At 47.2% G+C, this 72,089-nt stretch overlaps 1 protein-coding gene across 1 annotated transcript; it reads left to right on the top strand.

Moving 5' to 3' along the window:
- The first annotated feature begins 34,728 nt into the window (after positions 1–34,728).
- TNFSF15 (TNF superfamily member 15) lies at positions 34,729–68,762 on the top strand. Its single transcript, XM_006137185.5, has 4 exons — positions 34,729–35,149; positions 51,490–51,541; positions 56,008–56,049; positions 60,559–68,762. Exons 1-4 carry the CDS (start codon positions 34,952–34,954, stop codon positions 60,984–60,986), a joined length of 720 nt encoding a protein of 239 aa, XP_006137247.3. The 5' UTR covers positions 34,729–34,951; the 3' UTR covers positions 60,987–68,762.
- Positions 68,763–72,089: the final 3,327 nt, after the last annotated feature.

Raw genomic sequence — 72,089 nt, 5'->3', positions numbered from 1 at the left:
TAACTAATAACTCACTGATCAATAATATCATGATGAAATAGAGGCAACAACATGGTGTGTAAAGTTATGAAATTGCCCTGTGTGATCTTAAAAGCACATTTCCAAACTCACCTGGAACTAATCAAGCAAGTGGGCCTTAAAAGGATGTCTGTTTACCTGAGTTTGCATATAATCTGCAAGCAGAGTCATCAGACAGCAAAAGAACCAAGAAAAAGAAAATCTGCATTTCTGCAGCATAACACCACTTCCTTGCCAGACTCCATCTTTCCTTCCTCTCAGCTGGAGAGAGTTTTACCTAAGGGTCAATCTCTGGAAAATGCATTTCAAAGGATAACTATACTATAAACATGAGGAGCAAAGACACTCCAAGTTATCCCTCCTTATCCATCTCTCTTTTCCAACTAAGGCAACAAAGGAAAAAGCCTATTGACTTTGGGTACAGATCCTGACCTGAAATTTGGTCAGCCACACTATTTGGAATCTGTCTAGTCTGTCCAGTCTAGTCTGTTAAATTTAGTACTCGGAAGCATTTTGCCTTTATTTCTCTTGTAACCATTTTCGATTTCGATGCCTAAATACTTGCACTCACTTAAAATCTATTTAACTATAAAGAAATTTGCTCTGCTATTTAATCAAAATTAATTCCGTGTTTTGAACTGTTTGGGTAACTATTTAAGATGGCAAATTACTGTCTATTCTTCCCTTACAGGGACAACAGGCCAATTTGTCCAGGAGATAGCAGAAAACAAAACATTTTGGGGAGTGCAAGGAAATTCAGGATGGGGAATGTATTGGTGCCACCTTATATGTAATAACCAAGGCTGGAGGGAGCCAGAACTTGGCATGTGTTCACTGCTAGGCTGCTGAGATCAGAACTGCTGATCCAGAACCATGTCCATACATAGCTGCTCGGTGCTTCCTGAATGCTGGTAGATTGTTTGCAAGCAGCCCAAGCAGCAAGGCATCACAGGGCAACCCCAAGATTTAGTTCCTGCGCTGACTCATACCTGAGCATCTCATTTTCTAGTTCCTGGTTTCCCATTCCAATGAAAGACAACAGGAGTCGCTTGCATTTTACAGCAGATACTAAGAACTCACTTGCTCAGTTGTCACCTGTGAGGAGAGAATCAGGATCTTGGAGAACAATGTTGAGGCGCAGCAAAGAAATCCCACAGTGCCGGTTGCTGCCATGTTTGCACATGCACATTCCCTACTATTGCAATGGGAGGGTAGCACATGGAAGGAATAGGAGACAAATACTGAAGACAGTTACAATGGTTGGATTGATTCAGAGCACACTTGGGGCAGGCCGGGACAGAAGGGAAGAGAACAGAGCAAGAGGGAGGTGTTATTTAAATGAATCTGTATGCTTGAGAGTCCTACTCTATGGCTGGAGAATAGTGATAGAGATGCTTAAATTTGACACTTTATGTATGGGTTTAAACAAAGACTCTAATTATCTCACCCATTACAAAGATAGCTTCCCCAATTATCACCCCTAATGTCATTACCTCAAAGAAACTTCCCCTGTTATCACCCCTATGTCATTACCTCACAGAAACTTACCTTCTCCCCTCACCCTGACTCTGTTCTAAAATTTGATTTGTCAATTTCACATGCGTTCATTTTTTTTTATTGTATCACTTTGGTATATATGGTTGTGCCGATTTTCTTCCACATATTGATCTGAGGAAGTGGGTCTGGCCCACGAAAGCTCATACCTAATAAACCATAATGTTAGTCTTTAAAGTGCTACATAGTTCTGTCTTTTCTATGGCTGGAGAATTCCTAATAGAGTGCTTGCTTTTAAGAAAGGGGAAGAAAGTGATCTCAGAAACTACACGCCCTTTTGTTTCATATACAAGTTCTTGGACAAATTTTGAAAGAGAACGTAGTTAAGGACATAGATGTCAAGAGAAACCAGGATAAAATACATGGTTTTAAAAATGTTAGATTATTCTGGAACAAGCTAATTTCTTTGGGTGCATCTACACTGTGGCGCTAGCTCAAAATAAGGTATGAAATTTGATCTATGCAAATTGCGTACCTTATTTTGAGCTTATTTCAAGATAGTATATTTTAAAATTTGGCACTGTCTACACAACACCAAATTTTGAAATTGACCACTATTCTGAAAAGTCCCGTAATCCTCATGGAAAAACGTTTACCAGGACATCAGAATAGCACACCCATTATTTCAATTACATGTTGAAATAATGGGTGTGCTGTCAAGATGCAGAAAAAACTATTTCAGGATACCAGAAGTATTCCAAATTAGTGCCGCAGTGTAGACGTACCCTTTGAGAAGATAACTGGGCGGAGGGGGCGGGAGGGTTAGACAAAGGAAATGCAGTAGACCTAACCTCATTGAAATCCAGGTAGATATTTGATGAGTTCCACATAAGAAATCAGTTAAATTGGAGAAGATCAAGATTAAGATGAGAGTTGAATAGTGAATAAAGAGCTGGCTGAAGGGGAACAACCACTGGTCATACTGAAAGTTGAACTGTCAAGTGAGAGAGATGTCACTAACAAATTTCCTCAGGGATAGGTCATGGGACAAGTCTTATCTGACATTTTCATTCATGACCTTGGCACACAAAGTGTGTGCGCCCAAATAAAATTGACAGTTGACACAAAGTTGGGTGACACTGACAAAATGGAGGGGGACTAGAATATCACACAAGAAAACCTGGAGGGCCAATTCAGGGCGATACAACTGTTTCCTACAAAGACGGTAGAGGGACGAATACCGAGAAGAGTTATTGAAGTGACAATGTTGAAATAAGAACACATGGATATAAACTGACTTAAAATTAGAGAAAGGTTTCGAGCCATAAGAGGAGTCAAATTCCGGACCGGCATTCAAAGGGGAGTAGAGAGGACAAAAATGTAAGGCCATGTCTACACTAGGGCTACGTCTAGACTGGCTTGATTTTCCAGAAATGCTTTTAACGGAAAAGTTTTCCGTTAAAAGCATTTTCGGAACAGAGCGTCTAGATTGGAACGGATGCTTTTCCGCAAAAGCAATTTTGCGCATAAAAGCCCCGATCACCACTTTAGCCATCGGGGTTTTTTTGCGCAAAACAGTACTGTGCAATGATTTGCGCAAGAGGGCTTTTGCCCGAACGGGAGCAGCATAGTATTTCCACAAGAACACTGATAATCTTACATGAGATCGTCAGTGTTCTTGCGGAAATTCAAGCAGCCAGTGTAGACAGCTGGCAAGTTTTTCCGCAAAAGCAGCTGATTTTGCGGAAAAACTGGCCAGTCTAGAAACAGCCTAGGAGATTATTTCACATTTACTATCTTCGATTTCTGGGACCCAATTTTACAAATTCGAAGTTCCGTGTCCTCATTACGGGGAAGAATTGAATGGAGTCTGAGGCAGGCTCCGTTAATGTGGATGTGCTACCACATCAGACTCAGAGCCCCGGGAAGCACTCTTGAGAACTGTGGGAGGCCTCCTGGAGGCCAATTAGTTTGAATTAGCAGCACCGGAGCATCCACACTAACGTTATTTTGGACTTACCACTTGGGAATTGCATTATTCCTCATGAAAGGCAGGACTACAAAGTCTGAATTCTGTGGCCCCTTATTCTGGAATAACAGGCTTAGTCGGGGTGGGGGCCACTCCAAGATTTTGAAAGTGGTCGAGGGCAGCACTCTTCCAGGATATTAATGGAAGAGGTGTGGGTTCTGGGAGGGAGGTTGGGTGCAGAGGGGAACTTGGTGGGGGGAAGTTGGGATGACGGACTGGGGTGCAGGAGGGAGAATGGGGTCTAGGAGGGACTTTGGGTGAAGGAGGCAGTTGTGACCTAGGGCAGGGGACTGGGATGCAGGATTTTTGGATGTGACCTAGGATAGAAGGGGATTGTGATCTGGGGTAAGGGATTGGGGCGCTAGATCTGGGAGGGGGTGTGGGTGCAGGAGGGAGGCAGAAGGTTTGGGTATGGAGGGCAGAGGGTTGGGGAAGGAAGGGGCTGGGGTGCCAGAGGCAGGCTCTGGCTGCAGGCTGCTCCATGTGGCTACGCTCCGAGCATGAGAGGGAGGGAAAGGGGGCAAGGAGGGAGGGAGAAGGCTTCCTCCACTGCCCATGTGCCCAGCAAAACTTCTTGGCTCCTGTTGGTCAGAAACTGAGAGATTGGCCAATGGCAGTTAAGAGATTTTGCTGGGGGGCAGGAACAGCAGGTGATGTCTCCCTCCTCCCTCCCCAGGCAATCTGGATTGGAGAACAGCTGGCTTTCTAAAACGTGAACTGATCTCTGCCTGAGGGTTCTGGCTGTGGGCCGGATCTGGCCCACAGGCAGCCTCTTGCCCACCTCTGGGCTTGGTAGTGTGGTTGCATCACTTAGAAAATCAACCGTGGGGTTTAATTTTGGACTAAAGTCCTAGTGTAGACCAGGTTACAACTGATCATTTTTCTCCAGGTGCCTGGATAGTGGATCTTGTTGACATTCTCAGGGTCTAAGTGATCACTATATTTGGGATCAGGAAGTATTTTTCTCCCAACTCAGACAGTCAGAGACTTGCAGGGGTGGGGGCATGTCATCTTCCTCTTCAGGGTGGGGCACGAATCACTTCTGGATAAAAAGTAGAGTAAATGGAGCATTCTCTGTAGCTTGAAGTCTTTAAATCATGACTTGAGGATTACAGTAACTCAGTCAGAGGGTCTGGATCTATTACAAGAGTAGGTGGGGGAAGTTCGTTTCTAGCCTTAATCCCTATGGGCTGTGCCCTGTGTGAAGTCTAGAGAAAGAAGAATGTACCGGAGAAACAAGAGGATTTTAAAAACAGAGAGGCAAAGGCTGAATGTGAAACGCCGTAGAAGAGGTTCGTAGCCTGGGCATTGGGTCATGAACAGCTTCAGGAGGTTGTGATAGCCCTTTCTTTATGGGAAGGAAACTCAGAATTTATTTCTCTGGTATGAAATCTCTGGGATGGAATAAAAAAAAGTGCAAACATCGCTGCTTTCACATTGAGCACTGAGCAAGAAGGAAACACCAACTTTCTTCCAAGAAAAGTTTGTACTTCCCTCAGAACAAGACAGTGTTAAGATATCCCTCCTGGGTTTTACTGAAGCTAAATTAGCCTTACTCAGTCCTCTTCTCAGTTGAGAGTACAGGAAAGCAAGGGCACAAAGCCAGTCTCTGAAGTGTCCCGAACCTCTGTTTTGTGAGACAGTGGGAACAGGTGACAGGGGATGAATCACTTGTCTTCATTCCCACTGAAGCACCTGGCATTGGCCACAGTCAGAAGGCAGGATACTGGGCTAGATGGACCGTGGTCTGACCTAATATGTCAGTTCTTATGTTCTTAATCAAGTTTAGTCAACAAACAGTTGGGATGTTTCTACTAGATAATCTGTTATAAACAGGCAGAGGCTGAGGAGGTGGAAGAAACACTGAGCCCATGTGAAGAAGTTCTACCAGTTTGAACCCAGACACTAGGAGGACAACACCCTAATCCCACCGTGGCCTAAAGAGTTGCCGAGATTTAAAAACTCCCACGGAGGCGCTGGCAACATGAGCTCAGGCTCAGCAGATCCAGCGCCAGGGGCATTTTCACTGTACTAGGATGACAAATGCATCAGGCCATCATTTATCATGGCCCAGATGAGGAAGCAATGCACTTCCACGCCAGGGTAAGTGTTAGCTTCAGAAAGAACACAGGTAGAGTATGGAAGGAGAGATTTTCCAGTGCCCCACACAGGTCTCCCTCTTACACGGATTCTGTGTCACCATGTGATTATTTTTACACTCCCGTGTTACTACAGGATGAAGTGAAGAGTCAGATTGCAGGTGGGATTTAAGGGAAAAATAGTGCTGTTCAAAGAGGAAGCTACTTGAAGTTACTCACCCCACCCTCAGCTGCATATCACCAGGCGAGGTTGGCTTTGAACTATTGCCATAAATGGTATCAAACAGTGGCTCCCCATGCTCTTCTAACACACGCTGGTTGGAAGAGCACTACAACATGGGGCACAATTTTTTAAAACAGGCCAGCAATTTCAGGTGCCCAATCTAAGACACCTAAAAGGGCCTGATTTTCAGAGGGTGGATCCTCGGTATATTGCTACATATCAGGCCCCTTTCAAGAAGCCTTTGGTTGAACCTCCTAAAACTGAATCACGTGGCCATTTGTCACTTTGACAATCCTGGCTCTGTTCCTTGACACGAGGAGGGGACAGCTGGAGATGGCTGGCTGGGAGTAACAGCCATTTGACCGCGTCTGAAATGATGGAGAAGGAAGCATGCTCTTTGCAGAGCTATTCCTAAATTTTTATAGCCTAGCTAAAACGGAGTTTGATCCATGCCTTGGTTGGCAACTGGGGAAACTCACTAGAGGGTCTCTCTCTCTGAGGGCCTTGCCAATCATCCCATCGGGGGAAGGATGCCTTCTGCTTCCCACAGAAAAAGCTGTGGTGGTGGCCTGTACTCCCCACAGATCCAGGGGGATCGATAGAAGAGCAAAACTTTCCATTCATATGCCCTGTGCTTCCAGGGAAACTTTATAGACTCTTTACGCCACGGCAGCAGTTTTATTTATCTAGTGGCTGCTCCTGGTGGGTGCCCATCCAAGGTGGAGTGGGCAGCAAAAATTAGTATAGCCTGTTTGGAGTGGTACTGACACCACTGAGCATAGCCAGCATCTCTCTCAGCCATCGCCCCTAGCTTACCCATCCCCCACTCCCTTTTCCTTCATCTCTAGACAGCCCTGCATCCGTTGTAAGTTACACTTGTCTCTTTTCTGTACATGACGTGTAAGTTCGGTAGGTGGGGCCATGACTGGGCCCATCCACACAAGACCAAAAAGCTGCTGTCTTATAACAGGGTCAGGGAGCTACCGTGTTGACCTTTTTATGTGAACAGGGCCTTGCTTTCTTTCAACCCAGCAGGGCTTTTCTCAGCCTCCTCTGGTTTCGAGCACCACTCTTCTGGATAGGAAACATAAGTGGCTTTTTACCTGGTGATCTGTATTACAGCCGAAGCCAGGAGCCTATGGCATTAGGCGCTGTGCAAACACCTCACACGAGTCCCTGCCCTTGAGAGCTTACAAGCAAATAGACCAAAGAGTGAGAGGGAAAACAAAATGATGAGGTAACTTCCTCAGTGTCACACTGCAAAGCTGGGATAGGAACCACTCTCAGTCTCCCACCCTGTTGATTAAATCACACGGCCTTTCCCTGGGCTTGTGACGGTCATCGAAGAATGGGTCTGAATTCTTCCTTAAAAGGCTTTTCTTTTCCACTGTGCCCACCATCCTGCCATTATCAGAAAGAGGGCTGGGTTTTTTGGTAAGGCTCTCATTGAAAGCAAACATGCTCCCAGCAGGGATGGGTACAATGATTCAGTGATCCTGACACCCCAAGGGACTGAGAGGTCTGCTGAGTTCCAATTTACAAAGCACTTTGAGATCCTTATGAGGAGGGGCTGAGGGATTTGGGCTTATTTGTTTGAGAGCAGCCTTCAGCTACCTCAAGGGAGGTTCCAAAGAGGATGGAGAGAGGTTGTTCTCAGCGGTGACAGGTGGCAGAACAAGGAGCAATGGTCTGAAGTGACAATGGGGGAGGTCTAGGTTGGATATTAGAAAAAATGATTTCCCTAGGAGGGTGGGGAAGCACTGGCATGGGTTCCCTAGGGTGGGGTGGAATCTCCATCCCTAGAGGTTTTTAAGTCCTGGCTTGACAAAGCCCTGGCGGGGATGATTGAGTTGGGGTTGGTCCTGCTTTCAGCAGAGGCCTGGACTCAGTGACCAACTGAGGTCTCTTCCAGCCCTAGGATTCTATGATGCTATATATTTCTATGATCCTCCAAGGGAAGGAGCCATGTAATCCTTCAAGGTGAGAGCTGCATGGAATTGACACGTTCTGTAATGGTAGCGGAAAGGTTCTGCTCTCCATAAGCAGCTCTTCCCAGCTCCGACTCCCACCTCAGTCCCTCATATGAATCTGCTCTGATAGCAAATTCAGAGCGTTAGATTCAGGGGTTAAAATCAGACTGATGTCAATAACTGACGAGAGTCTACTCACTCTTTGAATAACCAATAGCCTCACTGGAGCATTTGTTTCCCTTCTGCATTTGTAACCACACCATCCGATTTTGTGCACCGTGGCAGTGATTTCTTCTTTTCTTTATTTTTAATTCTGCCCCTGCTCCTCTGCCCACCCCTCAAGTCATGTTATGAGTTGTCATTTTCTCAGCCAACTATCTGTAGCATTTGTTAGTAAACTATGGGGGGTCTTGGGGCTGCAGGTCCTGCAACACATGACATCCCCAACCTTGTTTGATTTGTGTGCTCTGTGATCCAGACTGAAGCTTTCATAAGTCGTTCCACCAAAACTCCTTACTGTGCTGCAGTTTCGTATCTCCTAGAACTAGAAGGGACCTTGAAGGTCATCAAGACAAGTCCAGTCCCCTGCCTTCACAGCAGGACCAAGTACCATCCCTGATAAACTTTTGCCACAAATGGTCTCCACAAGGATTGAACTCACAACCCTGAGTTTAGCAGGCCAATGCTCAAAGCACTGAGCTATCCCTCCCCCCCAGAATAAAAGACTTCATTTGCATGTCTCTTTCGAGCAATGGAATTAGCTCAAACTGCCCTGTCTGCATCACGTCACAATTTAGCATCATAGCTCCAGCCAAACACTCATCTGTCACCTGACACACAGGCACTCTTGGGTTCGAGTCCCCGGGAGCGGCTGGGTGTCTGAATGCCTACCCAATCCCGGGAGCTCTAGGAAGCATGCGTGGACACCGCTGCTATTACCAAAAAACTTACAGGGGTGAGGGGATGCCGTGGAAGCTTAATAGTTTGTGGCTAGGCTCTATGGTGATGTTAATATGTTTTCTTTGGAATGCTTATTGCCCTAAGGCCAAACTAAACTTGCCTAGAAAGAGCTGTGTGGTAACAGAGCAGTGACCACTCTGTGGTCAGTCTCTGAAAGGAGAGCAAGCAGGTATGTTGAGGCAGACTGTCTGGACTGGCAAAGACTCCCTGAAGGCAGGGGACTGGCAGCAGTGGAACACCCCCGGGAGTAGGAAGAGATGCATAGGGTCTGCACCAGGGCAGCTGACGGACTTCACTTGGCCCTTCACGGGGCTGGCTCCAGGCCCCCGGAAGGGGCGTGGTCTTGGGCAGGAAGGGTAGAGCTGGAAACAGGTCTCCCAGACAGCCTTTCAGTGCAGCCCAGGGTTCCTGCCACAACTTAAAGGACCCAGGACTCCAGTTGCTGCCATTGCCTCAGTAACTGCAGTGGCGGCCGGGAACCCCGGCCCTTTTAAATCACCTGGCTCTGAGGTATTTGCCCCCTTTAATACCTACCCCCAACCGGCAGGCCAGGTCTCCACCCAGTGGGGAAGGCAGAAGCAAAGATGGGCATGTGAGGGGAAACAAGGTGCGGTTGCCCTGACCTGTGACGTCCAGAACCACAGTGCTATGGTGTTGGAAAACAAATCTCTGCTAAAACAGGAACCACTCCCCCGAAGCTTCACCCCTTTCTGAACCCTCCCAAAACTCTTCTTGGATTCTGAGACGTGTGATTTGCATCATGGAGCAAAGCTGGGAAGGCCAAAACGCTACCGGAGGGAAGTTTCTGGTGGTATTTGCAGCCTGCACCAATTCACAGCGTACATGAAAGTCAGCTAGTCAGAGAATGTGATTGTTTTGCAGACTCCAGATTAACATTTTAGGTGTGTCCCCCAGCTGTGGAACTTTCTGAGGTTCACCCGGCACCATTCTCAGTTGTTTTATCAGCTGTATTTGTTCTCTTCTTACTTCCTATCTATCACGTGTTACCGATGATCATTATGGTATAGGCAAGTGTATTCATTATAATAGCAGCCAACAGTCACATAAAGGGTGTGCCGGCGGAAGAACAGAGCTACAAAGTGGAAGCCTGCCATGCAAGTAGGTACACTGCCAGCAACCTAGTACATGGTGACTCTACAGGCCTATTATTCAAACATTCCAGTGGCTGACTGGGATGCAGAGGCTATGGCTCAACTCAACCCAGGAAAAGTGTAGGAGATATTGGTATGATGAAGCTGGAAGCTTCCGGTGTCTGGATCTCTGACCAGTCTGAGAACATCTGGCTTCTTCTGGCCGCAGGTTTTCTCTTCTTCTGGACTTGTCTCTGACACTCAAAGAGCAGCTTTTCCCACTCTTAACTACATAGGGGATTGCTCCCCATTATTTCAGAAGCATGATTCACCATGATCACCATCGCCCATGCCTTTGCCTCCCCGCCCCCAAGCTGGCCTATACTCTACCTGGGTTTGTCTGTGAAGGCCATGAGGAATCTCCTGTTGCGGTAACATCCATCATCCTGGTTACTGGACATGCTGCCTCACTAGCTAGCTATCTAATTCCAAGCCTTGTTCAAGGGGTTGATACAAACCTTCAAAGCCCTCAATATTCTGGAACCAGGCCAGAAAACACACCTGGTTCCTCTAGTGCAGGACTGGGCAAAATACAACCTGCAGGCCCTGTGCGATCCAACTCGTGGACGCAACAAGGAGCCTCGGGCAGGCTCCCTGCCTGCCCTGCCCCCACACACTGCTCCAAAAAGCAGTTGTTGTCTTCTTCTTTGCCCTTAGCTCCTCTGGGAGCATAGGCCATCAACAATTTCTTTCCAAGCCTCAAAAGCAGCTGTGGGGCCCTGTTTATCTTTGAACAGCTGTGAGCCTGGGGGAGAGGCTTCACACACTGGTCCCACCCCCAGCACAATCCCATTGGCCAGTTTCCAGCCAATGGTAGCTGCCTGTTTGAAGAACAGGCAGCATGCAAAGTACTTCTCTTCCCCCTCCCCTGAGGCTTGCAGCTATTCACAGACTCACCTGGCTTCTACTGCCAATGTGGGAACGGGCCAGGCAGAGAGCCTGCCTGAGAAACCTGCTGGGCTGCTGGTTGGGAGTCACCCAAGTAAGTCTCCTGGCAAGAGCCCCCCTCTAGCACCCCAGCATCCCAGTCCCTTACCCCTGATCACAACTGCCTCCTTCACCCAAGCTCCCTTCTCGACCACACATCTCCTCCTGAGCCCAGTCCCTCACTGCAAGCTCCCTTCTGCCCCCAACCTCCATCCCAGACCTCACACTTAATATCATGGAAGAGTGCAGCCCTTAACCACTTTCCAAATTCTTGGAGTGATGTCCCATCAAAAAGTATCACCCCCCCAGTTCTAGTGCAACTTCTTAACATCTGCTGTCTCTATCAGTGAGGAGGATGGTAAATTCTCAGACAGCATCCAGTTATGCAATATTAAGGAATAGAATGATACTTCCTTCACTAATGATTTCCCTATGCCCTGTATCGTGACGTTTGAGTTCTTAATTTAATCCTGGTGTGGGGAACTGCAGATACTCTCTATTCTTCTGTGTTGTTGCAATTACTCACTTAACTACAAAATAGTTTCGGAAGCCCTCCTAAGTCCTTCCTCTTGTGTCTCGACGTCTTCCCTTCTGTTGCAAGATGCTTGATGCAAGGATTTTCTCCTCTGCAAGTGGGTTGGTTAGCAGTTGAGATGCACCTTAATAGAAACCAGGAATCCATATATGATCAGACGGTGGAAAAGATTTCAATCTGGTGCCAGACACTGCAGCTCAGATTCATCTCCACTGAGGCTAGGTCTACACTGCAAAGTTAAATAGGAAAAGGAAATGTAATTTGCGATATGCAAGTTGCATATCTTTTTCTGATTTACTTTCAGAAGAGACTTTTCCGAAATTTGGCACCAAATTTCAGAAAAAAGTGCTCTTTCGACAGCTCCCTTATTCCTTGTAGAATGAGGTCTACGGGGTGTGAAAGAACACATCCGCTTTTTCAAAAAAAACCTGTAATATCCTGGAAAAGCAATGCAGTCTAGACATTGCCTGAGTCTAGTGTGATTTCCTGGGGTCTCCTTGTCCCTCGGTCTCTTTTTTTTCCCAACTCTAAGATGGCAGCGTATTTGTTTCCCTGACCTATTGGTTTCCTAATTTCCTGTTGCTGCTCTGTATTAGTGAACTTTCTGCATTTTCAGGGGAGGGACTTTGTATGCCAGAGGTTCTGAGGCTGCTGCACCACTGCGCTGTCCAAAGCTCAGCGGGGGAGGGCTGGTTTCCCAAGACGCTCCATGGAGTGAACAGGCTGCAATAGCTCTTAAGAACTAGCCAATTAGCCCGTCATAAGATGGGATTTTCAGGTCTGCTCTCCTGAGCTCGCTCGCTCTCTCTCTCCTCCTACTGCCTCCCCCCACCCTCAGCTCTCCTCCACCTCCTGCCTCTCTCTCCGTCTCTTTCTTTCTCTTCTCCCACTCCTGCCTCTCACTCTCCCTTTCTCTTCTCCTCCTCCTCCTGCCTCTCTCTCCCCTCCGTCTCTCCCACCCCCTTCCCCTTCCTCTGCCTCTCCCCCCCCCCCCTGCCGTGGCGCTTGGCTGAGTGCTGCCTGCTCAGCCGGGCTGCCGCGAGGGAGGGAGGCGGGGAGGTGACGTACACGGCCAGGGGGCGGGGCCGTGTATGTCACTGCCCCCCTTCTCCTCCTGCCATGGGGGAGCCCTCGGCCCCTTGCGCTGCTGGCTCCCCTGGCTTCCCAGCTGAGGAGAGCAGCACTCAGTTGAGTGCCACAGCGGGAGTGGAAAGGGAGGCGGTGACATACACAGCCCCACCCCCTGGACGTGTACGTCACTGCCCCGCCCTCTTCCCCTCCCACCGTGGTGGCTGGGCTGAGTGCCGCGCCCCTCAGCCGGGCCCCAGCAGGGAAGCAAGCGGCGGCAAGCGGCCGTTTGGGGTCCGCACTCCCCATCCATGGGAAGCTTGGACCCCAAAAGGCTGCTTGCCACCGCTTGCTCTCCACTGGGGCCTGGCTGAGTGGCGCAGAGCACCACGGTGGAAGGGGAAGAGAGGCGGGGTGCTGACATACACGGCCAGGAGGCATAGTATGTCAGCATTACAGACGCACAGACAGGCTACTTAGCTCTTAAGAATGGATTCATCCTAACTGGGGAGATGAAGGGAAGGATAAGACAACGGGCCTATGGACAGGATGGGTGGAAGGACATAAGTTTGCCCCCGTGTGGCCTGACAGACAACCCAAGGGAATATCGGAGGAAAAAGTTAGTATAGAGGAGAGGGCCACTCGGTGAGAGAAAACCCACCTCCCGAGGGGCATGCTACCAGTGTGAGCAAGAGGGACACTTCCAAAGGGAATGCCCCATGATGGACTGTACCCTGGGCCAGCGGGTGACCAGGGGCCCCAAGGAAGGCACAGAGAAAGTGATAAGAGTGGTGACCAGAATACATCTAGATGGGAGACCGAGGGAAGCTCTCATCAATTCAGGATCTGCCCAAACCCTGGTGTGTGAGGAGCTGGTACGAGGGAAGCGGGAGACAGGGGAAGTGGTGTACATGAATTGTGTCCACGGAGATGTAAAACCCTACCCGACAGCACGGTGTGAGGGGGCCAACTCACCACCACAGCGCCACCAGCTGTCTGTCCTGGGAATTAGCTCTTTCTCGCCAGCTGGGTGCCTTCCCTCTGGCGGCGTCTCCCCTCTTTCTCCCGGTCACGGCATTCTCTTCGGGACACTGCCCTCCAGCAGTGCCCACATCAGTCTCAGAGCCCCCCCTTCCAGGGAGTGGTTGTTTACTCAGCGTGCCATGTCTCAGGCCCTGCAGCTTTCTCTGCCAGAGCTCCCCTGGCCCTGCCTTGCTTCCCCAGCACTGCTTTAGTTCCAAGGATTCTCCTGGTCCCCTGGCAGCCAGGTCCTTGCTGCCCTATGTCCAGAGCTGCAGCCCAACCTCCTCCTCCCTCCACGAGTCCTTCATTATATAGCCCTCAGCTGGGCCTTAATCAGTGAGCCTGCCTCAGCTGGGGCTTTATTCCCAACCCTTGCCAGCCCCAGGACCCAGCGCAGCCTTTAAAGGGCTAGTACAGGGCAAGTGCCCTATCACATATGGGTATGGGTATCCAACGGCTGCCGGGAAAGACTCTGGAAGGTGGGGAAGGCCCCCACTCTTCCTTATCCGGTCGTGTTGGGAAGGGACTGGCCAGGGTTTACAAAGTTGTTGCAGAGCAAAGCTCAATCGGGGGTTATGGAGTTGGAGAAGAAACAAAATCCCAGGGAGGAAGGGTACATGCTCCCAAGGGCCGAAGGGACCACAAGCAGAATAACCTCAGTCCCAGTCGGTGATGGATGAATCAAAAGGGGTGAAGAACCCGCATGGGAAAACCTCGATTTCCTACAGGAACAGAGGCAAGATCCTACGCTACAGAATGCCAGGGAACAAGCAACAGCGGAAGAACAAGAGCCAGAGGAACCAACCCAAGAACAGCCACAAGGAACACACTTCCAGGTACGAAATGACCAATTTTACCGTGTGGTTGGGGATCAAGAAAGGGGAGGAGAGGTATGAACTGGTGGTGCCCAGCCGTTACCATCGGGAAGTTCTGGAGTTGGCACATGCCAATCCATGGTCTCGGCATCTGGGGTGAGAGAAAACCCTAGCACGGGTAATTCAAAGGTTCTACTGGCCAGGGGTGTATAGAGTGGTGCGTGACTTTTGTGGGTCCTGCCCAGATTGCCAAATAGCTGCCCCCACGGGAGTACCCAAAGCCCCACTAATACCCCTCCTAGTGGCAGGGACGCCATTTGAACAAATAGTGTTGGACTTTATAGGACCTCTTGAACCCTTCTGAATGGGACATCAATATATTTTGGTGATCCTCGACTACGCGACACGGTATCCAGAGGCGGTACCCCTGCAGAATACCGAGGCACCAACTCTGGCGGCTGAATTGGTTAAGGTCTTCTCCCAAGTGGGGCTCCCAAAAGAAATGTTAACAGATCAAGGGACCAACGTTACTTCTCAACTGATGAAAGAGCTGTGCCGTTTGTTGAAGATGAAGACACTGCGGACGTCTGTTTATCATCCCCAAACGGATGGCCTTGTAGAAAGTTTCAATCAGATGCTAAAAGAGATGCTACGCTGGTTCATGCAGGAGGACCCCAGGGAATGGACCAAATGTTATGAGTCCTACTGTTCGCCATTAGGGAAGTACCCCAAGCATCCACAGGCTTTTCCCCATTCATATTGCTGTATGGCCACCAACCCTGGGGAATATTAGACGTCCTGAAAGAAGACTGGTAGGGACAGTCGACTCAGTGCCAAAATACAGTACAATATATTCTACGACTGCGGGAGATGCTGCACCGGCTGGGAGGGTACGCCAAATCAAACCTGTTAAAAAGCCAGGCTAACTAGTCTCAAATACTACAATCAGACAGCAAGAATCTGACAGTCTGAGCTGGGAGACCGCGTGTTGCTTCTACTGCCTGCCCGGGAGTTGAAGCTCCTGGCGAAATGGCAAGGGCTGTACGAGGTGATACGAAAGGTCGGAGAGACAGACTCCGACTGTCAGGAAAAAGAAGGGATACTCAGATATTCCATGTTAATTTGCTGAAGAAATTGATAGTCCGAGATGGCCTGATGATAGCCCCCAAGGGACCAGAGGATGATCTTGGCCCCTGGAGTAGGGACTGCTTAGAAGAGGAAAGTGTAACTCTAGGGACCGACGTAACGGCCACCAACAACATTAAGCCAAAGAACTCCTACGACGATACTGCTACATCCTCACCCTGAAGCCGGGACAAACGTCGATGGGGTGCCATAAGATTGTTATGGAACAGGGCAAGTTAGTACAGGAACCCCTCTGGCCTTTGCCCTGAAAGATGTGGGATACCATCTGGCAGGATCTTCAGCTGATGAAACAATGGGGCGTCATGTCGCCCATTGTACTGGTGCCCAAGCCAGATGGTACCATCCAGTTCTGCATCAATTTCTGCTGCGTTAACACCATCTCTCACTTCCATGTGTACCCCATGCCCCGAGTGGACGAGTTATTGGAATGCCTGGGGCACGCCCAGTATATTTCGACACTCGATTTGACAAAGGGATACTGGCAGATCCCCCTAGAACCAGAAGCCAGAGAAAAGACGGCTTTTTCCACCCCTTTTGGGCTTCATCAGTTTATAATGACGCCGTTCGGCCTCCATGGGATGGCTGCAACGTTCCAAAGGGTAATGGATAAGTTACTGGCTCCACATCACACATACGCTGTGGCATATATAGATGACTTCATGATATACAGCCCTACTTGGAACACACACCTATAACATCTGGAAGCCATATTAGCCGCATTGGGAGCAGCTGGATTAACGGCAAATCCAAAGAAGTGTCATATCACCCAAAGGGAAGTGTCCTATCTAGGATACACGGTAAGGGGTGGACAATTGAAGCCCTTGGTGGATAAAGTAAAAGCCTTACAGGACTACCCTGTGCCTACGATAAAGAAACGAGTGAGGAATTTTCTGGGGTTAGCCAGATAGTACCGAAGGTTTGTCTCCAGATTCACAACAATAGCCGCCTCACTGACAGAGCTAACAAAGAATTTGAAACCCACAATAGTGCAGTGAACCCCACAAATAGAGCGGGCTTCCCTGACGTTAAAGGAAAGGTTAACACAGGCAACCGTGTTAATACAACCGGATTTTGAGAAACCCTTTTCTTTATACATAGATGCCTCAGACGTTGGATTAGGGGCCATACTGGCCCAGGAGCAGCAAGGAGAAGAACATCCCATGCTGTATGTCAGCAGAAAACTCCTAGCACGAGAACGAAGCTACGCCACCATTGAAAAAGCGGCAATAAATTTAGGCTAGAAACCTAAACCCTGGTGTGGCTGCATTCAATGAAAGAGATGAACCCCCACATTATGCGCTGGTATGTGGTGTTACAGCCATATAGTTTTGAAATAGTCCACCGCCCCGGGAATAGGCACCAAAATGTGGACTTCTTCTCCAGAATAGCAGAGAGAAGGAGAAGGGGGTCCAGGCTCGGTAAAGGGGGAGGTGTGTGACGGGACTGTGGGGACCCGCACTGGGTCCAGCAAAGCCTCCACCCCTGTGCAAGCCTCTGCCACTTTGTGGGAGGGTGGGGGAGGCAGCATGGGGGAAGAAAAGCCGCGCCACCATCAAAAGCTGAGTGGCCCGCCTACACCGGTTATGGACGGGGGCGGGCCGAGCTGGGGGAAAGGTGACGTGGCAGAATGCCCGGATGCCAGCACGGCGGAACATTGGGCCGGCACATCCAGCGATGGGCCCGTTCAAAAGGGTAGCAGCCAGAGGAACAGGGGTGGCAGCGGAGGACAGTGGAGCCCGGAGAGGGACTGGGAGACAACCCGAACCAGGACCGGAACAGAACGGCGGCTGCCACGAGAGGCAGCAACAACAAGAAGGAGGAAGCTCCAGGCACTCTGGTAGGAACCCCGGTCGGTGAGCAGCGGCACAAGGACAGCGAGGGGGGAAGGAAGCAGTCCAGGGCAGGTTGATACTGGCGCCCATGGGCTGAGGAGTTTCGGGCAAGCACCCCATTAACTGGGTAGGGAGCTACACGTCCCTACACCTTAGGGTCCTGGGTAACCGGAGGGCGACTGTAATCCTTACGTGGGCAGGGGTCAACCAACCCTGCAAATGGGTCTATTGAACTTGGGACAGTCAGGTAACGACTAGCGTACGGGAATTTGGGGGACGTTAGGGTGGCTGTTGGCATGGGGCCTTGCCTGGGCGTGTGGCTAGGGCCTTCGGACTAAGCTGAACTGCCACACTCCCTCTTTGGTTTAAGTAGCTCCAGGAGGCAAAGCCTGATTCCTGGAGACTCCCAGAGAAACCTGGAAGACTGGCAACCTTAAACAGTGCCTCTAGAAAGTCGATCCAGACCCTGCCTGGCACTGTCTGATTGCACACCAGTGCTATGACTCCACTGATGGCAATGCAGCTCTGCCAGTTCATCAGACCTCTTCTCACTCCTTCATTAGGATAGCTGGTAAAGGCTACTTCCCTGCTGGGCTGGGCTGGGCTGTGACAGAAGCCATGTCCGGCCAATCCCCCTGACCAAAAGGGCAACATTTTTCACTGGAGCAGAAGCCCACATCTTCCCCACAGTCACTCGTGTTCCTGGGCCCTAATGAAAATCGTTTGCAACCCTGCTGTTGGAAGTAGGGTCAGGTAGCATGTGTAGAAATCAGATCCCAATGGTTCCTTGCTTTCTCATAACGTAGTAAGTTGTCACCTGGCCTTTTAAAACTGTGTTTAGGATCCAGTCTCTCGGGGCTGATACTTTGCAGCTACGTGCCGGCAAGCTTGCACTGCTTGAAAGTACGTGCAGGAGCAATCTGAGGCCAGCTGCGGCAGCTGGCACCCCAGGCAGAACATGTGATCGGTGCCCCCGCCTGCAGGGCCGTCAATGGAGTGACGTCATCGGCAGGCGCCTCCGTGATGTCATCATCAGGCGCCCCGGGCGCCCCCATGATGTCATCAGGCGCCCTGGGTGGTGGCGCCCTAGGTGGCGGCCGAGTCTGCCTATAGTCACGGGCCACCCCTGAGGATGTGTCCCTCTCAGAACACAAGCCATAAATATCTTTCCTCCCCCCTCAAAAAAGGACAGTACGTGGGGATCCTGCCAGATAGAGTACATGGCGATTTGGGGATTTCCTATGGGGGAGGGGGCAAGGGAGAGACAGTTTCACAGAGGTCAATATTGCTAGAAACATTTTCATTATTAAGACCCAGGCCTTCAGTTCTTGCTCTTTCCCTATTGGGTTGCTTCCCCAATGCCCAGGTCACAGAGGCCTGACCTAAAAGAGTAACTGGAGAGTCCCTTTCGTAGGGGAATTCCCAGATGATGGAACACTTGTCTCCTCCCAGCCCAGGGTGCACGTCGCTTGTGGCAACCTGCCTAGGCCTTGAGGGAGACGCTCAGGTTGAAGGAGGGAAGAGTTTGCAGGAGGTAGCAGGAAGCCAGCCTGTGTGCACCAGCACATCTGTACATAATTCTACCAGTGAAGAGCTGGTTTGGTTTTAAAATCTTAGCGTGCTCTCAAGTGGTGACCCTGTAGTACGCTGCACATGGAACAGCGACCATCGTCAGTCTCAGGCTACGGCTACACCACGAGTTTTCTCTGCAAAAAATATGCTATTGAGGGACTCATTTGTATGAGTTGCAATCTCATTTGCATCTTTTCTGCTGATCCATGTTTGTGCAAAAACAAGCAGTGAGGCCGTTTTCTTTTGGCACAAAACCCCCTTTTTCCACAAGATCCTTATGCCCCCCAAAAGGCGGTATACCGACCTTGTGGGAAAAGGGGTTTAGAGCAAAAAGAAAACGTCCACATTGCTTGTTTTTGCACAAAAACCCTTAGCGCAAAAAATGGAAATATGCAAATGAGATTGTGACTCATGCAAATGAGTCCCTCATTAGCATGTTTTTTGCTGAGAAAGCTCATAGTGTAGATGTAGCCTCCGGAGACCCACCTTCAACATGAAGGGTCATCAGCAGGTGGGCTTGAACCTGGGACCTCAGGGGCTAAACCATGAGCCTCTAGTGCAGTGGTTTCCAAACTAGGGGAATGTCAGGCACTGGGTCTTGTTGTAGGCTGACCGGAGACAGAGCTAAGGCAGCTTCCTGCCTGCCCTGGCACTGCAACTTATGCTGCACCCCAGAAGTGGCCAGCAGCAGGCCCAGCTCCTGAAGTGGGGGGAGTAGCAGCAGGTTCCAGGATGGGAAGATGGAGAAGAGTGCACAGCACAGGGCTCCACACACTGCTCTGCCTTGAGCACTAGCTCTACACGCCCATTGGCTGGGAACCTGCTGCAGGCTGCCTCTGGGGGCAGCATGGTCTGTGGTGCCAAAAGAGGCAGGAAGCTGCCTTAGCCCCCTCTCATCTGCTGCACTGCTACTTGGAATCCACTCGAGGTTACCCCCGCCAGCTGCAGTCCTATCCCCCCTTCAGAGCTGGAGTCCCCTCCTACGCCCCATCGCTGTCATCCTCAGCCCCAACCCAGAGCCTACACTCTAGTCACATTATGGCGGGTCATGGACATCAATAGTTTTTCTTTAACTATGTCATGAGAAAAAATGTTTGAAAACTGCTGGCCTATGGCAGGAGCCAGAAGCCAGCTGGCCCTTAGCTAAGGCTGTAGAGCAAACGTCACTCTCCCTTTTAATGGTCTCAGTGCCTCTGGGTTACACCCAGCAAGGATGAGGGTGTGATTAACAGCTGGGCAAATAAAACAGTATCGAGAAAGAGCCAAAAGGTACCAGAGAGGGATCCAGACCGGGGCAAGGCTGGATTTCCATGCAAACAAATGTGCCATGCAACCCAGGACCGAGTCAGTATCTAGAGCTGACCACAGAGGATCATGAAGTGCCAGTGAAGGTCATGAGTTTTCACCAGCTCGCTAGGGAAAAACAAAAGACTGAGAAGTAAGCACGATATCTTTTCCAGGAATAATCCCCAAGCACAGGCGCAGCAATGTGAGTAATGAGTGGGTTCAGACAGAATGAGCCTAGGGAGCCATGGAGAGTTTCTTTTGTACCTGACGCCAAGAGCCGCAGAGAGAATAGATATTGAATCATTCTAGAGCTGAGAACTCTGGCATCGGCGTGTGCCTCTGGAGTCACAGAAGATTTTCCCATTCAGCACGGGATGATTTATATGTCGTGTGATTCTCTTGAGCAAGAGGGATAGTGGAGTGTACCAGATGTAACCTTAGAGATGTCCCGCCAAACAGCTGGGGCTGCTGAGTTGCTCAAAGAAAGGATCAATACAATGGCTGCCGTGGAATGAATGCATGGGCTGGAGTGAAAGGAATGCAGGAAGCATGACAGAGACAGGCTAACTGGGAATACAGCTCTCACAGTCCCGTAGATGTACCAGGAATGGCAGAAGTGCCCTAAAAGTAAAGGGTCATAAGTGCCCAAACTGTGTCCCTGCCCTCATGCCACACTGCCCCCCCCCAGTCCCCTCCATCCCGCTCAGTTCTTTCTGCTCCCCCTTCCCCTGCACTGTTCGTTCTTACAGACAGTAGAACGTGGGGAAGCATGGGGGAGGGAGGGAGAACCATAGCCCATGATGCCCTCATTCCAGTGCTCCAATACATACCACCAGAAGTCACAAAGAAAGGCAGAAAGAAAAATGCCCAGACTACAGGGAAGCGTGTAAGGGATATGAGAAACAAGCACCTCGTGTCTTCATGCTGCGGTTTACCCCAGGAAGAAGAAAGACGCACCCCATGCAGTGATAGAGGACGTAGATCAGTGATGGGCAACCAAGGCTGTAATATCTCTGGGCTGTAATATCGAACGTGCTGGGCAGCCTGCGGCCACTGGGGTTCCACCTGTGGCCTACACACTCCTCTCTTCCCTTCCCCTGAGCCTCTCCTGCACTGGATCACTGAAGCCCCACACTTACCTACTCCTCCTCTTCCCTCCCTGCCCTTTCAGAGCACCATGAATCAGCTGATCCATGGCCGCCCACAGCTCGAACGCTGCAAATCAACCGATCTGTGGAACTCTGAAAATTTCTGGCAGAGAGGGAGAGGAATAGGAAGTGTGGGGCTCTAGTGCCCCATTGTGCAAGAGGAGTGTGGGGGTGAGCAGCAGACGGAGAGGGGTATGGGCCACATGGTTGCCCAATGGGCCGTATGGTTGCCTACCACTGACGTAGTGACTCCCCATGAAGATGACGGAATCGGCGGTGTGACTTTAGCAAACCCAACGACTGGCAAGAGACGCCGCACCACAGAAGAAGGCCGCCCTCCAAAGGCCACATTTGCAGGCACGCTGTTCGATCAATGGCTACTTGGATTCCTACGGGATTACGGAGCCAATTGCAATGTAATCCCCGTAACGATGATAATCCCGGTAACTGTGATAATCCCAGTAACAATGATAAGCAGCTATGTCAGACTGGAGAAATGTGGAGAAGGAAAGGGCAAATCCTCACAGATCACATGACATTCATCATTACCCTGTTTTAGAGAAGAAATAGGCGACCCAGTAGCGGACAGGATAAACGGAACTACTTTATTGCCCACGCACGTTTACCTTGGACATTCAACACAACATCCAAGTGGCAACAACCAGGTGCCAATCACACCCTTGTATGTAGTTTAGTGTGTTAATTCACACATCTAGCATTACTTTCCCTAAAGCCTTATTTAATAATGTTAACTCTTACACAATGAATATTAAGAAGTAGGGGTATGTCTACACTACCCCGCTAGTTCGAACTAGCGGGGTAATGTAGGCATACCGCACTTGCAAATGAAGCCCGGGATTTGAATTTCCCGGGCTTCATTTGCATAAGCGGGGAGCCGCCATTTTTAAAACCCCGCTGGTTCGAACCCCATGCAGCGCGGCTACACGGGGCTCGAACTAGGTAGTTTGGACTAGGCTTCCTATTCCGAACTACCGGTACACCTCGTGGAATAGGAAGCCTAGTCCGAACTACCTAGTTCAAGCCCCGTGTAGCCGCGCTGCACGGGGTTTGAACCAGCAGGGTTTTAAAAATGGCGGCTCCCCGCTTATGCAAATGAAGCCCGGGAAATTCAAATCCCGGGCTTCATTTGCAAGTGCGGTATGCCTACATTACCCCGCTAGTTCGAACTAGGAGGGTAGTGTAGACATACCCTAGGTGATGAATACAAGTCTACCTGCCCCTGTTTGTTGTTTACTGGGTTTTAGTTGCATCATCATTACCTACTGTCGCAATCAGCAGCTTATAGGGAGGGGGAAAGCACTTCAACACTGAAAATGTTTTTACAGACAAGTGCAAAGACAAAACAAGACAGTGTTCGGGGCAACCATCTTCCAAGGCTGCCAGGACAAATGGGAAATAACATGTGTAAAGGGCAATGGCAAGGCCTGTTCTTGCTAGACCCCTTATCCACTGATGTACAGCCATCTCGGACCCCCGTTCATTTTTACATATCCCAACAACCTGTTGCAACAAGTACCACGTAGATCTGTAGCCTAGTAGTGTCGCAAAAACCTTCAGGTAAATTGAAGATTTGCACTGACCCCAAATCACTGAGCAGATCATTGAAAAGAGGTCCCTAGCCCTTACCAGCAACGGAGGGCATACTTGGTGGTGTCAATAATGGGGTTTGGCCTCATGAGCTACGTGAGCCACTCAGCCATGAGAGAACATGGGTTGAAGGAAAGATGTACCAATCCACATGCAACTTGGGGCACAGGCTGCAGGAGGGAAGAGTCTGGAGCCGGCATAGGAAGACAGTCTGTGTGAACATGCCTGGAATGTTAGCTGTACTTGCAGCATCTCTGCAAAGAGCTATCTAATACAGAGCATGGAGTCCTTATGGGCTAGTATCTAGCAAATGGTACATAAAGCATCAGAGGTGGAAAGGTGTGAGCTGGAGGTGGGTCTATAGCATGGTCTTGGTTTCCACAGCACCCCACCCAGCATCATACTGAGGAGGAGGGAACTGGGGTGCCAAATGTGGGGGTTTGCTCTCTGGAGGTCCTGGACCTAGAACTGTTCCCAGGGGCTGGACACGCGACCACAATAAATCGGAAGTGGTTATCATTTATGCTGGAAAGTAAAGCAACCCAAGTTCGCCCCCATCTCCTTCAGAACACACTCCACAGGTTCCTTGGTTGGAGCTGAAGAGCTGTGTCTTTTCACATTTAATTGGAAAAGGTCGGTATTCCCCGACGGTGTTTGCAACCTGCACTGCCTGATTGCACAGTGGAAACCAAATAGCAAGGAAGAGGAAACTGTTGAGTCTGCTTCCTGTCTCCAAGAAAAGTGAAATGCCAAAGAGCACAAAGGAGGAAATCCCAGTCCATTTTAGTGTCTGAATTGTTTCAGGCAGATTCGGCTTGGGGACTATGAGCAACACAGAAAAGGAAACTCATTCTTTCATTTTCACAGCCCACCGTAGAACTGTCTGCTAAGGCTCATTCAAATAAATGCCCTGTGCAATCAAAGAGAAGCCCCAATTCTTGTGCTTATTGTTTTCGCTCTCTTCCACCCATGTTCTTTTGTTCCTTTTTCATTTTTGGTCATATGAGTCTCGCATAGGAAGGAATCTGATCTAGTGGTTAGAACATGAGACTGAAAGTCTAGAGAACTGTGGCCTTTCAACAGTTCTGAAACCAACTTGAGGTGTGACCTAAGGCAAGTCACCTTGAGGCTAAATCTTGCCAGTGTCACGCCTTGGTGTGTTAGGGTTACAAGTCATTCTCTGTACCATTCACAAAGGAGATGAGTCTGGTAGAGACCCACCTAGAGAGGACTGATTCTTTCGCTCAAATTGTAGCGGCTCCCGTGTTTCGTTGTAGAGGTCCTCCACCCAATCCCTGGTGTGCTGCTGAAGGTGGCAGCTGTCAAACAAACATTTATTCACTCGAGCTGTTTTTGTTTAAACAGATATTCCCATTGATGCCACTTGAACTACTCAGGAGGCGGAGAAGTCCATATCTAAGCATTTGTAGGCTTAGCTCTGCAAGGATCTTTTACATTCTGCTTTTGAAAGATGGCGGTAATAGTCAGACATGAGGTTGCTTTAGGATGCTTATTCCATGTATATTAGTAAAGCTCAGATGGCGAGTACTGTAACCTGTAACAGCAGCACTTGGAGCGCATGGATACTAACCCCTGGCAGGTTGGCTGGCAGGTATCTCGGTGCACTGCTGACCAGTGAAAATGTGTGTCACATTTTACCCTGTAATCCTGAGTAGCCCGCAAGGGCTGGCTACAGTGGCTTTCTGCCTGGGATGCCCACGGTCAGCAACAAACATGCATTTTATGTTTATTTATTGGGCAGTCCTGAGCCCATGCTTTGGATATTGAAGGCTGCCTGGAATACCGCAGACTTCCACAGGCCTCCACCAGGCTTGGTTAACATCTGGTAAGGAGACTCCACACGGTCCAGCCCTAAATTTTCCCAGAAGTATGTGTTCTGAAATGTACAACCCTGTCGTGGATCAATCAGAGGAATGTTAACACCCATTGCTCCTTTAGAGTGTTATCGAATCATCAAACACTAGAACTGGAAGGAACCTTGAGAGATCAAGTCCAGTCCCCTGACCTCACGGCAGGACCAAACACCATCTAGCTCATCCCTGATAGATGTCTGTCTAACCGGCTCTGAAATGTCTCCAGTGACAGAGATTCTACAACCTTCCCGAGGCAATTTATTCTAGTGTTTAACCACCCTGGCAGGTAGGAAGTTTTTCCTAATGACCTACCTTGCAGCACTTTAAGCCCATTGCTTCCTGTCCTATCCTCAGAGGCCAAAGAGAACAATTTTTCTCTCTTCCTTGTAACACCCTTAAGTCAATAGAAAAGAGTTTGATATAAGCTTGAATGCTCATCTCCCCCCTCAACAGAAGTTGTTCCTATCCAAGATATTACCTCTGCCACCTTGTCTTACACATTCACTGCACAGATATGCAAAGTACTATTATTGTTATCACTGGACTGAGAAATATGCTAATTTCTGTCTTTCTTTGTTACATTGAAAAAGCCCCAATCTGAGATCATCAGCCATTATGCTAGATACTTTGTGTCATTTATACTAAATATAAACCCACACAAGAAGTCCTGTGGCACCTTAAAGACTAACAAAATTATTTGGATGTAACCGGGCATGGGCAGGAACCCACTTTGTCAGATCATTTATATTGACCCCCGAGACCAGTAGTTTTCCAGCTGGGGTACACATAACCCTAGGGATATGGGCATATGTGGGAAAAACCCTGACATGGCAGATAATCCATTTTATTTAGTAAGACTTGAAATTGAATCAACTTTTAATCGATCCATTAAAACTGCCTTGGTGTACATTTCGATTCTGCTATGCAAAGTTAACACTACCGAAACATATAAAAGCTACAAGTGTGAGTCCAATTCAACCTGGAATGGGTTACCTAGGGAAGTAGTGGAGTCTCCATCCCTAGATGTGTTTAAGTCTCGGCTTGACAAAGCCCTGGATGGGTTGATTTAATTGAGATTGGTCCTGCCTTGGACAGGGGGCTGGACTTGATGGCCTTCTAAGGTCTCTTCCAGCTCTATGGTTCTATGATTAGCAAAGGATAGAACACAGAGGATCAGCAGGAGCCCTGTGAAACCACCGTTTCAGCTCACTCATCTACTAGTGGCCATAGCCATGCAAATGCAGACGAGGCCATGCATGATTTACAAGTTCAACCTGGGAAGTGTACAATAGAGCAGGAAAAATGGGCATCCAAAAAGCACACATGATGAAAGTGACATTGAACTTGGATTTACATGGGAATGTTGCATATTCTCAGCCACTGTGTGTGCCATGCTGTGAAGATTTATCAAAAAATAGTCACCCTCTTTTTGCTGGCAGCTAGAGACTAAACAAAATCCATTTAAAGACAAACTGGTTCAGTTTGTCGATTGCAAGCTGGAAACTAAAAAAGGAGTAAAAAATATCTACAGTTGAATTCTTGCATGGGAAATGTAAATGCATTTCAAGCTTAATATCTCATGAGCTACACAGTGGCTAAGAAAGGGAAACCACACACATTTAATTTTACCTTCTGTGAAAGACATGATAAAAGTGCATGATTACTGGAAAAGCAGAAAAAAAAGAAGTACCCTACTCTACTTCGATAGCACTGCGTCACAGTGCATTGCTGATATGGCTGAAAATGTTCTCTCTCAGCTTGTGAATTACATTAGAAACAATGACTATTATTCTCCGCAGCTAAGCAAGTTCATAAATGTAGCTAGCCTTGCTAATATTTTGGTTTATGTTAGTTATATATATTGAAGTAACTTTTGGTTTATGTTAATTATATGTATAGAAATCCCAGACATGAAGATTTTCTCTTTTGTCAACCCCTGCCTACCAAAACAACAGCAGGAGAAATTTGTATTGCCTGTCAAGTATCAGAGGGGTAGCTGTGTTAGTCTGGATCTGCAAAAGCAACAAGGAGTCCTGTGGCACCTTATAGACCAGGGGTGTCCAAACTTTTTTCAAAGAGGGCCAGATTTGATGAAGTGAACATGCGTGAGGGCCGACCATTTTGCCTGACATTCTTTGAACCACTAAAATTAAATGCAAATTAACTATTTTATGCAAAGTTTATTGCAAACGGCATACTTTTCATTTCGTCACATGGATGACAAATCTAAACAGGTGTTAAATCACTCTGCCTTTCATATCTGAAGGCCAGATGAAAAAAAAATCCAGGAAGCTGAAATATATGTCAGGAACATTGTAAAGTACATTACATATTATTGGTAATAAAGGTTGTCTGTCAACTTTTAAGTTCAAAAAATATGAACAGGAACATAACACCAAGTATACATGTTGTGTCCAAATATATTTATAACTGATTTAGACCAACTGACATTAACTGAGATTTTACAATGTATTCATCTCAATACATATGGATTCGTTGGGGGCCATAAAAGATAGATATTGCCAAATTACCTGGGGAGGCGTATTAAACCGTATTAAACCGGCAATTGGCCCGCGGGCCGGACTTTGGACATGCCTGTTATAGACTAACAGAAGTATTGGAGCATAAGCTTTCGTGGCAAAGACCCACTTCGTCAGATGCATTTAGTGGAAATTTCCAGAGGCAGGTATAAATATGCAGGACAGAATAAGGCTAGAGATAACAAGGTTAATTCAGACAAGAAGGGTGAGGCCCACTTCTAGCAGCTGATCTGGAGGTGTGAACACCAAGAGAGGAGAAACTGCTTTGTTTAATCCTAGCCATTCACAGTCTTTGTTTAATCCTAAACTGATGGTGTCAAATTTGCAGATGAACTGTAGCTCAGCAGTTTCTTTTTGAAGTCTGGTCTTTGAAGTTTCTTTTGCTGCAGGATGGCTACCTTTGAATCTGCTACTGTGTGTCCAGGGAGATTGAAGTGTTCTCCCACAGGTTTTTGTATATTGCCATTTCTAATATCTGATTTGTGTCCGTTTATTCTTTTACATAGGGTCTGTCCAGTTTGGCCAATGTATATAGCAGAGGGGCATTGCTGGCACACGATGGCGCATATTATATTGGTAGATGTGCAGGTGAATGAACCAGTGATGGTGTGGCTGATGTGGTTAGGTCCTGTGATGGTGTCGCTGGTGTATATATGTGGGCAGAGTTGGCACCGAGGTTTGTTACATGGATTGGTTCCTGAGTTAGAGTTACTGTGGTGCAGTGTATAGTTGCTGGTGAGAATTTGCTTCAGGTTAGTGGATTGTCTGTGGGCGATGACTGGCCTGTCTCCCAAGGCCTGTGAAAGTGAAGGATCATTGTCCAGGATGGATTGTAGATCACTGATGATGCGTTGGAGAGGTTTTAGCTGAAGATTGTAGGTGCTGGCCAGTGGTGTTCTGTATGTTTCATTGCCTGATAACTTCATGGTTAGAAAATGGAATTGACCGTTAGGATTTGTACTCATGGGGGCAAACTTGATGATGGGAAGTTTGGGATGGGATGATGGTGAAGCAGAGTTCTAGATTGCATCAAGACCTGTAGTTATAGAAGCCCCATCAATCCACTGCAACCTCCACACAAAGATGTTCTTGCTTCTCTGAAAATGCCTAAAGACTTAAGTATTATGTAATGCAGACAAAATGCTACTGTGTGATGAAATGGGAAGCAACCACTGGATGCTATTAATGCACGCCGAGGTTCACTGGCAGTTGTGTGGCAAAGTGCTGACATGACTCTTTGAATTGTGCAATGAGCTTTAAAGTTTTTTCACCAACTGCCACTGCTTTCCTGGAAAATTCGGCTTGGCGTCAGCTGATTCACCTACTTGGCAGACCTTTTTTCTTGCTTCAACAAGCTCAAATTGGGCCTTGGGGTTTAAATGTCACTCTTTTCAAAACACAAGACAAAAGTGAATCCATGATTAAGAAACTATTGTGTTGGGCTAGCTGCAGAAAGAGAAATGGGATTAACTGCTTTCCACCACGGCATAAGCAGCTTGTGCAACCAATGAGAACATGCAGTCCCAGAAGAGAGCAGAAGATGATGTTATGGAACACTTGCAACAACTCAGCCAGCAACTTAGAAAAGATTTCCCCAAAACAGAAAATGCAAATATCTGGACATGCCACTTGTTGTGACTGAATTGTTCCCAATTTCACATCTGTCAGTGCATGCGCAGGAGAAATTTTTTGGATCTCTCGTCTGGCAATGGGCTTAAATTAGAGTTTTTGCATGCAAACCTTCAACTGACTTTCAGATTCAAAGGATGGAAGAGTCCCTATGCCCTTCTCCACAACATATTATTACGAGACTGGATCCTCTTTTCCTGCAGTGATGAAGAGCAAGTACCGTCAGAGATTAAACACCAACAAGGACTTGCCGCTGACGCTCTCTTTACAATTCTCCCTGTTGTCAGTAATGTGTGTGATAAAAAGCAGGAAAACGCTGACAGGTGAGCATTTTATTGTTGGGATCATTTTTAAATGACATCAATAAGTACGTAACGTTAGTCACCAAGAATTTTTAAAAGTCAACACTGTATATTCTTATCTAGCAGTAGAAATGCCTAGATAGTGAACTGTTCTTTGCTTCCTTTTCTGTATCTTTTTATTATTGAGAAAAATACATGATTAGCATTTTTATATGCTTTGTCACAAACAGGCCACCATAGGTTATTTCAGTCCCACGAAACATGGAAGCTGCTTTCATTAGAATTAAAGGCAGTAAAATGAACTTGAAAATATTCAATTTATTGCTTGCCACCTTAAATTGATTGGTGCATCAGCCCGCACGGAGAAAGCATGGATCACGGGACATCGGCCGTTTTGGTCTAGCCAGTCCTTCAGCCACCTGCTGGCAAGACTGTCAGTGGCACCAGACACCCACATGACTTCATTACATATGCATATGATCATATCATACTGCCTCCAACCTTTTTTCTAATCCCATTTTCTTCTTCTACTTTTTCGCTGTAATGCCTCATTCAGACAACCCATAGAGTTGTCTTTTCCTCGTTCTTCAGTTCCCAAGGCCCTGATCCTGCACAGAGAAGGAAGCAGACTATTTCTCGGGTCAGAATTAGGATCCTGTACACAGTTTAAAGGACACAGCACAGGATTAGCTGTCAAAGGGTGAATTATAAATCTTTACTTCCCCAAATTGCTAATGAGTAGAGCTGGTTGAAATTTTATTGCCAGGATTTTTTTCATTGGGAAAAAAAAGGTTCTTTTACCTTTTAACTTTTTTTTCCAGTGGGGAAAGGAGATGTGGGGGGCACAAACAGAAGAAAACTGTATTTTAAAGAGAGAGAAAAACTTGGATTTTTTCCCTACGAAAATAAGAGAAAAATCTTGAAAAGATCTCCAATATATTTTTGAGAAAAAATATACATTGTGAAAAAGTAAAAAAGCAATGAAAAATCTTTTGCTATATATACAGACATATTATAGGTATAGATTTGGCTAACATGCCCGAGAAAATTGGTCAATATAACCATTTGGGGTTTTCAGAATCAAATCATACAAACACAATAGAAAATAATATTCAATGACTGCCTGGGGATGATGCCTTTGTTTAGATTAATAAGGCTTTCATCTGTCTGTTGGTGATCAACTCCTGTATCGTTACCATGACAAAGGAAAAATTATCCAAAGGCAGGAAACAATACAAATTGGACAATTCATTACATGCCAGCTCACCAAGTAAATCTATAATAGACATCCCTTGTTACTTATTTTGCAGTGAATTATATTAGACCCAGGATCTGACTAACTTTCCCACTAACTGTCCAATATAAACGCCTACATTTATGACAGACAATGAAGACCATATGTGTGGGGAACTTGAAAAGCATGATGAAACAATTGCACATAAGTACAGTTCTATAATCTGAGTTTACAAAAGTAATTTATTCAGTTTTAAAATGACTTTACGACTGTCTTGACTGAAACTTGTTACAAAACAAAGACACATCAATGAAGTTCATAATAATCTTCACAGCATACACACCAGCCCTAACATTTTCTCACCTATTAGGTGCTCAGTTTCAGGAAGTGGTCAATTGGCTGATATGTCATCACCTCAGAGGAAGTCTGTGTGTTATTAATCACAAGATCTTGTTCATCCATCAGCTTTCAGCTCAGTTATTGAGAGCAGGAGTTGGTATGGTAAAAACAGGTGTAGGACAGACACAACTCTAGTCTATTATCAGTGTGCTAATGGGCAACCCAAACTGCTGGGGGCGGGGGAAGAGACCAATGAAGGTTCCTATCCAAGATAAATGGTGTCAATAGGAGGACTCAAGCATGGCTAGCCCAGGACCGCTGTCTTTTCTCTTTCAGGTGTCTTCCGCTTTGAGAAAGCAAAACGTTGATGGAGATGCATCATTTTATTCTATTTCCGGATGATCCAACTTGGTCCCTCTTCTTGAAGGTGTTGACTTGGACGATCAGATGGCTAAGCATACTTCTACTGAAGATTCATAAGGTCCCACCAAAAGAATTGTCCTCTCTCACCATCCAATCCGGGAACAAAACATCCATTTTTGAGTTCTTGTATGTTATACAGTACTTGCACAATTTGCAGTTTCTCCATTCTCTCATTGCTGGCTGCTGAAATGTCCAGTTTAAAGTTCATATAATTTATACAAAGTTACTCCCTATTCTTCAATGTTTGTACACTTGTTTTGACAGTCCATTATTCAATGCAAAGTGCCCTGTGGTGGTCCAGCAAACTAGAACAGCTGAAGCAGTTCTCTTTGTTTTAATAGCAATGCTGGGACCTTGGGGTGTGTGGCTCGTAGAATTACTGCTTTTGGCCACACGTATGCCTAGAGGATTCGTCACATGATGTAATCTTTAATTAAAGATTAATATTTAATTCCTAAAGACTCCAGGAACATCCTGGAGGGTTGGCAACGCTGGCTTGGCTGAGTCTGTGCATTATTAATGAAACAATGACATTTCTAGTTATTTTACTCTATGATAAAATGTTCTCATAAACACACTATTTGGTTCCAGTTTCTTTTATTTAGTGCTTCATTCAGCACAGGTGTATTTCACTAACTTGACAGCACAAGCAGGCTTGACTGCTAACATTAGCATGACTTCTCCATGTCATCGCTTACGCTAAAAGAACTCAAGCTGAATGCAACCCCTTTCCTTCATAACGGGACTATTCTGAAGGAAAACCCTGTCTTCAGAGTTGATATATTTTTGCCCCAACTTCCCTTTTGTGTGCATTTTAATTGTGTTAGGTTCCATCAAGTTCCCGATTTTACTACTGTATCTGGCACTTGATATAACATCAATGTTTGATGTAAATTTATCAGGACTTTTAATTCATTCATATTTTCGCAGCCAGAAACAAAGGGGAAGTCTCTTTAGCTGCAGCAGCGGTGTCCTCTTGCAAAAGGCTGACACAACTCTGAGCTTCTGTTTGCCAAAATCGAGCCCTTGGACATAGGATTTTTTATTCTTGTAGCCTTGCAGTCGACCTTTTCTACAAGGCCTTAATGCATAGGCAATTCTGAAACAGTAATAACTGACCATTTCGGAGCCTTGGTTACTACACAATATAACACTATAGTCGAGAAATTCAATGTGCGCAGACAGACCAGCATTTCAAAAGAGAGGTTTCGATTTGGCACTGTTTTCTACTTCCTGGCAAGGGCTTCATCTAGAAGGGGGGCACACAGAGTTCAGTGGGAACTACAGGCATACAGCTGTTATCGGGGTCCGGCCTTTGCAGCAGCTGTTAATCTACATAAGAACATAGCTTAAGAATGGCCCTATAAGTCAAACCAAAAGTCCATCTATCCCAGTAGCTTTCCATCAGTGGCCAATGCTAGATGCCCCAGAGGAAGTGAACAGAACAAGGAATCATCTAGTGATCCCTCTCCTGGTACCCATTTCCAGCCTCTGACAAACAGAGGCTACCCATCCTGGCTAATGGCCATTGATGGACCTAACCTCTATGAATTTATCTAGTTCTTTTTTGAACCCGGTTAAAGTCCTGGTCTTTACAACATCCTCTGGCAAGGAGTTCCACAGGTTAGCTATGTGTTTTGTGAAGAAATACTTCCTTTTGTTTGTTTTAAACCTGCTACCTGCTTTATTTGGCTCTGGTGAGACCACATCTACAGTATTGTGTCCAGTTCTGGGTCCCCCACTATAGAAAGGATATGAACGCATTGGAGAGGCGCCAGTGGAGGGCACCCAAAATGATTAGGGGGATGGAGCACATGACCTATGAGGAAAGGCTGAGGGATTTGGGCTTGTTTAGTCTGCAGAAGCAAAGAGTGAGGGGGGATTTGATAGCAGCCTTCAACTTCCTGAAGGGGGGTTCCAAAGAGGCTGGAGAGAGGCTGTTCTCAGTGGTGACAGATGGCCGAACAAGGAGCAATCGTCTCAAGTTGCAGTGGGGGAGGTCTAGGTTAGATATTAGGAAAAACTATTTCCCTAGGAGGATGGGGAATCACTGGGCTGGGTTCCCTAGGGAGGGGGTGGAATCTCCAGTCCTAGAGGTTTTTAAGTCCCAGCTTGACAAAGCCCTGGCTGGGTTGATTTAGTTGGGATTGGTCCTGCTTTGGGCAGGGGGCTGGACTGGATGACCTCCTGAGGTCTCTTCCGGCTCTATGGTTCTATGATACCTATTAACTTCATTTGGTGACCCTTACTTCTTATATTATGGGAAGAAGTAAATAACTTCTCTTTATTCACTTTCTCCACATCCGTCCTGATTTTATAGACCTCTATCCTATCCCCCCTTAGTTTCCTCTTTTCGAAGATGAAAAGTCCCAGACTTTTTAATCTCTCACTATTTAATCCGCAGTCTTTTTTCTCCTTTCCTCCTGTCGATCCTCTCTAAATCCTGCCTGGATACATGCAGTGGGAGGGGGGGAGGGTGGCAGCAGTCTTGTTTGCATCCAAGGCTCAGGCACTAGGGCGGTCCCATTATTTAGGGATGTGCCGACAAGTGATGCCAATGAAGGGAGGAAGGATGGGCACCCAGGATATACTGTCCCAAACGGAGATGCAGCATGTGCAATTCCTTCTCTATTCCAGATCATCTGGAGAGAGATTGTGGCTCGTGAGCATACCCTGGATCTCCTCGTGGGACAATTCCTCCTCTCCCTCACGTGGGACTGTGTTTAAGTCAGACCCTCCAGCCTATTATATTTCCAGCTAATTATTTGGGGGCTATTGGGTTGGATCCTAATCTGCTCCTACTGAGGTTCATCACTAAATAGCTGCTGGTCCAGGGCTGGACCCCAAACCTCTTGTTTTCAATTGACAGCCTGCTATCAATGCTCCGATAAATGAAGACCCCCTAAGGCAATGGGTGTCGCAGAGACTCTCCCCTTCTCCTCTCCCAGCCGAGCCAGTGACAAGAGGTGCCAGGTGCTTTGCTCTGAAAAGAAACTCTCCAACACGGAACCCGACACGATGTTTTTCTGACCTGCACAGAAGTTTGGCTTCACCTGAGAAACAGGCAGGTCTTGTCTGGGGCCCGATCCTGCGAGTGGCAGCTTGAACATCTTCGCATGGGCACAACTCCCAGCCAGGTTAGGAATGGTTCAGCACTTCTCAGGATCGGGCCCGTTCTCAGAGTCATGTTCACTGTCCCTAACCAATCTGAGGACACTTGCCCCCTCCCACCCTCCCGAGGCTGCCAGCTGTTACTATCCTCAATGAAATGTGTGTGCCCAGCCACTGCGTGTTCAGTGTTTTATTTCTGTGCTGCTCTCTCTCATCTCTCACTTTCACTCCATTGGTTTCATGTTCCCTTTTGCTGGGTGGAAAAGCTTTTCATCTGATCCAGCCTAATTTATCCTGGTTCCACCCCCTGGGACTTTCCTAACTTCCTCCTGTAAAGGGAGGGAAAAACAGACCCAAGCATAGTACGTGCACCTCTCTGATCTCAGCAAAAGCGGTGCTGTCTCCCTGAACTGGGTTTCTGCTGTAGGCGGTGCATTCCTTGGGAGGGAGGGTACATGTGTGTGGGGGGGGAGCCTTCCCACACTAAAGTGAGCCCTTATTTAATGGGGGTCCCAATGCAGGACAGCAAGCAGAAGAGGTTTTCCTCTCCCCGGGTTCCATTCAGAGACAGAGGTGCATAAGCCAGTGACAGGCATGAAACACTTTGCTGAAATATCCCTGGAGGAAGCAATTCCTATGACCAATCAAGACTCCGGAATGGGTGTCAGGGAGGATCTGAAGAAAATACGCTGCGCTGTGGTTTTTTGCTTGCTGTCGGTCCTAGTCCTGGCGTTACCCACAGCCTATCTGCTGATTGGAAACCTCACAGCTCATAAACCTGGCCCCGCGCAGGTAAGCAAATGCCATTTCTCAATCCGGGAAGGTTAAGCAAAAGAGATTTGTAACTATTTGGGTTTGGAGACTGAGTTGGTAGCTTGGTGGATTTGCAATGTAAAGGAGTGTTAAACTTTTCCTCTCTTTATTACTCTGAGGAAGGAGGAGGAAATGCGTTTAATAGGCAGATGTCTCTCCATTTCTCTTCCTTGATTTTACTAGGGTCAGAGGAGCAGGAACAATGTTAGATCTAATGGGCAAACTGCAAACAACTCTGGTCCGGCTCGTCAGCGAATGTAAATCGCTGCAAGCCATTAAATTCAGCAGAGGGTTTGGATCCCCATCTCCTTTCCCCCTTTTTCTGGTTGAAGCTTGGAGTTCTCTCATCTCTCACTCCGGGCTGTAAGGGCTTTCTTTCAGCAGCCAGCTGCCAACTTTCAGGAGCGTGTATATCCCTCTGCTTGTGTTTGTGTGTGTGACTCAGATACGCGAGAGCTACATTTCAGCTCCAGCATCACGTGGGGATTCAGAGTTCCTAGATTAGGGATGTTTACATGTGGGGTTCCAGTGTGGGCTAATTATTGAGTGACCCATATCGCAACATTCAAATCCTCACCGAAATCCTGACCAAAAATGTCCAAAGTTCAGGGACACTGGATTCAGGAGGGAATTCCAGGTCGATCTCTAATAAACAGCTGGATACCTATCTCCACGTGGATACTTCCATAGGTTTTTGTCTTTACACCCCGGGCCGCTGGCATCCAGAGCAGCTTTTTAAGAAGGCGCATACTGATGTCAGTAAAGGCAATGGGATTACCCACTGCTTAAAGGATTAGGGTGAGGAGCAGGCGTGACTGTTTGCAAGAGCAAGACCTTAATAAATATCAGATTTGTGTTTGAAATTCACTCTGTGCTAGTTTGCATGAGCAAAGCTGTAACTGAAAGAATACTACGAACAGCGATAATCGAGAGATGTTGAAAACAAGCCTTATTTCTAACTCGGCAAACTTTTTGCCACCAGGTTTTTACACTCGGACATGCAGTTGGATAGGGATATGTACAAACACGCACACAGAAAAACAGAGCTGGGACGTACAGCCAATATACAGTTCTTGGCCAAAGACTTTATAATCTCTCCAGAGGGTCAAATACAATGTTAATTCTAGATTCCCTTTACGTACTGTGTTTGCTGATTGCGCAGATAAACATTTCAGGCCAATTTCCTATTTGTATCCCCTGTGGTGCAATGTCTGAGTGCATACTTGTCTAGAGAGAAGCAGCTTTATACAGCTTGAAAACACATAACTCTTAAATCAGAGTTTCTCTTCCCGCTTTTCACGTTGACTCATGACACAGCCTCGTGACTTCGGCAAGTCACTTAACCTCTTAGTGCCTCTCTCTGTCTGCTCTAAAGGTTTCTGGAGTGTCCATTACTGTAACACCGTAGTACAGCACCTTGCACTGAATTCTGAATGGGTGAACTTCTGCATCTGGGGGGAATTTACTGCCAGCTTTCATCTCTTTACTGTCAGCCTGTCAGATCAGGGACTGTGTCCTTTCTATAGCACAAAGGGGTCCAGATCCTGGTTGGGACCTCTCCCCGTAAAACAATAATCGGTCAAAGGAGATGAATACTTACCTGGCTCACAGGTGTGTTGCAAAAGTTAATGAAGTAATGCAGGTGAATGCCTTGTCAATCTTCAGATGGAAGGTGCTTTGTAAGCCTTAAGGATTGCTTCATTCTGGACAATATTATTTTATTTTGTATTTACATAGACATATGAAAGGAATTGGTGATTGTCTCTAGATATGGCTCAGACAATTAGCTGTTGCACTCAAATGAGGTACAGTTCTTGACAATCCCAGTAGGCAAAAATAAAATCATCAGTGCTGGAAACTTGCCATCTGTCTCTCTGCCAAGTAGCGTGGGTGATGCATACTTCTACGGCTAAATTGTTTACTACACCCAATAAGCCTTCCACTTGCTCCATTGAGAACTGAGTCAGCCAGCGGTGACTCGCCGCCATCAAAGAGTGCTGGGCATGTTTAACTTTCCTTGAGAACTGTCTTCTAACAGCTCCACAAACCATGGCTCTGATCTGAACTCTGCTCCTGATACAGGTGTCCTGTCCTAGAGTCAGTACGCACAAGAGCAGCTCTGTTCTTTCCAGTGGGAATGTGATCAGGGAGGCAAGCTCTCAGACAAAGCCCTCTCCTCTCCTCTCCTTTCCTTTCCTTTCCTTTCCTCTCCTCTCCTCTCCTCTCCTCTCCTCTCCTCTCCTCTGCTCTCCTCTCCTCTCTGCTCCTTGACAATCAGAACACAAGATGACAGAAAAATCCCTTTTGATCTAATTCATTCCCATTGGTCTTTTAATACTTTCAAATCCTAGCTGGTTTGGGGCGTCTTTTTTTGTCACACCTGCCTCCAGCCTAAAGAGTAGTCCCAACTGAGAAGAAAAGGACTGAGAAAGAGGGTGGTTTCACCTCACATGGAGGAATGAAAGCCTCCCACCTACCCTCCAGACACTTCCAGTTCTGCACAGGTTCCCTGAGCCTTGGGCCTGGCCATGTAGGAATGAGCTAAAGTCATGTCCCCCCCGATGGCTCCTGATTGTAGATTCACAGGTAAGAGCCAACCGAGCTGCGTAACTGCTTGCTCCCCACTTCAGAGGTGGTGAGAAGACAGTGGCGTGGACTAAGAGAACCTACTCTCTGCTCCACAAGAGTGCTGGGCTGCACGGCTGAGCTGGCACGAGGGCAGGCATTCATTTTTTGCTATGTTATAAGCTAGTAGCATCTCTTTTCCTTCAGGAGCAAGAGGGAATTAGGGGTGTGTCTAAACTACATGGCTCCGTCGATGGAGCCATGTAGATGAGGCTGATCGGCAGAGGGAAATGCAATCAGCACCAGCCCAGAAGTAGACCTAAGAGAGACTCCTCTCCGTGGCATAACTCCTTCTCCTAGGGGTGTGTCTAAACTACATGGCTCATTTAAATTTAAATGGCTGCCGCGCTCTGCCGACCAGCTGATCATCAGCTGTTTGTCGGCAGATCGGGGCAGTCTGGACGCACTGCGGTCAACAAAGAAGCCTTTGTCAACCGGCGCAGGTAAACCTGGTTTCACGAGGCATACCTGCGCCGGTCGACAAAGCATCCAGACTGCCCCTATCTGCTGACAAACAGCTGATCATCAGCTGGTCGGCAGAGCATGGCAGCCATTTAAATTTAAATGAAGCCGAGATTATTTAAATCGCGGCTTCATTTCCCTCTGCCGATCAGCCTCATCTACATGGCTCCATCGACGGAGCCATGTAGTTTAGACACACCCCTAGGAGAAGGAGTTATGCCTTGGAGAGGAGTCTCCCTTAGGTCTACTTCTGGGCTGGTGCTGATTGCATGTCACCCCTCACATGTGTTGTGCTAAGGTGTTACAGCGATGGACACTAGAGAAACTTCTACAGCAGACAGACAGAGGCACGAAGAGGTTAAGTTCCAGCTCCCGACAAGCTTAGACTGTTATCTCACCTTTAGAAGTAGCCTTCCTGTCACAGAGCAGGGGACAACACAGGCAAACCGGAAAATCTGCTTTCCTTGTATTGCACCTGGTCCGGTCTGCATATCACTGTGGGGTTGGTGTTCCAGAATTGTTCGCCTACGCATCTCCCACCCTTGCCAGCATCTACCCCTCTCCCCCTTTTCAAAATAACAGATACTTCTTGGGGGTTCTCATGCTGCAGCAGCCCTATCAATGGGCGTCGGCGGTGGGGTGGCTTTAACTGCACATTTGCTTCGCCGGCTGAATTTCATTTCATTGACTTTGTTAAGGTAGAACGTGAGCAGGTAGCTCCTGCCCTCAGTGGAATGACACAACAGCTAGGAATGTGCGGGTTGCTGCCCTATCAGTCTGCTGGGTTAATCATCTATAAAGGGAGAGCAAAGTCTCAACACTCTTTGCACTTGACTGCACGGTGGGAATTTGAGGGATGGGCCAATGGCATTCTGAGGCCGGCGTGGTCGAGTGGAGAGGGAAATCCACCCAATGGAGAAGGGTGGCAGCACAAGGGTGGGCGGGCCACTTTGGACTTGAGTTGTGACTCTGTGAGTGGGCTGCAGTGAGGCAGGTCGGCCTCCAATGCCCCCAACTGTGGCCTGGATCTCTCCACACCAGACCTGCACTGGCCAGCACAAGACCAGTGACGAGGCCAAGAAAAGGAGCTGAAAGGAACTACACTGATGCAGAACCAAAGGCTTCAGCATACCAAGTGCTGAGGCAGGCTGAATCAGCTGCCTCCGTACACAGGCTGGAGGAATGATTAGGGTGGGCTGAGGAGAAGCCTGTAATATTCACCTCCCAGACCACCTTCTTTCTCACCACCACCCAACTGGTAGAAATACCTTGGGCTCTATTCAGGTATCATGCATTTTCGCTGGGGCCTGATACAACGTCCCTGAAAGTCAGGGTGTCTTTTGATTGGGTTTCATGGGAGTCAGGGTAGGCCATTAAAGCACTGGTCAAACTAAGGCAACATCCCATGTCTGGAAAGGGCACAAAATAAATGTGGTGCATAGATTATATCGGGAAGAGGAGATTGGCGAGGCATTTCTAGAACAAACAAGAGAAAGGCCCAAAACATGAGATCTGGTAGTAAGGAAGACTTTAACTCCCCTGACAACTGTTGGAAAAGTAATACAGCAAAGCACAAACTCTCCAATAATTTTTTGTCTGTATTGTGAACAGTATTTGTTCCAGAAAGTGGAGAAAGTCACCCAGGAGACAGGCATGTTGGACTGGATATTGACTAACAAGGAGAAATCAGTAGCGAATCTGTAGGCAACTGGAGTGAAAGTGATCATGAAATGACAGAGTTTATTTTTCTAAGGGAAAGGAAGGTCTGAGAGCTGCAGACAATGGACTTCAGGAAAACAAACAGAGTTTAACTGACTCAGAGAACTGGTAGGGAAGTTCCCATGGGAAGAAAATCTAAGGGAAAAAGTTCAGGGGACCTGGCAGTTTCTCAAGGAAATAATATTAAGGGCACAACTGCAAACTGTGCTCATGCAAAGGAAAGACATGAGGAACAAAAAGGGGGCAATATGGCTTCATTGGGGGTTCGTTATTTACCCCATGAAAAAGGTGTCCTACAAAAAGTGGAAATATGGAAAAATTGCCAAGGAGGACAAAAGAAAAGCCCAAGCAAATAGGAACAAAATCAGACAGGCTAAGGCACAAAATGAGTTACATCCAGCAAAAGTCATAAAAGGAGGCTCTTTGAATTATAAGCCAGACATACATAAAGGAATGTGAAGAGCCTTTATTTAGAGGAGAATGAGAGCTAATTACTGATGACATCAAGAAAGCTGAAGAAATGGTCAGTGCCTGTTTTGCTTCAGTCATTTAAAGGTAACCAGATACACAACAGAATTAATACAACAAGAGGGATCAGAGAGAAGGAGAACAGGTTAAAAGAAAGTTTGGATAAGTTAAATAGATTCCAGCTGGCAGGGCATGATGAAATCCACTCTAGTATATTTAAGAAATAGCTGAAACAATTCCGGAACCATTAGCAATTATCTTCACAAATTCCTGGAAAACAGGTGAGGTTCCAGAAGACTTAAGAAGGGCAAATATAATGGCTTTCTGTAAAAGGTGAACCAAAAAGACTATGGGAATTATAGGCTAGTTGTCCTAACTGGTCAGTATCTGAAAAGATATTGGATCAAATTGTTACATAATCCATTTGTATGCACCTGAAGGATAACAGGATTATAAAGAACAGACAGCATGGATTTGTCAAGAACAAATCATGCCAAACCAATCTAAATTTTGTCTTTGACAAGGAATAGCTTAGTGGCTCCAAGGCAAGCAGTAGTTGTGATACATCTTGATTTTAGTAAGGCTTTTGAGACAGTCCTGCATGATGATCTCATAAGCAAACTATGGAATATTGGCCCACATGAAATTACTATAAGTGGGTGCACAAATGGTTGAAATACATACTCAAAGAATAATTATCAATGCTTTGCCATCCAATAAAGACAAGTGCAAAGTACTGCTCTTAGGATGAAAAAGTCAACTATACTAATACAAAATGGGAAATAATTGGGTAAGATATGGTATTGAAGAAAAATCACTGTGAGTTATAGTGGATCACAAAGGTCATGTCTACATAGTGGGGCTAAAGCTGAAATAAGCTAAGCAACTTGAGCTACGTCAATTGCATAGTTTAAGTCGAAATAGTGTATTTAGGCTTTTGGAGCGGTCTACACAGCAGTAAGTCCAAGAAAGAGCACTCTGCCTCTGACTTCCCTCAGTCCTCGGCAAAGGAGGGTTACTAGAGTTGAAGTAAGAGCTCCTCCGGCTTGATATTATTTCGACATTATGTTGAAATAACTGCTTGTGTGGCAAGGAGGATTATGTTATTTCAGAATAATGTTAGTCATTCCGAAATAATGTTGCTGTGTAGCCGTTCCCAAGCAGGATATGGGTCAAAAATGTGACGCAATTGCAAAAAAGGCTGAAGCATTGTGGAGTTTATTAACAGGAGTGTTATGTGTAAGGCACAGGAGGTAATGGTCCTGCTCTGCTTGGCACTGGTGAGGCCTCAGCTGGCATACCATGTCCAGTTTGGGGAGCCACACTTTAGGGAAGATGCCAGTGAACTGCAGAGTCCACAGGACAGCAACAGAAATGATGGATGGTTTAGAAAACCTGACCTGAGGAAAGGGTAAAATCCCCCATACTTAGCCTTGAGACGAGAAGGCTGGTGGGTGCTGGAGACACCTAATAACAGTCGTAAGACATGTTAAGGGGTGTTATAAAGAAGATTGTGACCAACTGTTCTCTATGTGCACTGGCAGTAGGCCGAGAAGTCGTGGGCTTAATCAAGGGAGACCTACGTTAGATATTAGGAGAAAGCTTCCTATGTACAAGGGTAGTTCAACTCTGCAGCAGGCTTCCTAGGGAGCTTGTGGAATCCCCATCCTTAGAGGTCTTTCAGAGGTGGCCTACGGATACTTGGTCTTGCCTTAGCACAGGGGGCTGGATTTGATGACTTCTTGAGGTCCCTTCCAGCTCTACATGCCTATGATTACCTTTGCATGTGCACACCTGAACATCCCCATATGCACTCAGAAAATCTGGTCCCCAGAAGCCTTGCTCTCTTCCTGTGTCACGAGCAAGACAGTGGAATGTGATCTGAATAATTCTGGCTTATTCATTTTTCTGACCTCACCTCCTCGCCCCCTCACCCCCACACACACACTTCCAGACTACTTGGCTGCACTCAGTTTAGTAATGTGGATACCCCCTTTCATAAGGCACAATAAGGGGAGAGGTGTGGGAAGGGGACCTTTAGCTATTTTCTTTTGATTTAATGCTAAATGTTCAAAAATGGGACTTTTGGCCCCTTTTGGAATTGAAAGCCTGTGGCAGCTTTTTGCATACCACAGACTTCAAAAGAACTACAGCTGCCATTTCAGGAGAGCCTTGTCTTCAAAACAGCCCTGGGGTGGGATTTTTAAGAAGCACTCAATGTTGGCTGAATTGTGTTCCCATTGCACTCAATGGGGGGGTTTCCACAGACCTCAGTGGCTGCATGGTTAGGCAGCCTAATCAAACTTAATAAAGCCTAATCAAGAATGGGAATGAGAAGACTCTCCAGTACGGTTGGAAAAGGATGATTTAAAAAAAAAATATTTTCTTATGGGGCCCATACATGACACCTCCTAATTGTGTGATAACACAGCCTGTATTTAAATAACATCTTTCAGCCTAACACATCTAATCTATACTGAGCAGCAGGCACATATTATATACCTGCACGAACTATTCAAAATAATCAGTGCTTTTCTTCAGGAGATTTTAAAGCAAGTTAGTATCTTCATCCCCATTTCACAGACAGGGAAACTGAGGCAGAGATAACAGAACTGATGTGCCCACAGTAGACCACTGCCAGCTCCAGGAATAGAGCCTTAACTTTCTGAGTTCCAAACAAGAGTACTATTCACTAGGTATATCTGCTTCTCTTTGCCTTGTTACTCACAACTCTGTGGTCCAAGTTACAACAGCCGGAACCACATTTTTCAAAGCTTAGAGGGAGCATTGCCTCTGGGTTTCCATTTCAGAGCTCTCTGATAAGAGGCAAACTAGAACTGGGTGAACATTTTCCATCAAAACTTTTTTTTCCCCATTTGGAAAATTGGTTTTTCCAAAAAATAGATGTCATCAAAGTGTCTAATTTCTTTAAAAAAAAAAAAAGATTGGGGTCCTCCGCCCATTTGAAAACTAAAATTTTTGGTCTCAAATAGAAATGTTTAGATTTTCAGCCATATCTATTTCAACTGTTAGATATTTTTTCGAGCTTATGTCCAAAAAACACTTTATGCTTTTGACAAAAAGTCAAAACTTTCTCTGGAAATGATCAGTTGTAATTCAATTGCTAGGATTCTGACCACATAAAAGTTGCTTCACGAAACTATATAAACAGGGATCTAACTTGAAGCAGATATTCCCACTGAAGTCAATAAACAGAGCTGCTCACAGGCTTACCATTTGGCATGTGCTGAAGTATCTTGCTGGATCAGGGCTTGACACAGCTTTGCGGAGCCATATGTAATTACCTTAACACTGATGTGATTACAACCGTCCTTAATGTCCCCTGGGGAAGCACAGGTCCCGCACTATGGCCTTGTAAATTCCCCCTGGGGAGTGACACAGTCAGCTGATCATGATGCCCCACCCTACATCATAAACTACAATTGCATTCAAACATCCCAGCAATCTCGTGAGCTCTTGTAAACGTGCGATAGTCAGTAGCCAGCAGCTGCCTGATCTCACATGGTTCTGAGTGTTCTTCTGGATCCCTTCTTATCCTGCATGCTGCAACCTGCAGCTCTACCAGGGAAAGAAATGGAATTTCCTGGTGCTATTTTTCTCTTTTCTCCAGATTTTTTTTTGGAAATAACTCAGACACTGGGAAATTGCCATTTTGTAAGTGGCTTAGCTGCCCACTCTGTATTATAGCCCGTGCACACCCTTCAACATTGCGCATCAGTTTTAAAATCTCAAGCTCCAATGCAGCACACACCAGGTTCAACTCCTAGTGGGGGTTGTTACCTTGCATCTGTATTTCCCCTCAGTGATACAACTGTCAGGTTACCAGCTTCCCCACAGTTGCCTTTTTTTGTGTGTGGGGAGGACGGACCATGTTTTATTCCCCTCTGGGCAGGGTATTTCCAGGCTACATGGTTTAGGGTCATAAATGATTAGGATTGGAAGAGATCTCATCAAATCCAGCCCTCTACTCAAAGCAGGACCAACCCCAATTAGATCGTTCCAACCAGGGCTTTGTCAAGCCAAGCCTTAAAAACCACTAGGGATGGAGAATCTATCCCCTCCCTAGGGAACCCATCTCAGTGCTTCACCACCCTCCTATTGAAGTAGCTTTTCCTAATATCCAAAGTAAAACTATTTCCCTGCCTTCCCTGTGTTATTCTCAGCAGACACAGGCTGCCCAAACACAGGTGCTGGCTTTGTATTCAGGGACCAACCACAGAGCGATTTTCCACAGCGTAGCTGACATCATCCCAACTCTAGCAAGGTCTCTGGTAGGAGCACTCCTTCAAAAACCCACCCAAGAGATTTCCTTTGTGTCCTCAAACTTCGTCACAACCTCAGCTCAGAACTAGCACACTCATAACATGTTTAGTCCACCCTCTATCCTGCTTAAGTGTCTTTGATCTGGAGTTTCTTAGAGCAGGTAACAAATCATAGAATCCTAGGGTACGTCTAGACTACATGTCTCTGTCACCAGAGGCATGTAGATTAGGCTACCAGACATAGTAAAATGAAGCGGCGATTTAAATAATCGCCGCTTCATTTAAATTTACATGGCTGCTGCGTTGAGCTGATCAGCTGTTTGTCGGCTCAGCACGATAGTCTGGACGCACGGGTGTCGACATCAAAGGTATTTGTCGACCACCCAGGTAAACCTCATCCCAGGAGGCATACCTGGGTGGTTGACAAATACCTTTGATGTTGACACCCGCACGTCCAGACTATCGCGCTGAGCCGACAAACAGCTGATCAGTTGTTTGTTGGCTCAGCGCGGCAGCCATGTAAATTTAAATGAAGCGGCGATTATTTAAATCGCCTCTTCATTTTACTATGTCGGGTACCTAATCTACATGCCTCTGGCGACAGAGGCATGTAGTCTAGATGTACCCCTAGGGTTGGAAGAGACCTCAGGAGTCATCAAGTCCAACCCACTGCCCAAAGCAGGACCAACCCTAACTCAATCATCCCAGCCAAAGCTTTGTCAAGCCAGGACTTAAACACCTCTAGGGATGGAGATTCCACCACCTCCCTAGGGAGCCCATCCCAGTGCTTCACCTCCCTCCTAGGGAAATAGTTTTTCCTAATAATCAACATAGACCTACCACACTGCAACTTGAGACCCTTGCTCCTTGTTCTGTCATCTGTCACCAAGGAGAACAGCTTCTTTCCATCCTCTTTGGAACCCCCCTTCAGGTAGTGGACAGCTGCTGTCAAATCCCCTCACTCTTCTCTTCTGTAGACCAAATCCTTTAGCCTCTCCTCATAAGTCATGTGCTCCAGTCCCCTCATCACAGAAGCCTCATATACACAGCAACTTCTCCTAACTAAGGTATAGCTTTAAAAGAGGGCTTCATTTGCATTCCCTTTGGCCCTAGGGAATTGATTTCACAGACACTGTTTCTAAAAGCCCTCTGAAGTTCCTCATGCCTTCCAGACATTGCATTAGTGAGTTAGTCTCTAGAGAAGGTACAAACATACAATGCCACAAAAACACGGACACAATTGCATTTTTAAAACAATAGACCCCAAAGCCATGACAGCTAATTCAACAAGGTATGACTTAATTCAGTAATGTTCATTCAGGATGTTGCCCATCTACCACAAGAGTAATTTGGCCTTTCATTCTCCTTTTGGCCATAGAGTCATAGAAGTGTAAGACTGGAAGGGACCTTGAGGTCTTTTAGTCCAGTCCCCTGCACTCAAAGCGTGACTAAGTAGTATAAGCCACCAGCAGCAAATACAGCCCGTGGACTGGATCCAACCCAAGGCCCCATGGGAGCTTCAGGCAGGCTCCCTACCTGTCGTGTCTCCACATGGTGCTCAGAGTGGCCAGGTGACGGGGCCATATGCTTCTCTGAGCACTGCCGTGAGGTGAGAGAGAAGCTTTGTGCACTGCCCCCACCCCCAGCACAATCTCGCAGCTCCCATTGGCCGGTTTCCAGCCAATGGGAGCTGCCTGGGATGTGTTTACAGGGCAGGCACCCCTCTGAGTGTCATGTGGGGGAAGGAGAGACAGGAAGCTTACCCAAGGGAGCTACTGGGCTGCTGGCCAGGAGCCACGTAAGTAAGCACCTCCTAGCTAGAGACTCCCTCCCTATGGCACCTCAGCCCCTTCCATTCCCCAACTCTCTACCCCGCTCCTGCACTCCTGCCCAACATAATCCAAACCCTCTGCACCCCTGCTCCTGCACCCATATGCCCTCCCAGACCCTGTACCTCAAGCCCCTGCCTCAGGTCACAACCCAAACCCCTGCACCTCACCCTGCCCCCCTCCTCCAGGTCACAACCTCCATCCAGATCTTGCACTCCCTCCTGTACCCCTCCTCAAGATAAGAATCCTTCTTCTGCACCTCTACCCCATCCCAGACCCTGCCCCCCAATCCCCTGCCCCAAGTCATCAACCTCCTCCCAAGCCCTGCACCCCCTGCTACATCTCTCCTCCAGATCAGAGTCCTCTCCTGCACTCATGCTTCCTCCTGGACCCTGAACCCCCTCCTGCACCCCAAGCCTCCACCTCAAGCTCACTTCTGCACCCAAGCTCCATCCCAGATCCCTTATCTCCTCCACTGATATCATGGTGGTGTGTGGCCCTGGACCACTTACCAAATTCTTGGAGTGCCCTCATCAAAAATTATTGCCCACCCCGACACTAATTGACATGCAGTATGTGTCCTCTTCCCTCAGAAGCAGCTGATGTGTGTGTGTGAAGTAAGCCAGACTGGATCCCATCTGTATATACACCTCAAATATTATTACTGTTTTCAAGTTGTAGCCGTTGTTGGCCAGATGTTCAGCTGGAATTAATTGGCCACTGACACCAATTTACAACATGAGCACAACCTGAGCATGCTCCCAGCAGACACCGTCCTACAGGGTTCTTCGCCCTTTGGTTTTGCTCTTGTTGTAATAGATGGAATCGGGCTCTTCAGCTGCTGGGAAAGAGAGTATTGCACATCCAGCCTCCTGTTGTCTCATGGACACGGGAGCTGCCTTTATGAATTCATAGGCTGCCTTTTGGGCCCTTTCTATAGCCGCTCCTGGAACTGGGGGGCTGTGTCTAGACTGGCAAGGTTTTCCACAAAATCATCTGCTTTTGTGGAAAAACTTGCCAGCTGTCTACACTGGCCACTTGAATTTCCGCAAAAGCACAGATGATCTCATGTAAGATTGTCAGTGCTTTTGTGGAAATACTATGCTGCTCCCGTTCGGGCAAAAGTCTTTTTCCGAAAAACTTTTGCACAAAAGGGCCAGTGTAGACAGCAGAGATTTGTTTTCCGCAAAAAGCCCCGATCGCGAAAATGGCTATCAGGGCTTTTTTGTGGAAAAGCGCGTCTAGATTGGCCACAGACGCTTTTCCGCAAAAAGTGCGTTTGAGAAGCGCTGCATGTACCATAGGCCTCGAGGCCTGCAGCGGGCACCCTGCAGCCCATCAGGGTTCTCTGTGTGGCCTGTGAGACATTTTATTTACTGTTGTCCATGCACATGGTTGCCGGATTCTGCCGGTTTCCGTCGGTGTCGGGTTTTCCTACCGGTGTTACTAACGTGACACAGGCGTCAAGGAAGGGCGTGTGACGTGAGGCGCATGCTGATAGCACACAGCACTGACTGTGAGATCTGAGCACTCCACAGTTCAGTCAGTACCCCTTGCAAATTCTAGGGACACAAGCGCAGTCAGAAAAACTACCCTAGCCTGGGACACCGGTTTGGTTGCAACAGTTTTGTGGCCCAGCGAGATGAAGGAGGGCCCCTCATGTGGCCCACTCACTAGCCTGGGTTGCGGATCACTGCTCTAGGCATTGCTATTAGGTTGTGGAGGGGAGGGGCTTGCACATTTATAAACGACAGGCCTCAGCCAGCCTAGCTCCATTGGCTTCAAACTGCAGGTGATTCACAGCACCTGAGAATCTGCCTGTAAAAAAGCAAAGTCTTGCAAGACGGCCCACACCCGCCCTAGGTGGGTTTGCACCGGAAAAGCCAGCATCCCTGGCAGGCATGTGACTCTCAAGCGGCAGCCGCCCTTCCTGCCTCATTGCGTCAACATCTTCTGTATTTGGCACTGACCAAGTCAATGGTGTGTTGCAATATTTACAGTAGGCGGCTGACTGCCTGTCACAGGCACACTAGCTCTCAGTGAGAATGAGGAATTTAGCAAGGGATTAAAACATCAACACCGACCTTTCCTCTGCCGAGTGCTTGTTTACTCGCAAGGTCAGTTCTCTGCCACTGAGAGTTCCGGGATTCTTTCCATTAACGATCTGCCTTCCACACACACTCGCTCCCCAGAGAACTCCATGAGAGAGTCATAGGGTCTCATAATAAAGAGCAGAGGGAGAGAGAAAATGCAAGGTACAGAAGTAAGGGAGAAATTATGGGACAGGTCCTCAGTGGCTGGACATCAGTTGTACTCCCATTCAGAGGGGACATGAGACCAGCAGAGGATCAGACCCACTATAGTATCAGCTAAGGACTTAGTGCCAAATCCTAGCTCTGGCTTGTGTGCCTTGTTTCACCTCTCCATAACTTGCTCCCACCCTGAGACACAGGAGGTGTTCAACCTCAGGCTGGGGATGGGAGGGAGTGGAGCTGGATTGAGTTCTACTCCACTCTCTGGCTGGCAGAACCATCCCCAGGGGGCTGCTCTGAGAGGCGTAACTTAGAGCCTGAGGGTGTGTCTACACTACACCGTTAATTCGGAATAACAGCCGTTAGTTTGAATTCACTTTAATAGCGTCTACACGGGCAAACTGCTATTTCGAAATAAATTCGAAATAGTGGAGCCCTTATCTCGAATTTGGTAAACCTCATTCTACAAGGAGTAACACCAAATAGCTATTTCAAAGTAAGTGCTGAGTAGACACTTAATTCGAAATAGGGGGCCTCCAGCCCTTCCCAGGGAGCCCTGGTGACCACTCTGGACACAACCAGGAAAACTTACTCTCCTCTCCCCCAGCCCCGGAGACATTAAAGGGGTAGTCCCTGGCCACAGTGCCTGTGCCAGCTCCAAGCCTGCCAGCCCAGAGCCAGCAGTGGCCACCGGGGCCCCTGACCCAGCGGCCCCAAAACATGAGCCAGCAAGCCACTGGCAGCCAGCCCTCCACCGCTCCCCAGGAGCAGTCTGCCAGCTCCCAGGAGACTGACAGGGGCTGGACAATGCAGGTGCCTTCCTGGTCCAGGGTGGAGATCATGGACCTTATTCAGGTTTGGGGGGGGATGCCCCCAACATCCATGATCTCCGCACTAGATGGAGGAATGCAGCCATCTATGGCAGGATAGCTGCCAGCCTGGCCACCAGAGACCACATGCGAACCCAGGAGCAGGTTAGCATGAAAGTCAAGTTGGTCTGGCAAGACCCCCAACCCAGAGCCCTGAGCTTCCACTCTCCCTTCTTCCCCTTGCTTCCCCCTTCCAGCTCCCTCCTCCCAGGTTTCCCCCTCCCCTCTTCCACCCTCTCTCTTCCCCTGTCCCACCTCCTTTCCCCAGTCTCCCCAGAGGTTCATCCCCTCCCACCCCCAGTTTTGTTCAATAAACCCAGTTTCTATTTTTGAACATAGGTGTCTTTTATTTGACATCAGGAAGGGGGGCTAGGGAGGGGTAAGTGGAAGGACATGAGGGAGGAATGGGGTACGAGCCCCTGGTGGGGAGGACTGGGGAGACTCTGAGGGCTCTGAGGGGTGGACACTCTCCCTCAGGGCCTCCTGGATCCTGACAACACCCCAGTGGATCCCCCCGGATGGCAGCCTGCAGCAAGTGCAGCCAGGCTGATGGCAACAGCCCCACAAGATGCACCGGTGTGCCATGGGGCAGCTCTGGCTCCATGTGGCCGAGTGCTGTGGTGTCCCGAGTTCGGGCACTCAGGGCACTCCAAGACAGGACTGCTCTGCTGTCCCTCATCAAGGTAGACAAGCAAGCAGGGAACTCTGAGAACTGTCTGTCTGGGATGGGAGTAGGGTCCCTTTAAGCACGGAGCTCAGTTAGCCTCAGGCAGCAGCCCCACACACTGGGTGTGTCTAGACTACATGCCTCCGTCGACGGAGGCATGTAGATTAGCCAGATCGGCAGAGGGAAATGAAGCCGCGATTAAAATAATCGCGGCTTCGTTTAAATTTAAATGGCTGCCCCGCTCTGCCGATCAGCTGTTTGTCGGCAGATCGGGGCAGTCTGGACGCGCCGCGCCGACAAAGAAGCCTTTCTTGATCGGCACAGGTATGCCTCGTGAAACCAGGTTTACCTGTGCCGATCAAGAAAGGCTTCTTTGTCGGCGCAGCGCGTCCAGACTGCCCCGATCTGCCGACAAATAGCTGATCGGCAGAGCGGGGCAGCCATTTAAATTTAAATGAAGCCGCGATTATTTTAATCGCGGCTTCATTTCCCTCTGCCGATCTGGCTAATCTACATGCCTCCGTCGACGGAGGCATGTAGTCTAGACACACCCACTAAGTCCTAACCTGATGCCCTGCCGGCACTGGTTCCAGCCAGCCTTAGCTTCAGTTCAAGGTCCACTCAGTGTGGACTTGCTATTTTGAAATAGCAAAATGCTATTTCAAAATATTTTTTGTGTCTAGATGCGTTATTTCAAATTAGCTTAATTCGAATTAACTATTTCGAATTAAGTTAATTCGAAATAGCACTTTAGTGTAGACATACCCTGAGTTATTCCATGGGCATTTCAGGCTCTGGGAAGGAGGAATGTGCCTTGGAGATGTCGTTCTTCCACCTCAGGCCCCAGAATTGGTCAGACCTGGGAATGTGGCCTTTGTGTGTGAGGCAGAGGACTATCAGGAGGCAGTTTCAAAGCAGGAGGAGCTGCGGAGGAGAAGGCTCTTGCACCAAGCACCAAAGCTCCTTGAGGGGCAGTTCAGAAGTACACGCATATTGCTGCTTTTCCTGTCTCCTTGAAACAACTGTCGGAGGCTTCGATAAACTCTTTCAGTGCAAATGTTATTTGCACAGTTAGGGCCTGTGTTCTCCAGGATTGGTCTTGTCTCAAACAACTGAACACTAACTGCTTGTGGCTCTGTTTTCAGGCTGCAGAGGAAAGCACGGCCAGATTCCTAAAGCAACAGACATCGCTAGCACGTAAGTTTGCCCGTCTTTTCTTCTGTTCACTCAGGTGCCCGCTGAGGGCGGTGCCTGCCACCACACGTTCCTCTCGGCTGCTAAATGTAGAAGCAGCATTGAAACGCAATGTCTCTTTAACCGGCCGGCCCCCAGGATGTTCGAGACTGCGTGGGTGAGATGAACTCACAAGAGTTTCTTTCTCATCTGTGAAGTTGGTCCAATGACAATTGTTACCACACCCGCCCTCTCTCTGAACGGAAATGCACTTTCCCAAGGCACCACCCTTCCCTGCTAACAACTGAGGTGGGGGTGGGGAACATTTTTGGGGTGGAGACCACTGGCCCATGGAAAAATCGAGTGGGAAGCAAAAAAAAAAAAAGTAAATAAATAAATCACTCACTGACGTGGCCCCCACCTGAGGAGAAAGACATTCCCCACATTCCCATCCCACACAAAAGCCTAGGGGGGCTCAGCCTAGTAGATCTTGTGTGCTCCAGCCCCGCAGTAGTGGGACTGGAGCGCCAGCACAGACTCCCCAATGCTGAGGGGGACCCTGAGCCTCGGGGGCCGGATCCAGGCAAGCCGGAGGCTGCATCCTGCCCCTAGGCCACATCCGGCCCTCACCCCTGTACAAAGGATTCCAAGGAATGTAAATTCCTGTGTAGTGACCTATGAGAGAGAGATGACCCATACACACAAAACATCTGGAGACAGAGTCTGAGAAACATGGTACAAGAAACACAGGAGGGATTGGGCAAAGCTGGCTGGCTGCCATCTTCCTGCTGATCGGATTCCTGCCTAGCCCTACCCTTGTAGCCGGAAGAGCTGTGCGCATGGGTAACCCTTTGTTTCCAGTATTTCTGCTTGCTATCATCTGACTCACCGGAGGGCGGGCAGCAGGGAGCAGAAGGACCAGAAATTTCAGTGGATCAGGGGCTGGGTGCTCCAGGGAGGGGTTCAGAGGTTGCCGGTTGCCCACTGAAAAGCTGTAAAGAGAGACGGGAGCCTGCAGAGGCCTGGAAACCACTGCTTTAGTTGCCAGTGAGCGGAAGGGTAGAGGAAATGACCCGCTATAGTCACAAACAAGCGTTGCTGGTCCCTTCCCCTCAGGGCAGGCGATAGTCACCCAACATTGCTGGGTACCCCTTGAGAAGCATCCTAGCATGGCCTCTCCTGACCCAGCTACACTCCCAGTACGTCCCCTCAGGTTGGGCTCTGAGATGGACAGTGCAAGGTCACTAATACCAGGCCTGTGTGACTTCAGCTCAAAGGGATTTCTTATCTAGCTGTGTACACTGCTTCTTCCTGGGGTGCGAACTCTTCCTGGGCTGTGTACACTGCTTCTTCCTGGGGTGCGAACTCTTCCTGGGCTGTGTACACTGCTTCTTCCTGGGCTGTGTACTCTTCCTGGACTGTGTACACTGCTTCTTCCTGGGCAGCGAACTCTTCCTGGGCTGTGTACACTGCTTCTTCCTGGGCTGTGTACTCTTCCTGGACTGTGTACACTGCTTCTTCCTGGGCTGTGTACTCTTCCTGGACTGTGTACACTGCTTCTTCCTGGGCTGCGAACTCTTCTTGGGCTGTGTACACTGCTTCTTCCTGGGCTGCGTACTCTTCCTGGGCTGTGTACACTGCTTCTTCCTGGGCTGCGAACTCTTCCTGGGCTGTGTACACTGCTTCTTCCTGGGCTGCGTACTCTTCCTGGACTGTGTACACTGCTTCTTCCTGGGCTGCGAACTCTTCTTGGGCTGTGTACACTGCTTCTTCCTGGGCTGCGTACTCTTCCTGGGCTGTGTACACTGCTTCTTCCTGGGCTGCGAACTCTTCTTGGGCTGTGTACACTGCTTCTTCCTGGGCTGCGTACTCTTCCTGGACTGTGTACACTGCTTCTTCCTGGGCTGCGTACTCTTCCTGGGCTGTGTACACTGCTTCTTCCTGGGCTGCGAACTCTTCCTGGGCTGTGTACACTGCTTCTTCCTGGGCTGCGTACTCTTCCTGGACTGTGTACACTGCTTCTTCCTGGGCTGCGAACTCTTCCTGGGCAGTGTACACTGCTTCTTCCTGGGCTGCGTACTCTTCCTGGGCTGTGTACACTGCTTCTTCCTGGGCTGCGTACACTGCTGAAACAGCACACAGGAGCCAGACTGGGGGACAGAACAGGCCCCTTAAGAGGAAAAGGCTTTGTCTAGTGTGGTGCAAAAGAAGGTCATTAAAAGCTAACGGAGATTCGGGCTTCCTGCCAGTGAGATCTCTTCTAGGGATCAGTCTCCCGCACAAAGGGGTGGAAGCCCTAACGCTTGAGGTTATCTCAACATTTGATTTCCCAAAGGAACTGTCTGGAGAATAGGTTAGGTGGCCTAGCAAGGATGGGGCAGTGTTTTGGTCCTGCTGAAGGACGTTCATGCTGCTCTACAGGGCAACCCAGTCTTAAAGCCATCCCACCTGGCAAGCGGAGAACTGCAGAAGGGAACCCTCAGGCAGCTTCTTTGACACCTCCATCCTTGCTCCCACTGTGGGGGATGTATCTGGTGGACAGCCATCCTCCAGTGAGGCTCAGATGCTGGGATGGGCGATAAGTCACCAGGTACAAGCCAGTCCTGTGGCTACACCACTTTACAGCAGGGAATAATCTAGCAGCTCCAAGGAACCAGAAATGAGGAACAGGATGTTCATGTGGCTTAGAGCCGCCTTTGCAAACCCTTCCTGTGCACAGCTCAGACTCATCCCAGGATCTGGGGTGTCATTCCCCTCTGTCATCTGCACGGCTAGGGGCAAATCCTCTTGTGGTGCATGATCCTGCAACCCCATCAAATTCTTCAGGAGTCTGGACAGGCTTAGAGGTGAAGGCTTGGGCCAAGAATGATGGTTGGAGTCAATCGAAAGCATAAGTGACAGGGAAGTCTCAGGATAGATAACAATCTAAATCTGAATTGGCTTCCCTGTCCAGCGTGGCCTGTGGCTATTTGTGCTGTTAAGTATTCTGTGCAGGGAAAATACATCTGCATGTGAAAACAACTGCCCTTCTCCCTCCCCCGCTCATTCTTGCCATGTGGGACAGACTGACAGGTACCCCCGGGTCCCTTTCTTGCCAGTGCAGCTGGCGCAAAGAAACTAAGAAATGGGAAGAGAATGCCAATGAGAAGTGACTGTCTAGGAAGGAGTCCTGCAGAAAGGGATCTAGGAGTCATAGTGGACCACAAACAAACCTGATTCTGGGCTGCATTAATAGGAGTGTTGTGAGCAACACATAAGAAGTCATTCTTTTGCTCTACCCTGTGCCAATTAAGCCTCAATTGGAGTATGGTTTCCAGTTCCGGGCACCACATTTCAGGAAAGATGTGGAGAAATTGGAGAAGGTCCAGAGAAGCGCAACAAAAATGATGAAAGGTCAAGAAAACATGAGCTATGTGGGAAGACTGAAAGAATTGGGCTTCTTTATTTAGAAAAGAGAAGACTGAGAAGGGACACGATAGCAGTTTTCAAGTATCTAAAAGGGTGTTACAAGGAGGGAGAAAAATTGTTCTCTTTGGCCTCTGATGAGAAGACAAGAAGCAAGAGGCTTAAAGTGCAGCAAGGGAGGTTTAAATTGGACATTAGGAGAAACTTCCTGCCTGTCAGGGTGGTTAAACACTGGAATCAATTGCCTAGGGAGGTTGTGGAATCTCCATCACTGGAGATATTTAAGAGCCGGTTAGACAGACACCTGTCAGGGATGATCTAGATGGTGCTTGGTCCTGCTGTAAGGGCAGGCGACTGGACTTGATGACCTCTCGAGGTCCCTCCCAGTTCTTGTGTTCTATGCTTCTAAAAAGCCCACCGTTCCCCCACTCACTCCTTTCAGCTCTGCGCTGCCTCTCAGAGGCATGACAGGGAGGTTCACTGGCAAAGCTGGGCTGGCGGCGAGAGGTGGGGATTGGAGGCAAGGTGCGGAAGGCAGGAAGGAGAGGGGGTGGCTGTGTGAGAGCACAGGCAGGCTTGAGGAAGCGGTGGGGGGATGGGAGACAGAAAGATGGCCTCCGAGGGGAAATGGCTGGGTTGGCACTGCAGACCCTGAATAAGGGATGTGCAGACAGCCTCCTCGTTGCATTGTCAAAGGAAGAAACCTTCCCTCTGGCTTTTTGGGAACGTTCTTTTTGGGAACCATAATTAGTATTGAAATGGCAGAGCGATAAAAGGGGCCCTGGTGCATGTTGACATCTAATTCAAAGAAGAGTCTTTGGCTTTTGCTTTTCAGCAGAGCAGGGGGGCGCTGTTGATTTTAAAAGGTTTTTCCAAATTCTTCCAAGACCTGCAGTGCAATTGACGAGTCCCGGAACTTGCTTAGGGATGGGATCTGTTGGATCCAACCCTCCATTCCTGGCACAGAAAAACCAAAGCAGCCTTGACAAATGGCTTGTGATGCCCAGCACAGTGGAATTGTAGAGGACAGCACAGATTCTCTCTGTGAAGAATTGATCCGACTCTTTTTTCTTTTTTAATTACAGATTTCGAATCCAGCACAGAAAAGCCAAGAGCGCACCTAACAGGTAATTTAGCTGTTCAAAAATGATATGCCTCCCTGGGTTACTGTCATAAATATTGCAGTGTGCCAAAACTCATCTCCGAAATACATGTGCCTGATGGAATCTGACAGACAGATGTGAAAGGCAGGAAGTTCAGGGAAAAGAAAGTCATGGATCATTTATACTCTCTGGGCCAGAGCTCAGCTGGGTCTCACTTCACTTACCTTTACTAAGACTCACTAATTTATACCAATCGAGGATCTGGCCCTGCACTCATATGGAGTGTCAGCCAAACTGGGCACTTTATGAAAAAATTCTCTTTGTGCCTTTAAAAGGATTCTTACGAAATGATCGCTCACACTGGCAGCAAGTGTTTGAATGATGTCACCTGCTCAAAGCAATGGCTGGTATTCTACTCCTCTTCTGTACTGAACTGGGACATTTAAGGATAAAGGGCCTGGTTGTAGTTCCAGCTGGATGTGAATCAGGAGCAAGCAATCTGTGGAGCTAGGGCAGTTTAAGGGGCAGGAGAACCAGGCCCTTAATATTCCATGAACACCAAAGTCTTGATTCTCTTCACTTACCCCTTTTCTGCACCAGTCTGACTCCATTGACGTCAGTAGCATCACTCCCAGATTTACACCTCTGGGCACAAATGGGCTACGTCTACACTGGCCCCTTTTCCGGAAGGGGCATGTTAATTTCAGAAGCCGTAACAGGGAAATCCGCGGGGGATTTAAATATCCCCCGCGGCATTTAAATAAAAATGTCCGCCGCTTTTTTCCGGCTTTTAAAAAAGCCGGAAAAGAGCGTCTACACTGGCCCCGATCCTCCGGAAAAAAAGCCCTTTTCCGGGGGATCTTATTCCTACTTTGTATTGCACCTACTCGGCAATACAAAGCCCCCAGCACTGACGCTCACAAGGCTTGACTACAGGGCTGAAAACAACAGTCGACATTTGGGCTCAGGCTGAAGTCGGGGCTAGGAGAACCAACCGCCTCCCCTTGAGAGAGCTCAGATCCCATGTTCCAGCCCAGGCCTGCACGTTAACCCTGCCGGTTTTACCCCTGCAGCCTGAGCCCTGCACGCTCAAAGCAGCTGACTCAGGCCAGCTCTGGCCACATATTAGAGGGTCTTTTATGGCCGTGTCAAGGTACCAGTCCAGGGGATGGTGCCTGATTCCTTTGTAGATGAGCTGAGGGGGAAATTTATGCTCTAGACCCTGACTAAGTGCACCCTTCTGAGGGAGGGGCAGAACTGAGCCTTAAACTATTTTTGTAGCTCCCAGATAAGAGAACGTGGAGGCAAGGACAAACTGGAGAAAGTCAACAGCAGGGTGGCTTCCAGATGGCTGGGTCGGCTATGATGTCTCAAGCACTCTGTGGATGGCTTCTAAGATCCACTGCTTCCGTGATTCAAAAAAAGCACTCACAGCACACAAGCGGCTTTAAGCACGTGTGTAATCCTGTTGAAATTGGAGTGTAAAGTTGTGCATGTGCTAAATCACAGCACCAAAGTCAGGGCCTAGGTTCTTATCACTTTCAGCAGCATGATTCTACTCTCTGGCTACATCTAGACTGGCAAGATTTAGCGCAAATACTTTCAACGCAAGAGTTTTTGCATTAAAGTATTTGCACAAGAGAGCGTCTATACTGGCATGTGCCTTTGTGCAAAAGATTTGATTCTGCGCAAAATCATCCATGCCAGTGTAGACGCTCTCTTGTGCAAGAAAGCTCCGATGGCCATTTTAGCCATCGGGCTTTCTTGCGCAAGAAATTGATGTTACCTGTCTACACTGGCCTCCTGCGCAAGAACACTTATGCAAAAGGACTTATCCCTGAGCGGGAGCATCAGAGTATTTGCACAAGAAGCACTGATTTCATACAGTAGAAAGTCAGTGTTCTTGCTCAAATACTTGCGGCCAGTGTAGACAGGAGGCAAGATTTTGCGCAAAAGCGGCCACTTTTGTGCTAAATCTTGCCAATGTAGATACAGCCCCAAGGTTTATCCTCAAGCTCCTGGCTAATGATCCTTCGCCAGGCAATTTACTAATAAGCGAGCCTTTCCATATTTTCCAGTGCCGCCGTGCAGATGTGCAGGAAAACAAGATCCCATTCTTTAATAGAACAGCCATTTTTCTGCCAGCTTCAGGGGGTAGCCGAGTTGGTCTGTTAGAGGGAAAAAAACAGCAAGCAAATGGTCTGGTAGCACTTTATAGACTAACAAAACATGTAGATGGGCTTTTGTGGGCTCCTGATACCCGAGCACCTGATACCTGAGCACCTTTATGTATAGAGGTAGGGGGGTGGGTGACAGAGCATCGTTCTCTCCCCCCCCCCTTCCTTTCTCCTATTTGTTTCAAGTTTTCTTATCCTCTAGTCATAACTCCAGTCATCTGAAGAAGTGAGCTGTGCCCACGAAAGCTCATGATCCCATCGACATGTTTTGTTAGTCTATAAAGTGCTACCAGACCATTTGCTTGTTATTTTTCTGCCAATGAGACATAGGAGCAAGTGAAGCTGAACATGAGATAGCCCCTCCTGCTAGGTTTCTGGCTCAGAAGAAAAAAACTGGAGCTCTGTACTCCTGATGAATGAACATCAAAAGCTTGGGTGATGTTCTCTTTGCTTCAGGGAAGCACCCAATCGTTGAGTCAAATTTCTTTGCAAACGCAAGCAGTTGAAAGTCCAGCTGGAAATCACCACTGACCAGCCCGTCTCGTGGGATTTTCAGTTCTCTTTGATCTGCCAATGAGGGACATTTACTGCCCCGTACCTCCTAGCGGAGAGGAGCACGAAAAGGAAAATGATAAATTCAATTTGGGGAAGTGACCCCAGCTGTTTGGAAGCTCCAGAACAATAGTGATTTGAGTCTTGGGCCATGAGGCAGAGGTTAGTTCTTATGTTTCCTATCCCTCGCCTCTACCTTGGTCACTGCAACTGCTTTCATTTCAATCCCTGGGGAGAGGAGGGTCCCCACACAAGTGTTGACTAACAGCTACTGCAGGGTGGGGGCATCTGAGCATTTTTCTGATTCAGAGTAGGAAACAACTGTCCTGCCTCAGTGACTGATTGGGAACAACCGGCCTTTTAAGGGCAACCACTGAACTGCCACTTTGGTAACGTACGTTACAGTCACACTCATTGTAAGGGTGTCAAAGGTCCAGGCTACACTGAAAACTTGTGTGGCACTGCTACATCTCTCAGGGGCATGAAAAATCCATACCCAGAAGGGATGTAGTTACGCCAACCTAGCCTCTGGTGTAGAGAGCTCTAGGCCAATGAAAGAATTCTTCTGTTAACCTAACTACCATCTGTCGGGAGGTGGGCGTGGCTTAACTACACCTGCCTGACTATGTAGCTATACCTGCACTGAATACTTACACTTAATACACTATGGCTGAGTTGCTGTGGCATTTTCAGTATAAATACAGACAGCTTCAGGTAAATAAGAGCGAGGGCCTACCAGAGTCCAGTGACTCCAGTTTAACCTCACAGAGTCTGGGTCAGATCTTTGGCCTGAGTGAGGCTGCTGCGGTGGTACAGAGCAGAATCAAATTTGTCCCAAATACCAGGCACTGGGACAGGCACAGCTGATGTGGTGCCCACTCCAGTGTCGGGGCCAAACCAGGGTGGTAGGGACAGTGACCCCAGGTCTACCCAGGGTGGTAGGGACAGTGACCCCAGGGACAGGTACCCCAGGTCTACCAGACAGGTTGGCTTAAGGTACTCAAAATCCATAGCTGGACTCCGCTTATCTTAAGCCGAGCCTTGGAGGCATCCACAAGGCAGGAGGCCAGCAGGAGCACATGTTCCTGTCAGCTTCCCTTACTCCTTGCAGAATGAGGAGTAAAGGACAGCGGCAGGGGCTGCCCTCAGTGCTCGACTTGGGGGCCTACACTACACCTGCTACATCGAAGGGTAGGGGATCGACCTCCAGGGAGTCGATCTTCTCCAAGGTGTAGACGTGCCCAGTGTCTCCCAACTCAGGTCAACAGACTTGGGCTAGAAGGCCTTGTGGATAAACACTGGCCTAGGATTCAAGAGATCTGAGCTTGATTCTCAATTTGCCCAGGCATCAGCCCTGATTTTCAAAAGCAACCAATGTTGAGTGGCTCAGTTCCTGGACATCATAGAGGGGTCTCTACAGCCATCCTCTGAACATTAAGTCCCTTTGCAGTGTCTCAAGGTGGACACCCTTGAGTTGTGTTTTCCATGTGTAAAATGGGATTAAAAGTATTCCTTTCCGCCAACCCTTTGCTTGCCTTGTCTAGCTAGATGGTAAACTTGTTAGGACAGTTCCTGTGTCCTACAAGATGCATATAGAGTGCTTCTCCCAGTGAGTCACTTATTTCAGGTGGGGCCTCTGCGTGCTACAGTAAAACACATCTGAGCGAGTCCGTACGAAAGAGAACATGGTGGCCAGGCAGTTTCGTTTTGAAGGTCTTTAGCATCCGAGTTTCGGTCATCACCATGTATCCTGCTTGAACGGGTGAACTAACCGATCTCTTTCCTTTCTCTTTTATGTTCTCAGTAAAGAAGCAAGATCCGTCACCTCCCGTGGGAAATCAGCTTCCAGTTCTCCAGTGGGAACATGAGCGAGGCTTAGCATTCACCAAGAACAACATGAATTATACCAACAAATCACTGGTGATACCAAAGGCTGGGGATTACTACATCTACTCTCAGGTCACTTTCCGAGGGCACACTCCAATTGACAATAAACCAGCTTCTGTAACACAGGTCATTACTAAAGTCACGGACAGCTACCCTGAGCCGACCCAGTTGCTGACCGCCACCAAGACGCTGTGTAACATGGGAAACAACTGGTTCCAGCCTATTTACTTAGGGGCAGTAATTTTCATGGAGGAAGGGGACAGGCTGATGGTCAATGTTAGTGACATCCAATTGGTAGATTACACCAAAGAACACAAAACATTCTTTGGGGCTTTTTTACTGTAGACTTCTGACAGCCACCAATAAGGGTTGCTCCTATTAGGGTCCTGAATCAAATGTGTCACTAAAATCACCCAGAAGTTTGCTAATGATTTTAGTGAGTACCGGATCAGGGAGTCCTAGCACCAAGCATCTGTGCCCTCAAAAGCAGTTTCCTTACCTGTGTTCTCATTCACCTGTGTGGCTCTGGTGTCCATAATGTAGCTTATCCTTGGGGGAAGGAAAGTTGAAGCCACTAGCTAAATTAAACAACCCATCACAATACAACAAAGAGATCACACCACATCAACCACAGAAAAGAATAGGGAGGCAAAGGAGAGAAAAATATACCCCTATGCTAAAGCTAGTAACTTTTTGAATGCCTACAAGAGGGAGACAGAGTGTTTATAGATGAGAGGGAAAATTATCTTCAATCAACTAAGCCTAGATCCCAAATCCAATAAGCAACCACTTTAAACGAGCCCCAAGGCAATTAATTACAGGCACTCCCTTAAAACTAGATTTGCTTAGTACTTTACATTAATATAGAAATTTGGAACTTTCAAGGCATTGTATAATTATTAACGGTTTAATTAATCCCTTGCAATTGGCCAGTGAAGTAGATTAAAATGATTTCTTGAAGTCTGCAAAACAAACAAACAAAAGTCCACCCTACTGATTTTTTTTTCCCTCCCAAGATATTTTTGAGGAAATTGTATGCTATTTTGTTCAGGGCCCATTTGTTGCCCAAAAATGGCTCATTTCATCGTATTTCTAACATGTTGTCCATTTTTACATTGAAACACACAAATATGTTAATGTTTTAGTGTAAAAATTCATCTCACTACAAAAATTTTTTTATTGAAATGGAGCACAAATTTCAGCAAAATTTCAAATTCAGAAAACTTTCAACCTGCTGTACAACACATAAGAGTTTAGGATCAGTGTGAAAATAAGTTATGTTCCCTCAAAAATGATTTTGTTTTGTTTTGTTCATGTAGCTTTTTGAGGAAAAGCCACAATTGTTCAGAAATTGAAAACAAAATGCCCTTTTTTTTAAACTTCCAAGATGGCTACAACTCCCCTCTCTCCAGACCATCACAACTGCAGTGGTTTCTGAAAGGAAAGGTTGCTAGGCATTAGGCTGGCTAGTACCCACTTGTGCAACAGTCAGAGTAGGTGGTGTAACCGGATGCAAGAGCTCAGGAATTTTCCATTTCCAGTTTCTTGCTCAGTCTTCTAGATCATACTGTTTTGCAGGGAAATTCCCTGGCTTTCCCTTCACCTCCATTATAAACAATTCAGTGATGACAACTCCAGTCATGTTGTAATCGACTCAAGCTTTCTATTCTTAAATTCCCCCAAGTGTTAAGCTCAGTTGTAGACAACACCCAAAGCGTCAAGTTTGCAGCCAGACACACTCACTCTCTGTCACTGAGACTTCCTGCTCTTTCAACATGTCATCCCCTGTGAGCAATGAAAGTGAAAGTGCATTATGTATGTACCCAGAGTGCTTTGCAGGATTCCATAGCGCTAAAGGTAGCTGAGATATATTTTCCTTCCAACGCCAATGCATACCTCTCATAAATCATGGGAATTACACCCCTTAGATGAGGAATTCTACAGATCCCGAGAAGGTATAGTTGACTTGTTCAAATGTAAGGTCATTATATCTACACACACACCACATATATAATACTGCTAGACTGCCAAGGAAGCCAAGCTGTTCTCTCCCTGGCATTCCTCCTTCTGGCAGCTATGTTAATGCAACAATAAGCTATCTGACAACATTCCTAGAGTGCAGTGTCATGGAGGAAGAGAAAAGAGCAGAGGCAAGTTGAGAGAAAAGAGAGAAACATGGAAGGAGTAAAAATGATGAGCCAGAACTTTGGCTTAAGCATTGCTTCCATGGCTCTGCGCAAGTATATCCGTGCTGGGAAACTGGCTATGCTTTTGATTAGCTGCAAAGGTTCACCATCTTTTTCTTACTGCAAACCACTGTGTAAGAGGAAGACCTTCTCCCATGGCCCTCTCCTCCATCCTTCCAGCCCCTTATCGCCTGGCTTTCCTATTGTCTATTTTATAGCCTATCTCTTGCCATGATATTGAGGCATTCAAAAAGAATTAAGAAGCACTGAACGTGCCAAAATGCATGAGAGCTTGGATGTTGCCACATTCTCAGCTCCCAAGTTTTTAAAAATAATGTGGTCCCCCCCTGTTTTTTGCCTCTGGCTTTTCTCCTCCTAGTTGCCTCATTGTGAGGTAGGCCCAAGGAAGATGCTACTGTTAAGCTAAGAAGCTCTCATCACAGCGCACCTGTTTGGGACAGATAAATCTCCGCAGCCTGATATTAGCACTTCTGTGAAGTGTATTTGGGTTCTCCATGAAGGCAAAGTTCAATCCGTCCCAGGGCAGTTACAGAAATCCACAGGGCTCTTTTTTTCTATAACGGGTGCTGTGCCATTATTCCCTGATCCCGATAGAGCCCCAGCTGATTTCTATATCTGAATTTTCTATCTATGTCATCAATACTTAATGCTTAGTGCACTAAATCATAAAAAAAAATGAGTTTAGAGGAAAGGAATGAAATACAGGACACACAACAACCCCCCCCCCCCCAAGAGATATCTTTATATAGATAAATAGATATAGCTCGAGATGCAGATATATTCTGTTCATGTTCTAGGATGTCCTTCAGCAGTAGTAAATCTTTCCTCACATGAGACACACAGAATTTCTTTCCACTGTCTATTTATCATACATTTCACAACCCAAAAATTTACCAGCCACATTCCCAGCTTAGCTGTCTGTCAGTGCTGCACACCCAGTTATCCCCAGCACAAACCAATGTTTATTTTATAGGAGTCTGTGTTGACACTCTACTTACTGTAGGCTTTCATATACCACTTTGTGCTATCACATTTACGTATGAAAGTGATTTCTCTTGTGCCACTTGTTTTAGAGTGGTGCTAGCGTATTAATCCTTCCCATGATCTCCCATGAACACTTGCTCTGTTATTTGGGCTTCTGTAACAATGATGGTGACCAGTATGTATAAAAAGAAACTGGTGAGTGTCAGAAGGATCTCCACTGAAGCCAGTGGTAAAACCAGTAAATCGTGGTAAAACCAGTGCAACCGAGAGAATAATCAGAACCTGCCCGTTAAGAATGGTTGCAAAAAGCATGTAAATAATACAATGGGAAATGGATTTTTAAAAAGTTGAAGGAAACTTTGAGACACTGTCAAGTAGCATAAGCTGAAACTTTGGAATTTGTAAGAGGATTTTTGTGTTTGTGTTTTTTACAAAACTGAATACGAACAATAATGTTCTCGTAAAAGATTTCCTGAATTGTTAAATTTTTTTCCCCCAGTTTAAATCATCCCCCCTCACAGTTTTGGAAAGGCCACACTCATACATCAGAATTGCTCTACTGCACGAGCAATAGCAAATGAAGCTGATCGTGGCCCCCAGTCCTGCAAAGAGTTTCATGTGCTTAACTATAAATGCAGGAATTATCCCTTTAAAGTGAACGGGCTCCTCGCATGCTTAAGACTAAACATGTGACTAAGGACTGGCACTGAGAGTCAGAAAATGAAATGGAGCAGCCCACTGAGAAAAATTCATAAAGGGAAAAAACCTGCCACAAACACAAAAAAAGAAATTAGGTTTTTAAAATGATTGAGACTACGATTCTGCCAGGCAATTCTCTTGGGCGGACCCCAGATTGTAAAAGGAGACTGCATGCCCACAAGGAAGTGCCTGCACAGATCCAATTGAAGGAGTATGGCATTAAATCACCATTGTGTGTTATTAGAAACATAAATTCGGACACATTTTTAAAGAAATATTTTCACCTTGACAGTGTCTCCCTCCAACCCCCAATGTGCTTTGTTTAATTAACATCCCAACTGGCTCATCATTTCAAAAGAGAACTGAGGAGAAATGTCATTCTTTAAAAGAATCAGACTCAATGTCACAAATATTTGCCCGATGTGGGTGTTAGAGACCAGTATAGCATTTTGCTATAGTAATATATTTTCATATAAATGACTGTATTATCTTATACTACAAGCTGTTTCCTTCAAGGTCGAGTAGACTTGGCTTACCATTTCCACAGTTTTTGTAATAAAAATACAAATGAACTATATGCAACTGTAATTCTGAATTGATTTCCTGTGTGAAAATGCAGCTGCCATTGGCTACTCAGTCATTTGAATGTTCACTTGTGCTGGCTAATATGAAAGAACCCCTGTAGATCCCATATAAGAAAAAACAACATTTTGTAACATATCAAGGTTCTTGTGAATATCATTCCATAGTGGATTGAAATGCCAAACATGCCCCCTTCCCCCAGACAAAGAAGCTCAAACAAGAATCAACTCAGTACAAGAGAGACCAGAAAATGTAAGCTACAGGTCTCCCAGCTGGGGAATCTATAATTGGTAACCTGACAAAAACTGGACAACTAAAATCCACATGCTTCCATCTGCCTTTCGAAATGTAAGCAACTTTATGAAGTTAGAGCAAGGGAAGAGGGAGCAGTCATCAGCAGATTTTTCAGCCAGGGGAAACAGTTGTTTCCTGTTTTATTTTGTTTTTTTAAACAATAATAGAAGGAGTTGCGGAAACCTGAACCAGCCTTCATCAGATGACACACAGAAAATTTACTCGGATATTTCAGTATCTCTTCTATTTTGATTCAGCCAAAATTTTCAGGCTGTTAGCATCTTTTCACATAGCACATGGGGAGGATTTATTTATTCAGGTCACCTTTTTGATCAGTTGCCTCGCTGAAAGCAAATGTTTGCTTTAGCCATAGTTGGCTTGAGTGAACACAGCATGCATTGGAGGTTTAAAGTTTTCACATGCAGCCAAACGAAAGGATCAAATGTTCTAATGGAGGCAGCAAACAGGAGCACTTTGGGGCAATGTTGGCTCAGTGTTTATCCTGAGCAATGAATTAGGCCAGTGGGTCTCAAATTGTGGGTCAGGACCCCATGGTGGCTTGGAACCCCATTTTAAGCCTAGCTTTGCTGGGGTGCAGGGACAGAGTCCCAGTCCTATTCTCTGGGGACAAAGCGAAGCCCGAGCCTGGCCATGTGCTTCCAAAGAGTGAGAACTTCAGCCCTGGGGGCTGGGGCTCTGATTACAAGCCCCCTCTCTGAGGCAGAAGCCTTGGGCATCGTCTTTGTGCCTTCCCCATGGGGCAGTGGACTCAGATGGACTCAGGCTTTGGTCCATCATCCTGAGCTTGTGTAGCCATTTTTTGTTGTCAGAGGTGGGACTACGGCGCAAGGAAGCTTGAGAATCCCTGAATTAGACTCTTTCAATGTAGTGGTGACATGACCTCATTTTGGCCAGTTTTATTCATGATTCTTCTGACAATACGGAACCTTTCTCTCTCCATCCGCAGAGCCAAAAAATCTCTCCCCCATTGGCCAGGACTTTTTATTATGATTAATTATTATTAACAATAATTATTATTAATTAGTATTATTCTAGGAGAGGGTGGGTGAGATTCTGTGGCCAGCATTGTGCAGGGGGTCAGACTAGATGATCATAATGGTCCCTTCTGACCTTAAAGTTTGTGAATCTGTGAGTCTGTAATTATTATTATTATTACGGGCTTTCTAAAACCTTCTTGCGCATCCTTTTAAAGGCTTGCTTCGGAAATGGGTATTGGGCCGCTCTGCTCATCCAGAACCCTGGCTTAACTAAGGGCAGTGTGTGCGAAGCCTTTAAAGGGAAAAACGTCTTTCTAATGCGTTTCGACCACTGTGACATTCTTAAGGTGTGTGCTCTATGATCGGCCACCTCAGGAGAATAGCTAAGAGCTGGGGCAGCCACAGAGAATGAATTTCTCCTTCCTGCTAACTATCCTCCACATCTGTGGGGTGTTGGGAGAGCTGGGTGACAACTAGCCAGTCTTCAGTTCTGTCAGCCCAGGGCCTTTCATGCACACAAAATTCACTGCCTCCAAAGGCTTAGCTAGGAAACCACCAACTGAGCAGTGTCTCTACAGTCCTGAGTCTTTCAGCTCAAACCTGCCTTGAAGGGAGGAAAGGTGTTTTATTGGAATGTTATGCTGAGTGATACAGATGACTGCATGCATCACAAACTTCAGAGATTGGCTGTAACACTCCTCAGTGAGCATAACAATCAGGATCAGGCGAGCTGGAACAATTTGTGTAGTTGGGGTGCTGAGAGACATTGAACCAAACTGTAAACCCTACACATGATGGAACCCACTTCCCAAGCGCCAACAGATATGATCAGGATCGACTAATCACTTGCCACCCACCTAAAGAAAGAGCTATGAACCTGGCCTGGGAGTTTTTGGACTGCATGGGGGAGGGCTTTTGTGGAGTATTGTTTTGGTTAAGGAGACAAGTTGGAGGGGGGGGGGGGGAGAATACAGGACAAAGAGCGATCCAGAAGCAAGGAAACCAACCAACAGCCTTTGAGCATAATGTGATCCTGGAAAAAGCTTGAGCACGCTGTTGAAGTATGTTGGCTAAAGACGTCTGGGATTTCAAGCTAAGAAACTGTTGCTTGTGTGCATGGTTCCTCCTGCATGTATAGAAGCAGATCTTTATACATTCTTTGTAAATAAAAAAGATGGTAAAAGTACCAGACACCATCCCATTCTACTTCCAATTAAGCATCCGCAGGGCCTTGAAGATTGACTAACTACTCAAGTCAAAAAGGGGCAATAACAAGAATCAATGTTATTCCATAGAAATCACCAGGTAGGCCAGGAAATTCCCTGTGGGAGAGGTGGAATGTTAAAGCTGCAGGACTAGACCACTAGGAGCACTACTAGATGAGTTGGTCAACCAAGGTCTACTCAGCCCTCTCTTAGCTGCTGCCCAGATGGGGCAATCTGTTGACACGTTTTGAGAAGAGTAGAGGGCAGCTCCAGGATCCGAGTTGATATTGCCACTCAAACAGCTTCTTAGCTCATTCTTTCAGTGTCTGGATGCATTTCTGAGTACCGTCAACTCCCCCCATCTTCACTAGGCACTGACCATCCAGAATTAAGCCCCTGAGGTCAAATATTAATTGTTCAGCAATCACAAGTGGGGGCATATTTTTAAGAAAGCTCAGCTCCCATTTTAGGCACCTAAATCGGAGCCACGTTTTCCAAGTTGGTCAGCATTCAGCAGCTCCCGTAATGTTACACACAAGCCAGATTTCCAGAAGAGTTTAGCACCCAATGTGCATGAAACACTCTGGATGTTTCAGAAGACCTGGCCTCTACTGTCCAAGACAACCTGTGAATTCATGCAGAGTGCAACACCTCACTGGCTATGCCTCATCATTTTCTAACTCATCAGTTTGTAACTCATTGTTACAAGGGGTTTTAGGAGACCGTGAAAAGTACCATGGAGCAAGCAAATTATATGCTGTACTATCTTCTATATATCAGGAAGCTGAATGTCTACTCTAGCAGCATTACAAAAAAGTTATGCTAAAATTCCAGGGCCTGTGATTTTAGTGCTCTCCAACCTACGTACTTTCGTTGATCTTAAAATGTTTTATATTAAAACATCAGTAAAGCTCCTGAAAGTGCACACAATATATTTATTGCTACACTATGTAACTAACTGATATTATGTCTTACTCTTTATGTAATTGTTATAATGACACACGATCAAATTGCTCTTTAGATCCATCATATTTAGCAGCCATAATATAATGAGTCTTTGATACATGCAATATGAGATGATTTGTAGATGCTTGAATAGTTTTTAAAAGCTTGATTTGTTACTTTCTTCAAGAATAAAAGTATGGAATTTGATTCACAGGGTCATTATCATTCCAAAGTCTTTGGGCAAAATAATGCAGTCCGATTCCTGTAACCCTAATTGTACAAGAGTAAGGGAAGTCGAACGGAGAGTGCTCTCTCTCTCTCTCTCAAAATAACTGCGGTGTAGACAGCACCAAAAGTCGAAATAAACTATTTCGACTTACGCTATGCAATTAGCGTAGCTCAAGTTGTATAGCTTATTTCAAGCTTAGCCCTGCCATACAGACGTACCCTTAATGACTCAGCTGACAGGGATCAAGTGACAGCCCCAGAAACACAATTCCATAGTTTAGTAGAAACCAGAAACCAGATAAAACATCATTAAATGTTCCCATTATCAAGCCAGATTGTCCTTTGGTAGTTTGTATTGGCTATGACCCACCACGCTTCCTGTTCCCTGGCCGTGTGAGGTGAGAAAGAACATTGACCCATTTGTCGTGCTCTTTCAAAGAGGAATTGTTGAGTGCTGGTAGCATCACACATCCATCAATCTTACCAATGGTTCTACTCTGTGCAGAAGAACAGGAAGTGGTCATTCCACATGCAAATCAAGGGGAATATCTGGGCCTACAGCAAAAAGATGTGAAACAATTCTGCTAAGAACGACAGAGCAATGGGTGGAATTTTCTGATGATATGGTTATTCCCCACTGTGACTGAATTCTTTGGCAGGCAGAGAGACTCTAACCCTCACTGCAGTGGAGTGCTTAAGAATCCAGGCAGCGGGTTTGAAATACCTGGGGACAGAGCCCCGTCTGGAGCATTGTGTCATAGCTCCATCAGGTCGATGGACAATTTACACCACTGAGGAGCTGGAGTCCCTAAAGAGAGAGATGTGAGTCAGTTCCTCATTCTGAGATGGACAAATGGAGAACAATCCTATGGGACCAATTCTTCACCCGCAGGCAATACGTACCAATTCCTGTGGGTGCTCTGGGGCTGGAGCACCCATGGGGAAAATTGGGTGTTCAGCACTAGGGATGTTAAATATCGGTTAATTGAATAGTCGAATAACCTCGTGAATTCTTATCGGGTAGTTGACTATTCTATAGTCCCTGGGGACAGGGCCAGCAGCCAGTGCGCTCCGGCTCCATTCCTGAGAAGCCCCTGCCATGTCATACTGCTGTTTGTGTATCAGAGGCATAGTGCATAGTGACAGGCAGGAGCTGGTCCATGAAGGGAGCCAGTTTAAAAAACAGCTCCCCTTGTGGACCGGCTGCCTGTTGCCTTTTGCTGCTGCCTCTGATAAAGAGGTAGCAGCGCGGGGTGGCAGCAGCCCCTGTGCGGGCGGGGCAGGTCTGAGCTCCTGGACCTATTTCAAGCTGGAACTGAGCTGGGTTTCCTCCTCACCTGGCTCCTAATACACTTTAAATGCAGAGCCGCAGTGGGGGTAGGTCCTGGACCCAGCACGAGCCAGGACTGAGCAGGGTTGCTTGCTCGCCCGGCTCCTAATACACTTTAAATGCAGAGCTGCAGGTCCTGGATCCATCGCAAGCCAGGACTGAGCCAGGCTGCTGGCCAGCCTGGTAAAAAATGTACTGGCAATGAGGGGGGGGAGGGAAATACGTGTATTCTATAGCATTAACCAATAAGCTTTTGCTTATTGGTTAATCAGATAATCGACTACACTATTATGTCCCTACTCAGCACCCATCAGTGAGCCTCACTGATCAGCCCCTCTCCCTTCCCTCCAGTGCCTCCCACCTGCTGCTGATCAGGGGTGTTCAGGCGGTGCTGGGCAGGAAGGGGATGGGAATGGGGCAGGGAGAGGTGGTGTTGGATGTTGGGGGAAGGGGTAGAAGAAGAGCCTAGGATGAAACAGAGGATGGGCATCCCTGGAGGAGTTAAACATCTGGTGCTTGTGCCCACCAGATGCAATTCACTCCTATTAAAGTCAGGAAGGGAGAATGGTTGCCGGACAGCTTTTCAGGGCACAAGTGCTCATGTACATTACATTCATAGACTAATATTATCTCATCTGACCTCCTGCACAATGCAGGCCATAGAATTTTCCTACATTAATTTCTCATGAGAGTAATTTCATCCCTGCTCAGTAAAGCATTTAAATGCAAACTTAACGACACACCGAGTAGCTTCACTGAACTTAGTAGAGAAGTGCCAATTCAAACTAGCTGTGATTCTGGACTAATACTGGTAGTTCAAAAATAATATTTCCAGTTCTTTTTAAAGAAGAGAACAGACTAGTAGCAGCAGTCAAATTGAAAAAAGGAGGGGGAAATAACCAAAGCTAGTTGATTGAGACAGAGTTGATTGTTTTTAGGAGGCACATAGTAAAGGGCACATAATTTTCTTTCAAACAAAAATATACAAACAGGGTAGGACAAGTACTATACTTCAGGGGGGAAAATCCCCAAATCCATGAATACAAATGAGGAGAACACTGCCTAGACACACGTACTGCAGAAGAGGATTTGAGGGTTACAATAAATCACAAACTAAATATAAAAATGAGTCATCCCATGGCACCTTCGAAACTAACAAAAATATCTATAGTATCATGAGCTTTTGTGGGCACAACCCACTTCTTCAGATGAGCTGGAGTGGAAAAAAACTAAATATGAGTCAGCAGAGTATTGTTGAAAAGGCAAATGCCCTCCTGGGGTGTGTTAACAGGCGTGTTTGTGATTCTTCAATGATCTTGTATGTAGAACAAGCACGGAAACTGGTTGACATGTTGGCACCGGTGAGGCCTTGGATGGAGTAGTGGGTCTAATTTTGGGCACTGCGCTTTAAGATGCGGATCAATTTGAGAGAGTCCAGAACAGAGCAACAATAGTGATAAAAGATTTAGAAAGTTGGACCGCTGAGGAAAAATGGAAGAAAACTGGGCATGTTTAGTCTAAAGACCAGAATAGTGATGGGCAACGTGCGGCCCATCAGGGTTCAAAGTGTCACCCATGAGACATTTTGTTTACTTTTGCCCATGAGCAAGGTTGTCAGATTCCAGTGTTTCCATCTGTGTAATGGTTTTCCTACTGCTATTACAAAAGCAACACACGCATAAAGCCAGGGCACGTGAAATGAGGTGCATGCTGACCGCACACTACAGCATCTCTGAGAGCTGTGTGCTCCCTCTGCAGTCAACCCATCCTGTAAATTCTAGGCACGTGAGCACAGTTAGCAAAACTACCCTATCGCGGAAGACCGTCTCGGTGACACCAATCCTGCGGCCCACAGGGATGAAGGAGGGCCACTTGTATGGCCCACTCACTAGCCTCGGTTTCTCATCGCTGAAATAGAAGGTGGATTGTGACGGAAGAACTTACAGTCTTCAAATATGTAAATGGTTATTAGAAAC

Source organism: Pelodiscus sinensis, chromosome 23 (genome assembly GCF_052426305.1).
Source record: "Pelodiscus sinensis isolate ZL-2025 chromosome 23, ASM5242630v1, whole genome shotgun sequence".
In the NCBI taxonomy this organism is placed as follows: Eukaryota; Metazoa; Chordata; order Testudines; family Trionychidae; genus Pelodiscus; species Pelodiscus sinensis.
The sequence above is the reverse complement of the archived record's forward strand: the minus strand, read 5'-3'. Positions and strand labels throughout refer to the sequence as shown.

Coding starts and splice junctions, on each gene's coding strand:
- TNFSF15 (XM_006137185.5), top strand. CDS start 34,952: ATGAAACACTTTGCTGAAATATCCCTGGAGGAAGCAATTCCTATGACC. Junction 35,150..51,489: donor ATAAACCTGGCCCCGCGCAG/GTAAGCAAATGC, acceptor CTCTGTTTTCAG/GCTGCAGAGGAAAGCACGGC. Junction 51,542..56,007: donor GCAACAGACATCGCTAGCAC/GTAAGTTTGCCC, acceptor TTTTAATTACAG/ATTTCGAATCCAGCACAGAA.